General features: G+C 45.9%; 2 protein-coding genes and 1 long non-coding RNA gene across 4 annotated transcripts; 1 reads left to right on the forward strand and 2 right to left on the reverse strand.

Moving 5' to 3' along the window:
- The first annotated feature begins 11,231 nt into the window (after nt 1–11,231).
- LOC123402894 (7-deoxyloganetin glucosyltransferase-like) lies at nt 11,232–13,122 on the forward strand. Its single transcript, XM_045096861.1, has 2 exons — nt 11,232–11,867; nt 11,944–13,122. The coding sequence occupies exons 1-2, from the start codon at nt 11,378–11,380 to the stop codon at nt 12,891–12,893; spliced, it is 1,440 nt and encodes a 479-aa protein (XP_044952796.1). The 5' UTR covers nt 11,232–11,377; the 3' UTR covers nt 12,894–13,122.
- Nucleotides 13,123–22,969: 9,847 nt separating this feature from the next.
- LOC123404310 lies at nt 22,970–34,774 on the reverse strand. Of its 2 annotated transcripts, XR_006611731.1 has the most exons (3): nt 34,515–34,774; nt 25,364–25,466; nt 22,970–23,501 (listed from the first exon to the last, which is right to left on the reverse strand). It is a non-coding gene; the product is annotated as an uncharacterized LOC123404310 (long non-coding RNA). The 2 variants fall into 2 exon arrangements; XR_006611730.1 differs by lacking the exon at nt 22,970–23,501 and having other exon boundaries at nt 25,062–25,466.
- A 3,213-nt stretch (nt 34,775–37,987) lies between these two features.
- On the reverse strand, nt 37,988–44,062 carry LOC123403375 (probable RNA-binding protein ARP1). The gene is made up of 6 exons (XM_045097315.1): nt 43,274–44,062; nt 43,049–43,172; nt 41,158–41,281; nt 39,139–39,172; nt 38,524–38,791; nt 37,988–38,367 (listed from the first exon to the last, which is right to left on the reverse strand). The coding sequence occupies exons 1-6, from the start codon at nt 43,562–43,564 to the stop codon at nt 38,258–38,260; spliced, it is 951 nt and encodes a 316-aa protein (XP_044953250.1). The 5' UTR covers nt 43,565–44,062; the 3' UTR covers nt 37,988–38,257.
- Between the last annotated feature and the right edge of the window lie 28,027 nt (nt 44,063–72,089).

The raw sequence follows: 72,089 nt of genomic DNA on the forward strand, positions 1-72,089 counted from the left end.
ATGCCAATATTGGGGAACGTTGCATGGGAAACAAAAAAATTCCTACGCACACGAAGACCTATCATGGAGATGTCCATCTACGAGAGGAGATTAGATCTACGTACCCTTGTAGATCGCTCAGCGGAAGCGTTAATAAACGTGGTTGATGTAGTGGTACGTCTTCACGATCCGTCCCTCGAACCGTCCCACGAACCGTCTCGCGATCCGTTCCAATCTAGCGCCGAACGGACGACACCTCTGCTTTAGCACACGTACAGCTCGATGACGATCTCGGCCTTCTTGATCCAGCAAGAGAGACGGAGAAGTAGATGAGTTCTCCGGCAGCGTGACGGCGTGCCGGTGTTGGTGATGATCTATTCCTGCACGGCTCCGCCCGAGCTCCGCAGGAATCTAATCTAGGGGAAGAACTACGAGGTGTAGGTTTGAGTTGCACGTGGCAAAGTTGTCTCAAATCAGCCCTAAACCTCTAGTATATATAGGAGGAGCCAAGGGGTGGGGCAAAGCCCTAGGGCGCGGGCCAAGGAGGCCTCCCTAGGTCGGATGACTTGGGGAAGGGAGGAGTCCTTCTCCAATCCCACTTGGATTAGGACTCCTTCCTTATTTTCCCACATCTTTTGGATTTTCCACTTTTTCCTCATGGGCTTTCCTTGGATGACTTTGTCAGCCCATTATACCTTATTGTACATCCAATAAACCCACGTGGACCCCTTGGGGCATGGTGGGGCCACCCAGTGGGCCCTCAGAACCCATTCGTCACTCTCAGTACACTGCCGGCAATGCCCGACAAACTTTCTGGAATCCAAACACCAACTTCCTATATATCAATCTTTGTTTCCGGACCATTCCGGAAACCCTAGTGATATCCGTGATCTCATCCGGGACTCCAAACAACATTCGGTAACCACACATATAACTCAACTATACTAAAACATCATCGAACCTTAAGTGTGCAGACCCTGCGGGTTCGAGAACTATGTAGGCATGACCCGAGGCACTCCTCGGTCAATATCTAATAGCGGGACCTGGATGCCCATATTGGATCCTACATATTCTCCGAAGATCTTATCGGTTGAACCTCATTGTCAAGGATTCATATAATCCCGTATGTCATTCCCTTTGTCCTTCGGTATGTTACTTGCCCGAGATTTGATCGTCGGTATCCGCATACCTATTTCAATCTCGTTACCGGCAAGTCTCTTTACTCGTTGTGTAATACAAGATCTCGTGACTTACACTTAGTCACATTGCTTGCAAGGCTTGTGTGTGATGTTGTATTACCGAGTGGGCCCCGAAATACCCCTCCCGTCACAAGGAGTGACAAATCCCAGTCTTGGTCCATACTAGCTCAACGGACACCTTCGGAGATACCTGTAGAGCACCTTTATAGTCACCCAGTTACGTTGCAACGTTTGATACACACAAGGTATTCCTCCGGTGCCAGTGAGTTATCAAGTGAAAAATGAAAACAATAGGAATAAAATACTTGACACGCAGAAAACTATAGCAATAAAATGACACGATAAATATGCTACGTTCATAGTTTGGGTCTAGTCCATCACATGGTTCTCCTAATGATGTGATCCCGTTATCAAGTGACAACACTTGTCTATGGTCAGGAAACCTTGACCATCTTTGATCAACGAGCTAGTCAACTAGAGGCTTACTAGGGACAGTGTTTTGTCTATGTATCCACACATGTATTTGTGTTTCCAATCAATACAATTATAGCATGGATAATAAACGATTATCATGAACAAAGAAATATAATAATAACTAATTTATTTGTGCCTCTAGGGCATATTTCCAATACTCTCTCCCTTGTCCGATCCCACTCCATCCTTTACCTTTGCACATCCAACATAAGCTTGTACCTCTCCTTTTCCTTGTTCCCCCTTGCTGAAAAAATGACCGTCCATGTGGACGACATTTTCTAGCCGCGGCATCACGAAAGATCCTTGTCTTCTCCCACTTATTTTTCATAGCTAGACGGTTATCCTTTGACAGGGTAGCTTTTCCATTGGTGACGACAACAATGTCGTCATCATCGTCCAACCCAATGTATTGGTGAAAGCTTGATCCATCATTCCTCTTCTTGCCGGCCTTGAGGTCGGCCACAACTTGTTGCCACTTTGGCCGACCATCCAATAAGAGCCAACAATGGCTAAAAGCAAATGGCCTCTTCTCGGTCTCATGATACAAAGTGGCCGCCACCGCCACCTAGCATACAACATACGTATGAGTACAAGAATGAAAAACACACCAACGTATTGACATGACAATAAGATGAGGCAATCGAGCTTACATGAGTTGCCACTCCCATCCCACTTTGAGACGGTTTGTTCACTTGTGAGTAGTAACTCGTGTACTTGTTCACCTCTTCTATAATGATCCCCCATCGTTGTTGGAGAGATGCCACATTGTGGGTGCTCACGCTAGGATGCGACTCCACATACTCCTTTCGTTCATGATAGTCCTTCCAAATCTTCTCCTAATACGTGCCCCCCTTTTGCTTGGTGCAACTTATTGGATCCAATGTTGTGTTCAACCAAGATTTGACCAACAAGATGTCCTCAAATCTTTAGAAAGCAAGCCCTCTTGCCTTCATCGTATTGCCCTTCTTCTTCTTCTTGCTAGGATTGGGATCCGATGTTGCCCCAATCACAAATGCGGACGTCTCCTTCATTTCATATTTCACATGGGCTGAATCTTCATTCTCATTGATCATACTTGCCAAGTACGTCTCCTACACGTTCATGGTTTGCAAGCAATCATCATGTGCGAACTAGTGAACTATACGAAGCATTAATCATTAGATCGGACATAAGGAAACGTACTCGGTCTTGTTGAGGCATTTCGTCGAACATGTCGAGTGCAGCCCGGGCGGTGGGGGTGCCCATGCTCACTCACTCCCGAACGAGCTGCGAGGAGTCACACTCATGGACTGACGGTTGTTGCATGGCCGAAAAGCTCTTCGGAAGGGTCCAGCCGGCCGTCTCATCCTCTTCCTAGGTCTCGACGGTGCCGGATGACACAATCCGAGGCGGCGCTTGCATGGATGAGGTGCGGGGAACCCGCCGCGCTGGGGGAGACATCTCGTCGACGGCGCCTGCATGTACGTGCGCCGCCAACTGTGCATCCCTCTGTCGCTGCCGGCGACGGTGCATCTTACGGGCGATGTTCTTCGGCTTGCAATACGAAGCGAAGGAAGGGCCGCCGACTGACGAGGCGGACTGCGTCTCTGTCGCGGCGGTCGAGGACGGGGTGGAAGATATCATGGCGGCGGATCGGGACAGATGATGAAGATGGAGAGCAAGGGTGTCGGACGACGAGGGGTCGGACACGAAAAAAGTTGGAGGGCGGCGGGAGGAGGAGGAAGGGTTTAGAGGATTTGCTGCAATCTAGGGTAGGATCGGGCTATCGAGTCCGACATGACGAACGTGCCCGGGCATGCCCCGACTCTACTTCCTTATATCCGTCTCATATTTAAGTTGAAAATGGAGGTGCGTAATTCCACGATGTCATGTTAATCTGTTGATAGACAAAATCTCCAGCAGATAATTGTTACACGACGCGCGGCTTGGCAGATATCTCATGGATAAGGATACGCCACGCGGGCACGATGCGGTAGTTTCTGCAAGATACGTGCGCGTATAAACTACGGCAGCGCTGGACCAGTACGAGGAGTGGCCACTCCAACGAGCATGCGTTTCTCCCATTAGAAAAAACAAGCCAAGCATTTGATTAATCCATCCTACTCCTCGTACTGGATTAAACTAAACATGCACCACTTCGTCGTGGCTCGTTTGTGTTAGATAAATATTCATCAAAACCGCGTACAATCGAAATCTTCAATCCTCATGCTACGAGAAAAAAAACATTGCCAATGGTGTAAGCATGCAGCGACCGCTTCGTCGTGGCTCTATCTCGACGCGAGACCGACGTTGCCGGCGTAAGTACGTACACCCGCTTCCGGCCTAGCCGAAGGAAACAACACAGAAATCGGGGCATCTGTATACTCCCTTCGTCCAGAAATACTTGTTAAAAACTAAATAAAATGATGTATCTATAATTAAAATTAGTCTAGATACATCCATTTCTAGAACAAATACTTTCAGACGAAAGAAGTATAATATAATATAATTATTATATTATATAGTTATATTTATGTCTGGATTTGGACGACACATGCCACGTGTTAAACATCTTATACTTTTGTATGTTCCTATTTATTCCGCATATTAACTATGGGAAAAGTTCTTGATCACCCCGCCGATTCATCGTGACTGGTTCATCGCCTCGGACGCAGGACGTGTGTCTCATGTCGGCCATCCACCACATTATTCCTTTCTTCCTTATCTGAACAACGTCACTCATTTCTTATGTGATATAGATCCCCTTTTCTCTCCCATCTTTCTCCAACTCTCGAGGCCATTGCCCGCCTTCATCAAGGCCGTTGGCCGCCGCATGGCTGTTGGCTGCAGTGGAGCGTCCGAGCTTGGCACATCTTCACCAAGCTCCTTCCCCTCTCCTTCCTTTCCCTCTCCCCTCTCTCCCCTTCCGCTAACTTTGTAGCCATCTATCCCTCTTCAGTTTCTGCAACGCGGTTGAAGTTTCTGCAACGCAACCGTTGTTTCAGGAGTTGCAGAAATTATTTCTGCAATACGACCGTTGTTTCAGGAATTGTTTCTACAACATAGTCGCTTTTTCTACAACGCGGTCGTTCTTTCTACAACGTGGTCGTTCTTTCTGCAACGCGGTCGTTGTTTCAGGAATTAATGACTGCGTGAGGAACAAGCGGTGCGTGTGAGGAGATCAATTGACGGTTGTTTCTGTAACTGATTTATTGTTTCAGGAATTAATATGTTGGGGGAGGGGACCGAGCCGCGTACGAAGAGTTAGATCGAAGCCGTTGAGATCCGACGGCTATAAAAGTGACGGATGTTTACTACACATTTGCCGGAGGACGCGTAGCAGTCCCCATTAACTTTGTGCTAAGTTAAACTTTTTAGAGATTCACCAATTTTATTATAGAAAACAATATATATATATATATATATATATATATATATATATATATATATATAATAAGAAATCTACGGTATGAACTTATATTCAGTGATGAATCAAACAATATTCATTATTTATTGTAGCTTTCAATGCAATTTTCTTTAAAGTTCATCAAAGTTTTTTACTTGGTAAAGTTGATCAAATTTACAAAGTTTGACATTAAATAAAGCTAATATGCAAAGTTGGTAGTAATAAAAATGAAGGTTAAGAAACATATTAACCCTCCCCTTGGGCTGTCTAAGGGGGGAACCCTCCCCTTCCAAACCTAAGGGGGGAACCCTCCCCTTCCAAACCGAGTCCAACTAGGTTTGGAAGGAGGAGTCCTTCCCCCTTTTCCCACCTCCTCTTTTTTTTTCTTTTCTCTTTGATTTTCTTTCTATGGCGCATAGGGCCTTCTTGGGCTGTCCCACCAGCCCACTAAGGGCTGGTGCACCACCCCCAAGGACTATGGGCTTCCCCGGGATGGGTTGCCCCCCCGGTGAACACCCGGAACCCATTCGTCATTCCCGGTACATTCCCGGTAACTCCGAAAACCTTCCGGTAATCAAATGAGGTCATCCTATATATCAATCTTCGTTTCTGGACCATTTCGGAAACCCTCGTGACGTCCATGATCTCATCCGGGACTCCGAACAACATTCGGTAACCAACCATATAACTCAAATACGCATAAAACAACGTCGAACCTTAAGTGTGCAGATCGTGCGGGTTCGAGAACTATGTAGACATGACCCGAGCGACTCCTCGGTCAATATCCAATAGCGGGACCTGGATGCCCATATTGGATCCTACATATTCTACGAAGATCTTATCGTTTGAACCTCAGTGCCAAGGATTCATATAATCCCGTATGTCATTCCCTTTGTCCTTCGGTATGTTACTTGCCCGAGATTCGATCGTCAGTATCCGCATACCTATTTCAATCTCGTTTACCGGCAAGTCTCTTTACTCGTTCCGTAATACAAGATCCCGCAACTTACACTAAGTCACATTGCTTGCAAGGCTTGTGTGTGATGTTGTATTACCGAGTGGGCCCCGAGATACCTCTCCGTCACGCGGAGTGACAAATCCCAGTCTCGATCCATACTAACTCAACTAACACATTCGGAGATACCTGTAGAGCATCTTTATAGTCACCCAGTTACGTTGCGACGTTTGATACACACAAAGCATTCCTCCGGTGTCAGTGAGTTATATGATCTCATGGTCATAGGAACAAATACTTGACACACAGAAAACAGTAGCAACAAAATGACACGATCAACATGCTACGTATATTAGTTTGGGTCTTAGTCCATCACATGATTCTCCTAATGATGTGATCCCGTTATCAAGTGACAACACTTGCCCATGGTCAGGAAACCTTGACCATCTTTGATCAACGAGCTTGTCAACTAGAGGCTTACTAGGGACAGTGTTTTGTCTATGTATCCACACATGCACCGTGTTTCCAATCAATACAATTATAGCATGGATAATAAACGATTATCATGAACAAAGAAATATAATAATAACTAATTTATTATTTCCTCTAGGGCATATTTCCAACACAAAGAATACCCCTAATCGCTCCACACACCTCTTCTTTTACCAAAGACCAGTGTCTGTGGTAGAAAAGCGCGGGGAGCCCGTCTGGTCCTGGTGACTTTGTCGGCCCCATTTGGAATAACGCCACTTCTATCTCCTTCTCCGAGAAAGGGGCAGTCAGTTTAACGTTCATCTCCGGCGTGACAAGCTGGTCAATGTTCTCCAGGAGTGAACTTGCATCTACAGACCCCTTTGAGGTAAAAAGCCTCTCATAGAAAGACGTCGCCATTTCTCTCATCTCGCCATCCACCGTGCACTTGGACCCATCCTCCCGACGGAGAGCCCTGATTGTGTTCTTGCGCTTGCGGTGAGAGGCCCTATTCTGAAAGTATTTCGTGTTCTGGTCACCAGCCTGGAGCCATTGTACCCTTGATCGTTGCCTATATAGCGGTTCCTCTCGCTCATAAATTTCCTTCAACTGGGCCTCAATATCCCGGACCTCCAGTGAGCATCCCGTTAAACTCGCCCTATAACGAGCATCCACAAGTTGCGTTTTCAGCTTGGCTATTTGGCGCCTGATGGAGCCGAAGACCTCCCTAGCCCATCGGTGCATTTTTCCTCTCAGCAGTCTAAACCGATCCCAGATCGCTTTCAGAGAATGCCCTCCCGTATCAGCATCGACCCAGGCCGCCGGAACCATCTCTTCATAAGCATCATGCCTCGTCCAAGCTTCTTCAAACTGGAACGAGCGAGTCCGTTTTTCCTCCGTGCGCGGAGCTGTCTCCAACGCATGAATAAGGATGGCCTGGTGGTCTGATTCCTCCGTGGTAAGGTGCTCGACATAGGTGTCCGGGAATAACGCTAAGAAGCTATCCGTGCACGTAGCACGATCCAGCCTCACTTGGATGTTGTCTGCCCCCTCCCGTCTATTATCCCATGTGTACGGGTAGCCAGAGAACCCCAAGTCTGAGAGACCGCAGTCAGCCAGGCAGTCTCGGAAGTCCTCCATTTGATTAAAAGGCCGTAGATTACCCCCTTGTTGATCTGTTTGAAATAAAGCTTCATTAAAAGCTCCAGCACAGATCCATGGAAGATTGTCTTGTGCTCTCAAAAATCTGATTGCATCTCATGATTTCTTCCGGGGTTCTGTCCTTGGCTCCCCATAGAAACCAGTGAATCTATAGGGTTTATCTTCCCAAATCACTTCTGCATCGATAAAGTATTGGCCCCACGGGCGCACATGAACTGTCACAGAGTCTCGCCACCATAACGCTAAACCTCCACTAAATCCTTTGCAATCCACCGCCACCCCTCTTATAAACCCCAGACTCCATTTAAGCTTTTCCATCGCTTGCGCTCCTTTCTTTGTTTCTGAGAGAAACACCACCGCTGGGTTGTGGGACCTGATCAGGTCCCGTAGTTCTCCAACCGTCGAGTCCAACCCCAGTCCTCGACAATTCCACGCCAGGAGATTCATGGCGATCAGCGCCCCCTACCCTCGGGGGTCGCTGTTACATCATTGTTATCAGAGATGCGATCAAACACTGAAGACGTTTTCCGCCTTGTATCACGAACGAGAGCATCATTGGTACCCCGCTTATCCCCCTCCCCTTTCGCAACCCAAACCTGTCTGGGTCTCCTTTTGAGCCCAACGCCTGCAGATGGAACCTGACTATGGCCATGTTGGACTTCTCTGTAGATCTGCCTGGGCTTCCTAACAAAATTTCCTCTTCTCCTATCACCTCTTTCCCCCGATCTCATTCCAAGCCGGCCACCCACACCCGAGTCCACATCCATTCTATGCTCCGCAGACCTAGAGCTCATTCCTTGTGCAAACCTCTCCCCACGATTTCCTCCATAATTTGCCGAGGAGCTATGCTGATCATGGAGTTTGTTACGTAGATCATGCTCCCTCTTTTTCTCGAGCTCATGCCTCAGGTCAATCTCCTCGTGATTCTCCTGCCTGCCCTTCCCTTTAAGTGGACTTGAAAGTTCACCCCGACCAGTCCTGGCACCGTCGCCAGTGCGCGGTCCAGCTGACTTCGTAAATTCCGATTGAAGGTTTCGCTTTGTTGGTATCTCATCCCTAGACTGGTTGCTCTTACGCCTTGGGTCGCTGTCGCCCGTGCGTACACTTCCCCCACTATTATGGCTGCTCCCAGTTTTCCATGACGGACCCCCTTTCACATTGCTATTCCTGCCCGGAGAGGCTCTCAACCAACCTCCCCACTACAACGAGGAATCCATCGGGGGATCACATACCCCATCCTTATGCACCAGCCGACCACAGTTAAAGCAAAAATGTGGCACTTTCTCATAAAAGAAATCATACCACGTGCCCTCCATTTCGTCCAGCGAGGTCTTTAGATAAAAGCCTCTCACCAAAGGTTCAAAAACAGATATTTTCGCCCGAACCCTTAGATATTGGCCTCGTGCAAAGCCTTCGCTGCCTGTATCAACACGAACAATTTCACCCAGCCAGTTTCCCAGTGCTTTACCAAAAGCCTCGGTCCTTTTCCCCGGTGGTAGATCATCCATCCTCACCCAAATATCCACCTTGTCAAACACTATCTCTGAGGGTCTTGTGTTTCCTTCATACTCTTTCAGAATCAGCACATTAAAATCGTATTGCCAATGACCATTGTGCATAGCGTGTCTCCAATCACCCTCACTTCCAAAGTGAACTACGAAAGTATTCGACCCTAGCTCCCGAAATTTGGCCTCTTTGTGCAGCCCCCATGCTCTCTGCATTGCTTTCTCAACCGCGTTCATAATCATCGGCTTCGACGAGTACACCTTGCCCACTGCAGACCACCTAGGGATCTTTAGTGGCTGTTGTTCTGTCTCCTCGAACACGAACCCCTGAGCTTCTTTGTCCAAAAAACCATACTGCCTAGTCTTGCTGACAGACTAGAGGCAGGATCTGGCGTCCTACTCTCCACCGGAGATCTAGACACACCCCTGCTATCAGAATCAGCCCCTCTGCGCGGCGTAGCCTCGGCCCCACTCCCCGGAGTCATCAAAATCTTGCGGCGATGGATCACCGTCCCTGTCTTTCCCACCAGGGTAGTCGCCCTCCTCTGTGCACTTGTACCTGAAGTTACCGGCGTCGTCGCCTTGCCCGCATCCTCCTCTGCCAACCCCTTGGCCGGCCTTTGATTGATCGAGGTAGTAGGCGCCACCGCCACCGGGGTAGATCCCATCTTCTCCGAAACCCTAGCTGTCATCCCTGGTGCTTGTTCCGTCATCCCCACCGCCCTCAGCGGAGGGAAACACGCCGCCGGTCGGAGATGAGGAGAGACGTTGTCGCTCTCCCAATCCCCACCGTAGACTCACCACCCCCGCACGTCAAACCCTAACCCTAGCGCAGAAGACAATCGCCATGCAATCGCCTCCCGTCGCCCTTAGAGTCTTTCTGCGTGGTGGGCTTATTACTATATGTTGACATATTCTATAACACTAAGCTCTCTAGCTTTAAAGAGTTCACATTTAGTTGAGGTCTGTTATTGATATTAATTCATCAGATTTTGACCGGGTCAACGATTCCTCAAAGCTATCTCATTTAAATTTTTTATACTATATACAATATGCTTTCTAATTTTTAAAGCCTCATAATTAACTCAGGTCTTCAATTTAGAATTCCGTCAACCTAATTTTGACCGGGTCAACAATTTCACAAAGACTCGCTCATTCTATTATTTTAATTCCGTGTGTTTCCGTTTTGAAGATTGTTCATTCAATTGAGGTATTCAAATGTGGATTTGGATCGCAATTTTGGTCGAGACAACTATTTTGCAGATCAATTAGCATCAACCGGTCTATAAAAATATATCAATCCTCCCTAAATATACGTTGGTTAACGGATAACACAGAACCACACCACAAAATGGCCATCAGATCACCGCATTATAAATAAAAATAGAACACACTCCATCATCTTTTCACACGCCAAACTAAACATTCCATTAGTTTCAAAATATAAGGGGTATTAGTTCTTTAGAAAGTCAAGTTCCTTTAATTTTGATCAAGTTCAGAACATAAAAAATATCGACATCCATAATATTAAACAAAAAAGTATGGGACTCATTTCATGATGAATCTGATTTAAAATTATAATTTTTGTTATGCTTCTCAACAAATAAGATCTGACTTAAAAGGTTTGACTTTAAAAAATATACACACTTTATATTATGAAAAGAGTGAGTAATTTTATATAAAAAACTAACAACACCAACGACACGGTAAAACGCGGCAACACTTCTAGTACTACCTCCGTTACGGTTTAGAAGGCACAGTTAAATTTACGTGCATTTCCACAATAGACAAGCTTTAAGGCGCATTGCATTTACTCCTAACTTCTAATTAGTATTCCGTTGTACTCCCTCCATTCCTACACATAAGTCTTTTAAGCGATTTTAATAGGGGTCTACATACGGAGCAAAACGATTGAATCTACACTTTAAAATATGTATATATACATCCGTACCTAGTCCACTAGTAAAACCTGTAGAAAGACTTATATTTAGAAACAAAGGGAGTACTACTTTTATATGCATGCGTAGTGTGAATGTTATTTTTTTAACTCATTTCACAGCCAATCAATAACCACTTAGGTTCTATAAAATTTTCATGCATGTCTTTTAAACCGTGACGGAGGGAGGGAGTATACTCCATTGTACAATCATGAACCGGTCTACATATATCACCCTCTCGCCCTGGTCGTTTCGAGCCACGACACATAAATCTTGTAGCCACCGGCGTCCCCAAGGTGCAGAAAACAGCCATGAGCCGCCCGCACGCCGTGCTCATCCCGTACCCGGCGCAGGGCCACGTCACGCCGCTGCTGAACCTCGCCAAGGTGCTGCACTCCAGGGGCTTCTACGTCACCTTCGTCAACTCCGAGTACAACCACCGCCGCCTTCTCCGGTCACGCGGCGAGGACTCGCTCGCCGGCCTCGACGACTTCCGGTTCGAGACCATCCCGGACGGCCTGCCGCGGATCGACAACGAGGACGTCACGCAGGATATCCCGGCGCTCTGCACGTCCTTCGCCACGCACGGCGCCGCGCTCTTCAGGGACTTCCTGGTGAGGATCGACGACGGGAGGCCGCCGGTGACCTGCGTCATAACTGACGGCGTGATGAGCTTCGCGCTGGAGGTGGCCGCCGACAAGGGCATCCCGGCCTTGGTGTTCTGGACCACCAGCGCGTGCGGGTTCATGGGGTACCTCCACTTCTTCGAGCTCATCGAGAGAGGCTACGTGCCACTCAAAGGTACCACATCACCACCTACGTGCTCCATGGAGTTTGTGATCGACTGCAAATTACATCTGCGCTGCACATGTCGTAGATGAGAGCTGCCTGACCAACGGATACCTCGACACGGCGCTCGACTGGGTGGCCGGGATGCCGGGCATAAGGCTGCGAGACTTCCCCAGCTTCATCCGCACGACCGACCGGGACGACGTCATGCTCAACTTCGACGGCCGCGAGGCGCAGAACGCGCACCGCGCCCAGGGCGTCATCCTCAACACGTTCGACGCGGTAGAGCAGGACGTCGTCGACGCGCTCCGCCGCATCTTCCAGCGCGTGTACACGGTCGGCCCGCTCCCGACGTTCGCGGTCACCGCGGCGAGGGCGCGGCCCGAGCTGGACGCGATCGGCGGCAACCTCTGGAAGGAGGACGCGAGCTGCCTCCGGTGGCTGGACGGCCGGCAGCCCGGCTCAGTCGTGTACGTCAACTTCGGCAGCATCACCGTCATGTCGCCGGCCCACCTCGCGGAGTTCGCGTGGGGCCTGGCGCGCTGCGGGCGCCCGTTCCTGTGGGTCATCAGGCCGGACCTCGTGGCCGGCGAGAAGGCCGTGCTGCCGGAGGAGTTCGTCGCCGAGACGAAAGACCGAGGGATCTTCCTGAGCTGGTGCCCGCAGGAAGAGGTCCTGAGGCATCCGGCGACCGGGCTGTTCCTGACGCACTCCGGGTGGAACTCGACGCTGGAGAGCATCTGCGCCGGCGTGCCGATGGTCTGCTGGCCCTTCTTCGCCGAGCAGACGACCAACTGCCGGTACGTGTGCGCCGAGTGGGGCATCGGGCTGGAGATCGACGGCGACGTGAGGAGGGAGGAGGTGGCGAGGCTCGTGCTCGAGGCCACGGCCGGCGAGAAAGGCAAGGACATGAGAGCGAAGGCTACGACGTGGAAGGAGAAGGCCGTGGCGGCGGCAGAGGCCGGCGGGACGTCGACTCTTGGCATCGACCGCCTCGTCGGATTCTTGCTTGGAGGGACCGATGACCCTCAAAGCTGAAATGTTGTTGTCCTGTTGGATCAGCCCTGATCAGTCTGATGGGTATATGGGGTTGGAAACTAAACTACAGTATGATGTGACCATTTTCCACTGTTTAAAACCGTTGTGCGTCTATATTGACTAGCAAAAGAGACCGTACGTTGCAACGAGTAAAACAAAATACTACGAGGTTTTTTTACTGTACCCTCGTACTCCTTGTTGTGAATGAATGCAAAGATAGACAAATGAAGAGTCCAAATGATCCACTAGTTTCATTGCAATGTGGGAGACCCAGTTATATACAAGATGAAGGGGTGTGTTGGGGAGACACATTTTCCTCAACACACCTTCTAGGAGGCATCCCTCCAATACAATTGATCACATGTTTTATTTCTCAACACTCCTCCTTAATCAATTCGTCATCTGCATATTGCAAACTGAAAACTCCTTCAAAAACCCTGTGGGAAAATCGAGGAGAAACTTTATAATAATATGCCATCGAAAAACTCCTTTAAAACCGAGTGGAAAAAATATAAGGAGAAATCAATATGGCATACATCCGCACTTGTATTTATATTGTCTCGTTAAAAACCTTATATGAGAAACCATCTTGGAAAACTCATAAAGGGAAAAGAGTACAATATGAATGATCTGAAGATCACCAACAGGTTATAACTTGGGATTTTACTCTCCCTGAATTTCGCAAACATCAATGTTATCTCATACCAATTCCACGAATGCGATTCTCGAATATAAACGTTGGTAGAGACATCGTGAACCTCACAATAATTTGTCTGCAGATTATCCTCTTACATTTCTGTAATCCACGAGGATAAATATAACCCATAAGCAATACAAGTGACATTATCTTGGTAGATAATGATATTTGATTCCAATGAATCTCCACATGATCTCACATGTGACCAGTCATTCTGCGAAGACATGTATATGTTATCATGCTTCGAACATAGTTATGGCAGAATGATTATAGGAAGGACACATTTAGAGTCTATTCTGAAGGCTTCCTTCAGAATACTCTTCCATTAAATCCAGTCTTTGATATGGCATTGTTGGGATCAAATTATCAGCCACTATCAGGATATCACACCATGGAACCATCTTGATTTTCTCAATGGAATTAATCAAGACCTTTTGTGTCTTGGACATATCTCAAGATATTCCTTACACCAACCATTATACCTTTTACTCGAGATGCACTCTCAATAGATTGCCAACAAATATAGTGTCAGACGTGACTTACTTTGCAATTTATATGAGCGATCCAATGGTACTCAGATACGGAACTTCATGTCCATTATCACTTTACCATCTCCCCTAGGTTTAAATGGGCTTGTGTCCCATGCCAGGTATAATATGACCATATGTGTCTTTGATAAGATATATCCATATTGAACTTTTTCAATATTTCTAGATATATGAAGAGTGACATACATTTATTCCCGAGGGATTTTGCTAAAGCTATAAACTTAGCATCATTTGGTTTGACCCAAATATCCGTCTCAAAATGATTGTGTGTATTTAATATGTCTTGTATAGACATTGATGATAAGATCATCCACATCAATAATAAGATGTAAATCCAATTCATGATATCTTCATGAATACACATAAACAATCATCAGTATTAGAGTAATCCTTGTCAAGGAGTAACTCACTTAATCGGTTGTACTACACAACTCTCCGACATCTTCACAGTCATAGGATGACTTCTGAAGCTTCACACATGTTGCGACTTATCATTGGATTTGGAATATTAAGCCATTTCATGACTTCAATATATATATCCAAACTGAATGATCCATGTGAGTATGTAGCCATTACATACATCAACTGTATGGATTTGTACTGCCAATTCAGTATCGAAACATAATTCCACTCATACCGAGAAGGTATGCTACATCATAACTGATGCCGGGTCTCTACGGAAACCCATGTGCTACAAGCCTCGCTTTCTCACCACCTCATCTATTTCGTTTCTGAACGAAAAATCACTTCTCTTCACTACGGAAGATACTTATGAGGAGCAGGTTTTACTATGGTAAACACCTCTCTTTTGATGAGCGAGTGCTACTCTTCTTAATTGCTTCCTTTCATTTGAACCAATATAAGTGTCAACAACACTTTCCATGGATTTTGGTTCAGGGCCCAAAAGGATTTCTGCAATTCTCAAGAAGAAATTTATGTCGACATATGTAGACTTTCAATATACTATTTTCTTGAATCGATATCATTTGTGGAATTATCGTTATGCCTCTTAACTCCTTATGATTTCCCACAACAACGGAGTCAAGGTGTTTCGATGTCCCGACACCATAAAAAAATGGGTGCACATTGGTGCTGGGCTATGGATGACGCGCATCCATCAGGTGTCATTCAATGCAAGGTTGAATCACATTTACTGATTGAGGAGACCATTTCCTCTATTTCCGCGGAAACATATGAGAACTTAATCCCATGTGACCAGAATTCTCCCCCTCTTGCTCTCATCTAGGGATACGATTGGTTATTAGGTACCTCCACTCGTTCTGGTACGAAAATTCAGTGACACCTTTGCCATCAGTAAATGTATATGGTAGATTATTTGCAATATGTTGCAAATTCTCATAATCTGAATCTCTAGTTCAGATTCTTAAGTACGTGGAAAAATATCTATGCCATTTCTTTTGCATTTCCTGACATTCTATGCGGTACATTTCTCCCCCTAATGCCAGAAAATATCCTCATTGCAAATGCAATCATCGTACGAGCTGCAAATAACTCCCTCGCTAGGGTTAAGGTATTTGACGGATTAACAATCATACCACAGTTATTCCTCACATAGATCCCAAATATATGTGAAGCCTGTAATGTACGCTGGGGTGGTGATATCGGTGTGCAACCAAATTATCGCAGATGGGAAATACTTCACTGATTTCCATGTACATACCGTAAGGGGATATGGTATTAAATCCATTTGATCTCATTTAGACCAAATATGCGGCGTGTGAGTCCGCATGTTACCAACAACAAAATGTTGGATCATCACAATTCTGTAGCAATGGCCATGCAACTTGACTCTTTTTGACAAGAGATCTAGCCACACCATTCTGGGTAGGTACACGACGTACTGAATATGACCATGAATTTCTCGTGAATCAAACTCAACGATATTTCCATTCCGATGGAATTATCCCATGCATATGCTCCAAATTCGTCAATTTCAGCGCTTAATTTAGTAAACACATGGTTTTTTGTGGATGATACACACCTAAGGCCATCTTCTAGATGTGTCTATGAATACCATGAAGTACCAAAATAACCCAGCCAATGGTTGAATATTTTGCATCATTCTTGAATCCATTCAAGAATAATGAGTGTCGCATTCAAATTTTAAGGTGAGAGTGCCTTAAAATTAATTCCTCTATGGCACATGTAGTGCACATAAATCTTTCGATTGTTAGGAATATTGCAACTTTGTTGTGGCCAACATAATTATCAATAATTTTTCTAATCGTCCTCATACTAGACAGGTAAAGGAGGAAAAATTATTGTGTACGCAACAATATTATGTATGAATTCTTCATACACTCGGTTCCTCACAACTATCATGTCCCGTGGACAAGATGTTGCAAATTATACCACCTGTAATAGTACAATTATAGGCTAATGATATATTGGGATAACTAGGAGACTACATAAGATCTCCAAAATATCTTGGGAATGTCATTCCACAAGCATATCATCAATGTAGAGGAGTGCATTCTCCTTCTACTGCACCAGAATATTTTCTGGTTGTCCATTTGAAGTAGAACTTCAAACTTCTCCCATTTAACTCATTTTCCTTTTCCAATGGGTCGGTGACATGATTCAACCCAAAACATGGTAGTTTGGTAATCATTAGTACGATATTTCGTACAACCACCTCTTTGAAATATTTGGAAGTTGTCATTGTGATCATTTATTTAAATGACACATTCCTTTGTGAGATATACACTCCATTTCTGCTTGTCTCTTTTTCCACTTTACTTTCAACTCCTGGTGGTTCTCTAACCACATATTTGTTTAGTATTGAAAGCACTAACACAAATTTAAGGTAATGATATTGCACCCATTGGGGTGTACCAGATGATCTTCACAAGAAGGTCATCATATTTTTACCCTAAAATGAAGATGGTATATCTTTTACCATCATAGGAGGATGTAAAGTGCAGTAAGGACATACAATCAGATCAAGATCTGAGACTGCCTTATCACGTAATCTTAACTTAGTATTGATTTATAGACAACAAAATTATAAGCATCAATGGACTTGAAGTCCTTAATACAAATGAATACTCATTCGAGTGATGCTTATGAGAACATATCTCTCCTTAAGGTGGTACCAAAAGGGCAAATGGACATTCATCATCCATTAAAAAGTTGGTTTGAGAACCAAGACATTGCGATGTCACATAAATGCAAATTTGCACATTTCAGGCATTTATAAAATAGCCATGACATTCTCTGTGGGTGGAATTTCTATGACGACAAGGCCACGGGTCGACAAAATCATTAATGTCAATGACCCATTTTCAATAGTTACTTCCACCTTATGTCATCACATCACATTTCCTTTCGGAAAAGGTCCTCCATATATTGCATGAAATGCTCATGCATTAATTTACCTTCAGTAAATTAAGTACAATGAAAATGCTATGGCTAAGCATAATCACTATCATGGTGATTCTTAGAGCAAGTACAATAGTATAGCCAGTTGCTGGCTATAAGCCATTGCCATGTCATCTATAGCCCATCTTATAGCCAACATGTACAATAGTTCATTGCAAAAGTGTACTACTTCTTTATTATATGGTCCATCTTTCATACTCACAAAATGCCTAGGAGCACGTGCTAGAGCTGGCTCTTAGCTAAGAGCCCGCTTACCTTCTCTCTCCTCTTCTCTTTCCTCTAACTAAACAAAAATATATTAGTTTATTCCTTATAGCCAGCCGACTCATCTCTATTGTACTTGCTCTTAGTGACTCATAGGGTAATTAAGCCCTTCCACATGAAGATAATCACCATTATGTGGTGTAGATCTTCAAATTAAATGTAGTCATCTCATAAAGGACAAACCTTTAATTTCCATAAAACACATAGAGGTAATCAACCACCTAGTAGTGCCTCACTCTTATGGATAGTTGCAATCAATCATAGCCTTCACAACCTTATGTTATTTAAAGCACATGAAGGTAATTACCATGAAGTGGCATAAACCTCTGAGTTGTGCATGAAATTTAATTCATTGCTACGACTATATCTCATAAGTTGTGTACTCATGGAAGGTAATCACCAAAATATGCAAGTATTTTGCATAATTATCTTCATAGCATAATATGTAGCATAGTCGCCACTAATGCCTTGGATTCCTCTCCTGATGGAGCATGTGACACTTAGTCACAACCAATGACAAATACTATGAAATTGACAAGTATTTGGAAAAACATCATGAAGGTAGGCACCAACGGTGTATGCCTCATAATGATTATGCCATAAGTTTTGTGCCTTCACATTGCTTTGAACACATGGAGATAATCACTACTGAGTAGTGTAGACCTCATTCTTATGGAGCTTCTCACAACCTTATGTTTTAAAACACATTGAAGGTAATCACCACATGGTGGTGTAGACCTCACAGTTGTGAACGAAATATAATTCGTTGCCACAAACGTAATCCATAAGTTGTGTGCAAAATTGAAGGTAGTCATCATGCCGAAACAACATAATATAGACCTCACAATAACATTAAGTAATCTGCATTTAAGCAGCATGTCTTGTTTGTCAATCCCTTGTAACAAATGTAATTTGACATAGTTAGGCAGTGTCATACACTTCACTACCTCAAGTTTCCAAATTTTCAAGTAAATTCCATATTCTATGTGAATAATGGAATCAACATATTGCTTTGCAATAGTATTACTCATGTAATAAATAAATGCAGAAGTATGAAAAATACTTGTGCAACATATATGAGGACTTGTGGCCTCAAACGTTCATTTTACATGATGTAAAATAATGCATAATCAATTATTCTGCAGTTTAGCAAGACCCAAGGATCTATAATATGTATTTGCTCTGAAGCCTTAGGCATAAAACGCAAATAACAATAGCCTTATGGTTAAATTGCCGAAAACAGCCAGCCCATGGCTAAACTGTAAAGTCCAACGCGCGTCATATGGCTCTGTTGTCAGCTTCGGTAAACTTGAGGGCTAACCAAAAATTACAAGGACTTTGCAGGATTATAATAAAATCCTTTGGCTGATTTGCAAAATCAACAAATGATAGGATTTTCATCCTTCTCCCGTCAGTTTCATCCCACGACGGGATTTTGTTAACCGCTGTCGGAGGTCGGGAACTCGTGATAGGCTCACGACATCGCGTAGCCGAGCGCTACCGCACCGTGCCATGCCGGGCAGAACCACCACTGCGCTATGCGGCGTTGTTGACAATTGCCGATTCGCCGTAGATACGGTTTGGATAGCCGGGCCAAGAGGTCGTGGCCCCATCCTCGCCTTGCATATGAACCGGACCGCACGCTGGCCAGAAAGCCTCGGCCGTGCGCCAATCGTCTTGGCCGACGCGACTTGTCGCCACACTCCGGTGGTCGACCACACCGTGTCGTGCTGTCTTAGAACTGCATCTCGACACCAGAAATCGCACACTGTCGCTGTCGGTTAATGTAGGGCCGCCACTCTAGGCCGTCTCACCATCCACGGTTCGATGGCCGTAGTTCGGGCTTGTGCGTCCTGGTCGAGCGGAGGACACCGCCACCACGCCACGACGATGCGAGTCAGGTCGCCTTGGCTGCCGTCTACGTGGTTGATGACGCTCGGTCTGCCTCCGCCTACGCTGGTACGGAGACCGTCATGGACACCAAAGTACTATGGAGCCTGCGGTTCCTGCCGTCCTATGTGCATGAAAAAGCAATCAATCATGAGTACTCCTCCGTTCCTAAATATAAGACCTTGTAGAGATTACACTATAGACCACATATGAAGCAAAATGAGTGAATCTATACTCTAAAATATGTCTATATACATCTGTATATAGTACATAGTGTAATCTTTAAAAGGTCTTATATTTAGGAACGGAGGGAATAGTTTCTTACTTGTAATACGCTTCATCCATTCTTCATGTGCATGTGCGTGACTCAATAAAGTGAATCTCGTTCCTGATTGAATTCCTGTACTGGTTCATGCACGATCTGATGCCTCTCTTTTTGCAGCATGCATCCGTGTTGAGATCTAAGTGCTTGGCTACGCAATTGGGCGCCGGCTTTGCCGCGGGAAGTGCCCCCTCGCACATCTGCCAGGGTATGCGGCCTTGCAGCACCGTAGGGTGTCGTGGCCGCTGGCGATTGCCAGGCACGACCCTCGTCCCATTCCGCGCTGGCGTCAAGGGTTTCCTGCCGGGATCGCGACCCCTTGCAACCATCGCTGTTCATGCGTAATCGCGATGACTTTATTTATCTTAGCGGAGAGCGAAGTGCTGATAACGTGTTGTGAATGAATGCAAAGATAGACAAATCAAGAGTCCAAATGATTCATTAGTTTCATTGCAATGTGGGAGACCCACTTATATACAAGATGAATGAGTGTGTTGGGGAGACACATTTTCCCCAACAGACACCTCCTAGGAGGCATCCCTTCCATACAATTGATCACATGTTTTATTTCTCAACACTCCTTACATAGACGTGGGAGTGCCAACAAAATCTCATCGTTGACTTTAGAGGGTACTTTAGACTTTGTCTCCTTAATTCAGGTATAATTTTAAGATTTTTCCCTTGATCTAATTTCATAAACTAAAAATCTCATCCGATCAAGTGCACGTCGCCTCCTTTGATCATGCACAATGACGGTCGCCGCATCCTTTCAGAGGAATCGACAACTTAGCAGCCGAGGGGATCCCGTTATTCTTGGCGTCACCCGCAGTTTAATTGGCGGCTGCATGTTGATCATAACCCTTAATTAATATAGAATTGATGATCTAATCCTAGATTACCAAATTACCTCCGAAGTGGTGATACTCCGCACCTTTTAGTGGTAGTTCTTCAAGACATCTATACTGGAGTATCAAATAATCCTATCCATCAAAATAGAGCAAATGAAGGGTTTATATGGAGTGGGCCGAAAAAATTGCATCGGCAATTGTAAGATGTAAACCAAAAATATAAAATGATCAAAATCCCAAATAATACATTTGCTTAGGGCATCTACGACCACACAATGGGCAAATTTGGCTCCCAAAATGTTCACGTCCGATCAGTGCACGGGTGAATCCACCTTGAACCCCTATTTCACGTGGACGCAACCATGCTCCCCATTTGTTCCCGTTCTTTTTTCTGTTGAGGGTCGAGTCGGGTTACCTCTTTCCCCCTCTCTCTTCTCTAGGCAGTGGCTGGTTTTTCTGTCCAGAATTTACCTTTTCTCATTCTCTTTATTGCCTAGGCAGCGATCGGGTTATCCGTCCAAACGTTTGGATAGAATTTGACGAGACCGGGCTTTTTCTTTTTAATTAATTTTTGTACCTAATTTGACGGAATATCCTATGTCAACCCTTGTTTTACCCCTAGTTGATTGTTCGTGCGTTGCCACGGGATAAAACTGTAATCAAATAAGTTTTTTAATTCAGAAATCAAGTTGCTATGAAGAAACAAATATAGAGCGAAATGGCTGCAACCATCTTTCTTTACGGAATTGGTTTAAAACAGGTGGATGTAGAAGCTTCGCTCGCCCGCCGCCTTTACTGATTGCCACGCGTCCCCATGGACCAGCCGCGGCGCCCGGCGCCTCCCGATCCTTATCCTTTCGGTTTGTTCGCTAGGCTTTCTTTCGTCCCTAACAAATTTTCTTTTCCCCATCTCCTTTTTCACAGTCGTCCCGCACGGCCAAATCCACTTCCCACGACCACACTGCAAGGCTCTACATCGTCACCGTCGATGTTGTGTGCAACCCATCGTTGCGTCGGTTATCATTGTTTGCAAGGCACGAGGCGCTCACCGAAAGGGGTTCAACGGCGTTGCGAGGCCACTCGCTCGAAGCATCTAGTCCTGCAAGGACGCTCGCCGGTAGGAGCACCAGAGACTCGCGAATGCTACGAGGCCGCTCGTCGGAAGCGTCCGGTGCTGCAAGGACGCTCGCTAGCGGGAGCCTAGGAGACTCTTGGATGCTGCGAGGACATTCGTGGAAAGGGGATCACCGGTGTTGCGAGGCCACTCGTCGGTAGCATCCAGTCCTGCAAGGACGCTCGCCAGCGGGAACACAAGAGATTCCAGGATGCTGAAACGCTTCTCACCGGAAGCATGTGGTGCCGCGAGGACGCTCGCCGACGAGAGCACCGGAGACTCCCGGATGCTGCGAGGCCGCTCGGCGGAAGCATCCGGTGTTGCGAGGACTCTCGTCGGGTCCGGTGCTGCGAGGACGCTCGCCAGGGGAGTACCGAAGACTCCCGAATGCTGTGAGGCCGCTCGCTGGAAGCATTCGATGTTGCGATGATGGATTTGTAGCGGTGGTCGGCGACGAGCTGACAGTTGTGGCGAGGGGGTTGCAGTAGCCGTGACCGGCGGCGAAGCCAGATGCAGCACCACCGACTGCTACGGCGACCGCGGCAAAGCCGACTGCAGCAACTATGGCTGTTGCGACAAGGGGGTGGCAGCAATGGTGGTCGGCGGAGCCATGCGCATACCGATGAACGCCTTGTTTGCTGGGAGCAGTTCTATAGCAAGGATGAGCGGACCATGGAGGCGAGAGACACCGCGGGGCGTGCGGGGATCTGGTAAGGCATTTCACATTTGATGGCTGAGAAGACAGATGTTGTTTTAGTTCTTTGCAGTCGGATGCCGCCTAGCACGCGACTATATATACCCTGTTTGGTGCATCTCCCGTTCCTTCATTGCTTTGTTAGAAGATAAATATGTTTTTCTCTTCTGTATTTGTAGACTGATTGATACCCATTTACCCTCATTCATCACCACACTATTTAACGGCAATGATTTGCTGCCAGACACTAATTTACTCACCCTCACATCACTCTCCATTTGTCGTGACACAAGCATGTTAATTGGAATTTGGAAATATTCGTGCATTGCTACTGAATAACAAGGGTGACCGTAGGCATCATCCTACTGATTTCTCACGAGAAACATTCGCCTGGCTAGTCATCGATTACAGTGCACCACATTCGTCCGATCAAATACTCCTTCTCAGTCCTCCTCCTCTCACTCCGTGTCCACACGATTACAATGTCGCACACAACATGCATTGCGGCACCACTCGTAGTACGTCGGCGTTGGGCTCTCAATGCTTGGTCAAAGCAGCCATGACCGGCCTGGCATCGGCTATGTGTGGCCGTCACCGGCTTGCAGCATCCCGCCCCTGACAACCCCTTTTGTAGTAGTGCCTCGTGTGGTCCTTGCGGCAGAGTGACGACCTGCTCACAACACCCAACATCGGCTTGGAGCACCAATCCGTTGTCTGCAGCGTTGGCGCCTCGTCGCAGCATCATGTGGCCTGCTCAAGGTCTTCCCAGTCACCGGTCACAGCTTCGGCCCTTGCACCCCAGGCCGACGTTGCAGCCCCGGCGGCACCCCTGAAACATGAACACAGTCCTTGCAGCACCACAAATAAACCTAAAAAGCTCAGATTGTCGCCTCTTACAGCAGGTCAGGCTGGCTATGCAGTGTCGCACCCTATCAAGATGTATATTTGCAGTAGTATATAACATGTACAAATTATCAGATATAGCATTGCCATTATAAAAAGATATTGTGTACAAAACTGTTATTGGATACACCAAAGTACCATTTGTGACTGATCATTGTGACATGCTTTGTGTTGCATAAGGCTAATTGGAAGCAGAAAATGGATAAAAATCTAATGTTGAAAAAACCCGTCAGAAACATGTTGTGGTAATCCGGTAGCTGCGTCGACACCCCTGGTTCAAGATAAGGGAACACAACGTACATAATAGATACTATAACTACTCAAAATCCACAGGCTTCAGGACTCACTGATAACTATGTTTCCTGGCACCACAACACAACAAAGATATAACTGAAAGTAAACATGAGAATGGTTTCATACTTGAACCATACCCATTCATTTATCTCTCAAAACCATACTTGAACCATACCAATTTAGTGTCATTTTTAGCCCAACCAAAACCAAACCCAGTGTTTTTTCCACCCAAGCCAATTTAAACCCAAAACATAACCGTGGGTTTAAATCCAGTACATAACCATGAGTTTGCTTTAATGTACATATGATTACACAAATTGACATGTTAAGAAACAAATGAGATAGAAAAGGCATAAGTGCATCTACAATGGTTTAGAAACAAAGTAATCCTTGAGATACAGTCAACACACAGTAAGAGGCAAAAAGAACATGGCCATGGTTGAAAAGCTCACTAACAAGTGTATTAAAACCAAATTGCTTAGCGAAAGCACAAGAAAACACTTCCGATTTTCATCTGCTGTTTCCCCATAATACATAATTACATAGTGCTTACAGCATGCACGCAGATCAAAGATACTCGTTCTCGGTCGTCGTTGATTATTGCATATAACCAATGCATAGAAACCGGTTTGGACCCATAGTTTATAGCTGCTAATAACCAAACCATTTATACCCATAACCAACTATACCCAAACTGGTTTCTTCACATACCCAAACCAAAACCAAACTAAAAAAATCTCAATCCAATAAAACCTGAACCAATCAAACCCAAAGTAAGAACCGAACCGTTACACCCGGTTTTTTAATAACCATTCTCACGTTTAACTGAAAGTGACTAAGCACCAAGGCATGATTTACAAAAAATAAAAGAACTCACTTCTGGAGGCTATCACCAATGAAAACATCATTATCCTACGTTTGATTCGGTACTGGAGCAGAGGTATCATTAACATGTGCAGTAACTCTCAGAGGAACTGAAAAACTCATCAATCTGCAAACTACCAGTATTCCAATTGCTAGAGAAGCTATTGTCTACTCCCTCTGTAAACTAATATAAGACTTTTTAGACCACTATTTTAGTGAACTAAAAGATCTCATATTTAGTTTATAAAGGGAGTACATTGCAGGAAGCAATAATCAATTTCACAACATTACATGGATAAGTGTAATTTGCTCATAAAGCACACAAATAAAAATATTCTCTCCAGAATTTTTTGGCCGCAAAAGTGAGTGGGTTAAAAGCACACAAACACATATGTCCCATTTGGTTTATGCCCTAGCCGGCCATGCCAAATCGCTGGTGTGCAAAAATAAAATGGTGAACACATAGCCCACCCTTGTCTCACCAGCAATTGACATGAAATTGCACTGGAGAGTTGGGCTAGTATTGGCATGCCAAATAATTGGGCCTAATCCAAGCATTCTATGAATCAAAGGAGCGAGATAGCATGTGGTCAGTTCAGAATTCTACGAATTAAAAGGGCAAGAGCTCACGTTTCTAAGAATAGCACAAACCTTTCCTTCTTCAGATTCTCCTCATGTTCATCGTCCTCTGTGGCGTAGTCATCCTACACACATTCAGATTTTCCAAGCATCTCTGGAAATTCCCAAAAGAAGCAGTTAACACACATGTATGTTGGGGAATGTCGCATGGGAAACAAAAATTTTCCTACGCGCACGAAGACCTATCATGGTGATGTCCATCTACGAGAGGGGATGAGTGATCTACGTACCCTTGTAGATCGTACAGCAGAAACGTTAGTGAACGCGGTTGATGTAGTGGAACGTCCTCACGTCCCTCGATCCGCCCCGCGAACAATCCCGCGATCAGTCCCACGATCTAGTACCGAACGGACGGCACCTCCGCGTTCAGCACCCGTACAGCTCGACGATGATCTCGGCCTTCTTGATCCAGCAAGAGAGACGGAGAGGTAGAAGAGTTCTCCGGCAGCGTGACGGCGCTCCGGAGGTTGGTGATGACCTTGTCTCAGCAGGGCTCCGCCCGAGCTCCGTAGAAACGCGATCTAGATGAAAAACCGTGGAGGTATGTGGTCGGGCTGCCGTGGAAAAGTCGTCTCAAATCAGCCCCAATACCTCCGTATATATAGGTGGGAGGGAGGGGACCTTGCCTTGGGGCTCAAGGAGCCCCAAGGGGGTCGGCCGAGTCCAAGGGGGGAAGGCTCCCCCCCAAACCGAGTTGAACTTGGTTTTGGTGGGTGGGAGTCCTTCCCTTCCTTCCCACCTCCCTTTTTTTCTTTCTCTTTAAATTTTATCTCTATGGCGCATAGGGCCCTTTTGGGCTGTCCCACCAGCCCACTAAGGGCTGGTGCGCCACCCTTATGGCCTAGGGGCTTCCCCGGGGTGGGTTGCCCCCCCCCCCCCCCCCGTGAACTCCCGGAACCCATTCGTCATTCCCGGTAACTCCGAAAACCTTCCTGTAATCAAATGAGGTCATCCTATATATCAATCTTCGTTTCCGGACTATTGCGGAAACCCTCGTGACGTCCGTGATCTCATTCGGGACTCCGAACAACATTCGGTAACCAACCATATAACTCAAATACGCATAAAACAACGTCCAACCTTAAGTGTGCAGACCCTGCGGGTTCGAGAACTATGTAGACATGACCCGAGAGACTCCCCGGTCAATATCCAATAGCGGGACCTGGATGCCCATATTGGATCCTACATATTCTACGAAGATCTTATCGTTTGAACCTCAGTGCCAAGGATTCATATAATCCCGTATGTCATTCCCTTTGTCCTTCGGTATGTTACTTGCTCGAGATTCAATCATCAGTATCCGTATACCTATTTCAATCTCGTTTACCGGCAAGTCTCTTTACTCGTTCCGTAATACAAGATCCCGCAACTTACACTAAGTTGCATTGCTTGCAAGGCTTGTGTGTGATGTTGTATTACCGAGTGGGCCCCGAGATACCTCTCTGTCACACGGAGTGACAAATCCCAGTCTTGATCCATACTAACTCAACTAACACCTTCGGAGATACCTGTAGAGCATCTTTATAGTCACCCGGTTACGTTGCGACGTTTGATACACACAAAGTATTCCTCCGGTGTCAGTGAGTTATATGATCTCATGGTCATAGGAATAAATACTTGACACGCAGAAAACAGTAGCAACAAAATGACACGATCAACATGCTACGTCTATTAGTTTGGGTCTAGTCCATCACGTGATTCTCCTAATGACGTGATCCAGTTATCAAGCAACAACACCTTGTTCATAATCAGAAGACACTGACTATCTTTGATCAACTAGCTAGCCAACTAGAGGCTTGCTAGGGACGGTGTTTTGTCTATGTATCCACACATGTAAATGAGTCTTCATTCAATACAATTATAGCATGGATAATAAACGATTATCTTGATACATGAATTATAATAATAACTATATTTATTATTGCCTCTAGGGCATAATTCCAACAGTCTCCCACTTGCACTAGAGTCAATAATCTAGCCCTCACATCATCATGCGAATTACATTGTAATAAATCTAACACCCATACAGTTTTGGTGTTGATCATGCTTTGGCCGTGGAAGAGGTTTAGTCAGCGGGTCTGCTACATTCAGATCCGTGTGCACTTTGCATATATTTACTTCCTCTCCCTCGACGTAGTCGCGGATGAGGTTGAAGCGTCGTTTGATGTGTCTGGTCTTCTTGTGAAACCGTGGTTCCTTTGCTAAGGCAATGGCACCCGTGTTATCACAGAACAAGGTTATTGGATTCAGTGCGCTTGGCACCACTCCAAGATCCTCATGAACTGCTTCATCCAGACACCCTCCTTAGCCGCCTCCGAGGCAGCCATGTACTCCGCTTCACATGTAGAATCTGCTACGACGCTTTGCTTGGAACTGCACCAGCTTACCGCACCCCCATTAAGAATAAATACGTATCCGGTTTGGGACTTAGAGTCGTCCGGATCTGTGTCAAAGCTTGCATCGACGTAACCTTTTACGGCGAGCTCTTCGTCACCTCCATACACGAGAAACATCTCCTTAGTCCTTTTCAGGTACTTCAGGATGTTCTTGACCGCTGTCTAGTGATCCACTCCTGGATTACTCTGGAACCTACCTGCCATACTTATGGCCAGGCTAACATCCGGTCTAGTGCACAGCATTGCATACATGATAGAACCTATGGCTGAAGCATAGGGGACGGAGCACATATGCTCTCTATCTTCATCAGTTGCTGGGCACTGAGTCTTACTCAATCTCGTACCTTGTAAAACTGGCAAGAACCCTTTCTTGGACTGTTCCATTTTGAACCTCTTCAAAACTTTATCAAGGTATGTGCTTTGTGAAAGTCCTATCAGGCGTTTTGATCTATCCCTATAGATCTTAATGCCTAGAATGTAAGCAGCTTCTCCTAGGTCCTTCATAGAGAAACTCTTATTCAAGTAATCCTTTATGCTCTCTAAAAACTCCACGTTGTTTCCAATCAGCAATATGTCATCCACATATAATATTAGAAACACCACAGAGCTCCCACTCATTTTCTTGTAAATACAAGATTCTCCAACCACTTGTATAAACCCAAATGCTTTGATCACCTCATCAAAGCGTTTGTTCCAACTCCGAGATGCTTGCACCAGTCCATAAATGGATCGCTGGAGCTTGCACACCTTGTTAGCATTCTTAGAATCGACAAAACCTTCGGGTTGTATCATATACAACTCTTCCTTAAGGAAACTGTTAAGGAACGCCGTTTTGACATCCATCTGCCAGATCTCATAATCGAAAAATGCAGATATTGCTAACATGATTCTGACGGACTTAAGCATCGCTACGGGTGAGAATGTCTCATCGTAGTCAACTCCTTGAACTTGTGAAAAACCCTTTGCCACAAGTCGAGCTTTATAAACGGTCACATTGCCGTCAGCGTCCGTCTTCCTCTTAAAGATCCATTTGTTCTGAATAGCCTTGCGGCCCTCAGGTAGTACCTCCAAAGTCCACACTTTGTTCTCATACATGGATCCTATCTCGGATTTCATGGCTTCTAGCCATTTGTTGGAATCTGGGCCCACCATCGCTTCTTCATAATTCGCAGGTTCATTGTTGTCTAACAAACATGATTGATAAGACGGGATTACCGTACCACTCTGGAGCAGCACGTGGTCTCGTCGACCTGCGTGGTTCGACAGAAACTTGAACTGGAGTTTCATGATCATCATCATTAACTTCCTCCTCAGCCGGCGTTGCAACGACAGAGGTTTCCCCTTGCCGTGCGCCACCATCCAGAGGGATGAGAGGTTCGACAACCTCGTCAAGTTCTATCTTCCTCCCACTCAATTCTCTCGAGAGAAACTCCTTCTCGAGAAAAGCTCCGTTTTTAGCAACAAACACTTTGCCCTCGGATTTGAGATAGAAGGTGTACCCAACTGTCTCTTTTGGGTAACCTATGAAGACGCACTTTTCCGCTTTGGGTTCCAGCTTTTCAGGCTGAAGCTTTTTGACATAAGCATCACATCCCCAAACTTTAAGAAACGACAACTTTGGCCTTTTGCCATACCACAGTTCGTATGGTGTCGTCTCAACGGATTTTGATGGTGCCCTATTTAAAGTGAATGCAACTGTTTCTAATGCATAACCCCAAATGATAATGGCAAATCAGTAAGAGACATCATAGATCGCACCATCTCTAATAGAGTACGATTACGACGTTCGGACACACCATTACGCTGTGGTGTTCCAGGCGGTGTTAACTGTGAAACAATTCCACATTGTCTTAAGTGAGTACCAAACTCGAAACTCAGATACTCACCCCCACGATCAGACCGTAGGAACTTGATCTTCTTGTTACGATGATTTTCCACTTCACTCTGAAATTGCTTGAACTTTTCAAATGTTTCAGACTTGTGCTTCATCAAGTAGACATAACCATATCTACTCAAATCGTCAGTGAAGGTGAGAAAATAACGATATCCGCCGCGTGCCTCTACGCTCATCGGACCACACACATCGGTATGTATGATTTCCAACAAGTCACTTGCACGTTCCATTGTTCCGGAGAACGGAGTCTTAGTCATCTTGCCCATGAGGCATGGTTCGCATGTGTCAAGTGAATCAAAGTCAAGTGACTCCAAAAGTCCATCAGCATGGAGTTTCTTCATGCGCTTTACACCAATATGACCCAAGCGGCAGTGCCACAAAAATATGGTGCTATCATTGTTAACTCTAACTCTTTTGGTCTCAATGTTATGTATATGCGTATCGCTATCAAGATTCAATATGAACAATCCTCTCACATTAGGTGCATGACCATAAAAGAGGTTACTCATAGAAATAGAACAACCATTATTCTCTGACTTAAAAGAGTAACCGTCTCGCAATAAACAAGATCCAGATATAATGTTCATGCTCAACGCAGGCACTAAATAACAATGTTTAAGTTCATCACTAATCCTGACGGTAACTGAAGAGACACTGTGCTGACGGCGATTGCATCAACCTTGGAACCATTTCCTATGCGCATCGTCACTTCATCTTTCGCCAGCCTTCGTCTATTCCGCAGTTCCTGTTTCGAGTTGCAAATATGAGCAACAGAACCGGTATCGAATACCCAGGCACTACTACGAGAGCCGGTTAAGTACACATCAATAACATGTATATCAAATATACCTGATTTTTCTTTGGCCGCCTTCTTATCTGCTAGATACTTGGGGCAATTGCGCTTCCAGTGACCCATACCCTTGCAATAGTAACACTCCGTTTCAGGCTTAGGTCCAGCTTTGGGTTTCTTCGTCGGATTGGCAACAGGATTGCCGATCTTCTTCGAATTGCCCTTCTTGCCTTTGCCGTGTCTCTTGAAACTAGTGGTCTTATTCACCATCAACACTTGATGCTCTTTACGGAGTTCAGACTCTGCGACTTTCAGCATCGCAAACAACTCGCCGGGAGACTTGTTCATCCCTTGCATGTTGTAGTTCAACACAAAGCCTTTATAGCTTGGCGGCAGTGATTGAAGGATTTTGTCAGTGATAGCCTCTTGCGGGAGTTCAATACCCAGCTCAGCTAGACGGTTTGAGTACCCAGACATTTTGAGCACATGTTCACTGACAGACGAGTTTTCCTCCATCTTGCAAGCATAGAATTTATCGGAGGTCTCATACCTCTCGATCCGGGCGTTCTTCTGAAAGATAAACTTCAACTCCTGGAACATCTCAAATGCTCCATGACGCTCAAAGCGACGTTGAAGTCCCGGTTCTAAGCCATACAAGACTGCACATTGAACTATTGAGTAGTCCTCCTTACGTGCTAACCAAGCGTTCTTAATATCCTGATCAGCCGTAGCGGGTGGTTCGTCTCCTAGCGCAGCATTAAGGACATAATCCTTCTTCCCAGCTTGTAAGATTAGCTTAAGATTACGAGCCCAGTCTACAAAGTTGCTTCCATCATCTTTCAACTTAGCTTTCTCTAGGAACGTATTAAAATTCAGGATGACTATCGCGTGAGCCATGGTCTACAACACAAATATATTCAAAGTGGACTTAGACTATGTTCAAGATAATTAGAGTTTAACTTAATCAAATTATTTGCTAAACTCCCACTCAAAAAGTACATCTCTCTAGTCGTTTGAGTGGTTCATGATCCACTTACACTAGCTCAAGTCCGATCATCACGTGAGTTGAGTGTAGTTTCAGTGGTAAGCATCCCTATGCTAATCATATCATCTATATGATTCATGATCGACCTTTCGGTCTCATGTGTTCCGAGGCCATGTCTGCACATGCTAGGCTCGTCAAGCTTAACCCGAGTGTTCCGCGTGCGCAACTGTTTTGCACCCGTTGTATGTGAACGTTGAGTCTATCACACCCGATCATCACGTGGTGTCTCGAAACGACGAACTGTAGCAACGGTGCACAGTCGGGGAGAACACAATTTCGTCTTGAAATTTTAGTGAGAGATCACCTCATAATGCTACCGTCGTTCTAAGCAAAATAAGGTGCATAAAAGGATTAACATCACATGCAATTCATAAGTGACATGATATGGCCATCATCACGTGCTTCTTGATCTCCATCACCAAAGCACCGGCACGATCTTCTTGTCACCGGCGCCACGCCATGATCTCCATCAACGTGTTGCCATCGGGGTTGTCGTGCTACTCATGCTATTACTACTAAAGCTACATCCTAGCAAAATAGTAAACGCATCTGCAAGTACAAACGTTAGTATAAAGACAACCCTATGGCTCCTGCCGGTTGCCATACCATCGACGTGCAAGTCGATATTTTCTATTACAACATGATCATCTCATACATCCAATATATCACATCACATCGTTGGCCATATCACATCACAAGCATACCCTGCAAAAACAAGTTAGACGTCCTCTAATTTTGTTGTTGCATGTTTTACGTGGTGACCAAGGGTATCTAGTAGGATCGCATCTTACTTACGCAAACACCACAACGGAGATATATGAGTTGCTATTTAACCTCATCCAAGGACCTCCTCGGTCAAATCCGATTCAACTAAAGTTGGAGAAACCGACACTTGCCAGTCATCTTTGAGCAACGGGGTTACTCATAACGATGAAACCAGTCTCTCGTAAGCGTACGAGTAATGTCGGTCCAAGCCGCTTCAATCCAACAATACCGCGAAATCAAGAAAAGACTAAGGAGGGCAGCAAAACGCACATCACCGCCCACAAAAACTTTTGTGTTCTACTCGATAAGACATCTACGCATGAACCTAGCTCATGATGCCACTGTTGGGGAACGTCGCATGGGAAACAAAAAATTTCCTACGCGCACGAAGACCTATCATGGTGATGTCCATCTACGAGAGGGGATGAGTGATCTGCGTACCCTTGTAGATCGTACAGCAGAAGCGTTAGTGGACGCGGTTGATGTAGTGGAACGTCCTCACGTCCCTCGATCCGCCCCGCGAACAATCCCGCGATCAGTCCCACGATCTAGTACCGAACGGACGGCACCTCCGCGTTCAGCACACGTACAGCTCGACGATGATCTCGGCCTTCTTGATCCAGCAAGAGAGACGGAGAGGTATAAGAGTTCTCCAGCAGCGTAACGGCGCTCCGGAGGTTGGTGATGACCTTGTCTCAGCAGGGCTCCGCCCGAGCTCCGTAGAAACGCGATCTAGAGGAAAAACCGTGGAGGTATGTGGTCGGGCTGCCGTGGAAAAGTCATCTCAAATCAGCCCCAATACCTCCGTATATATAGGTGGGAGGGAGGGGACCTTGCCTTGGGGCTCAAGGAGCCCCAAGGGGGTCGGCCGAGTCCAAGGGGGGAAGGCTCCCCCCCCAAACCGAGTTGGACTTGGTTTGGTGGGTGGGAGTCCTTCCCTTCCTTCCCACCTCCCCTTTTTTTTTCTTTCTCTTTGATTTTTATCTCTATGGCGCATAGGGCCCTTTTGGGCTGTCCCACCAGCCCACTAAGGGCTGGTGCGCCACCCTTATGGCCTATGGGCTTCCCCGGGGTGGGTTGCCCCCCCCCCCCCCCCTGGTGAACTCCCGGAACCCATTCGTCATTCCCGGTACATTCCCGGTAACTCCGAAAACCTTCCGGTAATCAAATGAGGTCATCCTATATATCAATCTTCGTTTCCGGACTATTCCGAAAACCCTCGTGACGTCTGTGATCTCATCCGGGACTCCGAACAACATTCGTAACCAACCATATAACTCAAATACGCATAAAACAACGTCGAACCTTAAGTGTGCAGACCCTGCGGGTTCGAGAATTATGTAGACATGACCCGAGAGACTCCCCGGTCAATATCCAATAGCGGGACCTGGATGCCCATGTCGGATCCTACATATTCTACGAAGATCTTATCGTTTGAACCTCAGTGCCAAGGATTCATATAATCCCGTATGTCATTCCCTTTGTCCTTCGGTATGTTACTTGCTCGAGATTCGATCGTTAGTATCCGTATACCTATTTCAATCTCGTTTACCGGCAAGTCTCTTTACTCGTTCCGTAATACAGGATCCCGCAACTTACACTAAGTAGCATTTCTTGCAAGGCTTGTGTGTGATGTTGTATTACCGAGTGGGCCCTGAGATACCTCTCCGTCACATGGAGTGACAAATCCCAGTCTTGATCCATACTAACTCAACTAACACCTTCGGAGATACCTGTAGAGCATCTTTATAGTCACCCAGTTACGTTGCGATGTTTGATACACACAAAGTATTCCTCCGGTGTCAGTGAGTTATATGATCTCATGGTCATAGGAATAAATACTTGACACGCAGAAAACAGTAGCAACAAAATGACACGATCAACATGCTACGTCTATTAGTTTGGGTCTAGTCCATCACGTGATTCTCCTAATGACGTGATCCAGTTATCAAGCAACAACACCTTGTTCATAATCAGAAGACACTGACTATCTTTGATCAACTGGCTAGCCAACTAGAGGCTTGCTAGGGACGGTGTTTTGTCTATGTATCCACACATGTAAATGAGTCTTCATTCAATACAATTATAGCATGGATAATAAACGATTATCTTGATACAGGAATAATAATAATAACTATATTTATTATTGCCTCTAGGGCATAATTCCAACAATGTAAACCGATGACACAACCGAAAGCAGTCTTAGTCTGGACCACATAAATCTGTGTATGGAAAATTAAACGACATCTTACCTCTCACCATTCTTGTGTGTCTCCTGGTCTCCTTCCCAGCGCCATCCAATCTCAACCCGATGGCAGCGTTGCGGACCTCTGGGGACTCCACGGTTGAGCAAGTATTGGGGCTTCTACCTTCTCCGACAACGGGGTGTACGGGAGCTGACACATGCATGGGGTGCCAATCTTGGAGCAAAGGAGGAGGCTCTCCATGGCATCGCTGATGTCAGGAAGAAGGAGCAGGTATGTGACGTCTTCACCGTGAAAGCCATTGACGAAGAGAGCTGCACGGGAGGGGGGGGGGACGGCGAGCAGAAGATTTGGTTGCCTGAGTGCACGCAATGGCTAGAGGCGGCGATGAGGACCGTGTGGGGCGCGGCGTACATGAGAATTGAAGGGAGAAAAGGGGGAGGGGCGGACGACGCAAGTTCTCAAGATGCCCTTGCGGCAGATGCTTTGGGAGAGGGGGGAGATCATGGCCTGGTGGTGGTCATGGCCAATCGGGAGCGAGGGACATGCGGGAGGATCGTGTCTATTTTTTTTTTACCATGTGGAAGTAATGCGAGACGTGAGGAAAAGGGAGATCGAACGAAGCGACCCGAGATATTTTTGCTGCATCGAATTCGTAGGTGAGAGGAACGAGGTGGGGAGGTAGATGGTTTTTCTACGAATCGGTTTTTTTTTCTATATTTAGTCGATTGGTTTATGGAGGAATGGAAAAAATCGGTGGAACTGCTAGCGGTGGCAGTGCTAACGAGGGGAATCTGTCGGTCGAACCATCACGACGGCAGATTTCCCTTTAATAATAGAGATTCTGGGTTGAAGAAACAAAGATCCAACAGTATGCAAGACAAAACTATGCTTCTACATTATCGTTTTCTCGGTGTTGTACGTTGTTTCAAAAGGATGCAAGAAAAACTATCCTGTAACAGTAGTACCGAGTGTTGTAGGAACAAACGAAACAAATGTTTAATATCTTCTTTTTTTGCGGGAACAAACCATGAAACAAATGTTAACTAACGAAACAAATGTGAATATCTTCTTTCTTTGCGGGAACAAACCATGAAACAAATGTTAACAAACTAAACAAATGTTAATATCTTTTTTTTTGCCGGAACAAACGATGAAACAAATGTTAATATCACAAGGCTGCCACATAGATACGTAGATAAACTGAAACAAATGTTAATATCACAGGGATTTCGAGGCTCACCTCTGTTAGAGCAACTCTAGGAGACTCCTTATATCGCGGATTCATATCGTGTGTTCACAATTCGCGAAAAACGTGTTCTGTGGTCTGGTACGCGCTATGGTCTACGGCCGAACAGACCCCGCATCATGGAACTGTAATATTATGTTTTACAGTTCTGCGATCCGGGGTCCGTTCGGCCACACCCCGCGCCAGCCCGCAAACTGTAAAATTGAAATTCGACACTTTAACATCAATTCCGATGATTGACTTCAAATTTAAACAATTAAACATAATTTACGTACAACTTAACCATAGTTTTCAATCAAGACGCAAAAAAACGTCATGCAAAAGCAACCATCAACTTTACCACCATCTTCATCATCGTAATCGTTCTCCTCCATCGGAAAAGAACCTTATGCAAAAGCCACCATCACCACCCCCCCTTCCCGTGACCAACATCTTCACCATCATCACTCTCCACCACCGCCACCCATTCCCCCACCGGCACCTAAGCCATCCGACCTTGCGGCTATCATCCGTCTTTTCAAGATCTCTCCCTAGGCAAATCATGTCATTCTTTGGTGACGACGTATATTTCATTGCGGTTCATAGTCACGATCTTGTTCTCCTCAGCAAGAAGCTTGGTCAAGGCCTTGTTCTCGTCGGCAAGGGCTTTCCTATCCTCATTGGCGGCCTTGCACAACCCCTCTTCCTTGAGTATTTGCCACTTTTCTTGCTTCTCTTGCGCTTTCTTCTCGGCCAACTCCTTCTTTGCCTCCAATGTCTTGGCCACCATCAACTCATTTGATTACATCATGGTATCTATCTTATCGCGCGTCAACTCCTTATTTGCATGGTGTTCTATTGGGATACTTTGCCATCATGCGAAAGAATTGATCCTCTATACTTTGCCAATATTGCTTCGCGGCTTGGTTATTGTCGGTGCACACATCAGGAGACACAACTTCCCAAGCCTCGATCAAGATTTCATCTTCCAAGTGCATGTAGTTCTTCAATCTTGCACAATCTTTTGCTTGTTCTTGGTCGAACACCCCCTTGTCAACCTCCTCCACCCCATCTTCTTCCTCACCGTGATCATGCACGCCATCGTCTAACTCATTATAATCTCGGGGCTTGATCGATGTCGGCGGTGTTGTCGCCCAACAAGTGCACAAACTCGGCACCTGCATCGTGCAAGACGTCGCTACAATTACGCTCAATAAGTCACGAACAAGCGCAATGATGAATAAACAAACAAGTAACGAAATCAAAGTTTCATACCTTGCGCCCATTTCGTTGAACATGTTGGAGGCGGCAGCAACATAGTCGTCGGCGGACATCCTCGGGGCTGCTCTTGCCGGTACAGGGGGGCTGTTGGTGGGGTAGCTCTTGCGGCCGTCCTCTTGCGTTTCACACCCGCTGTCAACAGGCGCACGTGCCTTACCGACGAGGGCTGCGGAAGCGTCGCCCTGTGGCTTGCGGGGTTGCGTGGTCGAGGTTTGCACGATGGCTGGCGCGGCATGGCTGGCAACGAGATCTGGCGGAGGGGTTGACGAGTGGAAGACTTCGACGGTGATAGGCGACGGCTCCCAGGCTTCCATGGCGGCAACGGGCGGCCGTGGATGGTGGTCCGGAGCGGGCGCAGGGAGATCAATGAAGGCGGAGAGAAGGGGAAGCGGGAACGGCTTCCCGGAAATGCCTCTCCCACCAAAAATCGCTGCCGATAGGGGTTAAGCTCGGGGCATCCTCCCAGCATATGAATCTAAAGGTTGAGGACGAACTTTTACCGTACCCCGTATTTTTTTTACAGTCCCGCGTCCGATACGGGGTTTGCTCAGGTCACTTTTAACGCGCGAAACTGTAAACTGGCAGTTATTTTGCGGCTCGGTGCGATACAAGGGTCTACTAGAGTTGCTCTTATTCATTGTGGTGCATCAATCTTGCTTTGGACCGGAGGTTGGTTTTGGGTACCGTTTATACAAAAGTATAGCAGATTAAAAAAACGATTGCATTTACATCGTCGCTCTTCTAGATAATTGTTTGATCAGGCTACTGTGGTGTGGCCATCTCCTTCAGTGATTTTAGCGTTAAAAGAGGGTTCACAATGTTTATTAATGTGCATGAAAATTTAAAGATACCACCTCTGTATTTTTTACAAGACATTTTTAGAGTCTATGACAGTGTTAAAAAACGTCTTGTATTAAGTTACAGAGGCAGTATATGTGTGCAAGAAAGGTGTTAACCATTGAATATTTTTGCCCCGTTGGAATCGCATACTGCATACTCATAGACATAGAGGAGACGAATACCAGCGGCATGCCTCCGGGATTTATTCTGGCAAATTCCATTTTCTGCCGTGAGAATCAGTTTCGCAATACAATGGATTCACCAAATAAATGCAGTGCAGAAATAGGAAATGAATCAGAAATAATGAAAGAACAAATATTTGGATGCTATTCTTTTTTTTTTTTCAGTCAAGAAACGAGTATTTGGTACTCCTTTGCGGACCACTAATAGTCCTCTCCAGATCGGCGTCAAATCATTTTGGCAGAGTTTTCAGTTCAGCGAGTCAGTTCGAGGTGTTTTCCTCTGAATTTGATCTTTCAACAGGCGCTGACGCTTCTTGGTTATCTGTGTTTGTAGCCTCAGCTGCAGATACAGTCTGAGTTGGTTCTGAACCTGCAACGTATGTCAGCAGAAAGCGATGAGTTTACTTCATAGTTTGATCAAAGAAGATGGAACATAGTTGCTGATTCGACATAGGAATAACATGAGTATGACAACAGCAAAATGTTTATTTATTTTGGTGATCTAATGAAACTGGGAGTGACATACCGGATACATCATCAGACTGTCTTGAGATTGCACGAGGGGGCAACTGGAGTCTGAAATTAGGAGGGAGCGTAGGCGCTGCCTGGAAAGAACCCTCACTCTGCTGCTGAAAGAACGGCGGCCGAGCAGCTTGCTGCTGCAATGGCGAGAAGCCAGCCCTAGGATTCTGGCCATTTGTCATGTACCCCATGTATGGGTATGGTGATGTTGAAGGGGATGTTTGGCCATACTGCTGAGAGTAGTATTGCTGCATTTGAGAATTGTAAAAGGCCTGCATACAAGTATTCAGGCATTGCAAGGTTTCAGTCAGTTCTCAAATAGAAAATAAGTGGGTCTGTATTGCGCTCCAATGTCTGGTTTTTGTGGATAAACTGTGCAACTTGTGGTTTCGAATTCTCAAAAAAAAGTGCAGCTATCCAAAATGCAGTTCTAAAGATTGCCAGTATTTAAAGTTTAGAATGTGACTATAAAATCCTGATTTCAGATCATTTAAACGTGTTCTATATATATGTTGGGTACTGCTGGCATTCACTAGAGCTGATGTACAAAGCAGCAATGGCTTGTGATGGAAATAAAACAACAGAAATAACATCGCAAGAGATGAGTACGGGTGCTTGCCTGCTGGTATGGATAATCAGGTGGGTACCAGTACCTGCAAAAGTTCACATAACTTAATCAGTGCCTTATTAGGAAGATCGATAGGGATCAAGCCTAGCGCGAGCCCACCATTGTCTCTCAGAGACATATGTACCAACAACCATGGCTGTAAAGCTCAAACATTCTTATTTCAGGAAGTAAAGGTATGTCCAGCTAAAACCAGGACCACATCAAACGAGCAGTCCTTCCTCTGCTTTCATTTTTTGCAGTATTCAGAAACAAAGTGATTGCTTGCAAGAACCTAAACACGGTTGGCCAGTCACAAATTGCCCCGACAAGATTGTGGTAGTGAGAAAGGACATGGCTGTCCATATATGAGTGAAAAAAATGCAGAAACCTGACGCGGTTCGTAATTTTTTCCTTGCAGAAACAACTCAAGTAGTAGCAGCAGTACTTGTTCCTGGACAGACCGGTCAAGGAATCCAGCGCCAACGATCTGTACCACAGGCTCTGCCCACTCCAATAAATTTCACATATGGGGTACGTCAACCGCAACCCAACAGCAGCGCTGCGTCAAAAATATAGCAAGTGGCACCAGAGATCTGGAGGCAGGCACGCATTAAACTCTCCACGCAAGGCAAGCCAACGGAGCGAAGAGAGCGTCCGCAGGCAAGGCCGCACCCCATGACATGGTGGTCTATGACTCTAGACTAGGAGAAGTCAGCAGATAGAGAGAGAGACGGTGGGCCCCGCAGGGTTGAATGGCCGTCGCGCGGCCACATTTATGAACGGGCCTGCCATGAGGGCCCAACACGCGGGGGGCTGGCGTGGTGCGGCAGCGGAAGCGGAAACCGAAAGCTGTGGCACGAAAGCAACGCGACCTGATTGCTGACCTGACCTCGCTCGCTCCGAGCGGCGTGTAGTCAGAGGATTAAAATACTATATTTTTGCTGAGTTGGGTGAGAGAGAAGAGAAGAGAGAAGCGGACTCTTCGTGAAGAGCTAGCACGTGCTCCTAGGTGCTTTGTGAGAATGAAATGTGAGTCATATATGATAAAAATAGTACTATTTTAAAACTAACTATTGTACAAGCTAGCTATAAGACGGGCTATAAGACTGCTTATAGCCAGCCGTTGGCTATACTATTAACCATGCTCTCAGTCGGGTTGGGTAACTGACAAATCAGCCACTACTACTACCATAAAGAAGACCAACTGCCAACAAGGCAGCAACAACGTCTATTCCTACTACTCCTATGTGTGTTCCTCACTCCATCTAACTGTTTTAGCCGTCTATTTACGCCATCGTAACATCAAACTGTTTCACCTCAGGATATGAATGTCTCTGAACCACAAGAGTGCAGCCGGCAACGTCTAGGTTGGTTCTTCACTTCGGCTAACGGATCGGTCGTAGTCTGGCGTATCACACCCCCACCGTATCAAACAAAAACTATTTACCTCGGGATCAGCGTGCCTCTGAACCACGAAAAATGCAACCACTATGACATGGGCCCGTCACTACCAAGCCGATGCTTTGTACCCATCTCTGTCTGATCTTTTTTTCAACTTAGTGATTGAGAAATTACATGTGGCGATACCATTCCTTAAGGTTCATAAACGTTTTGCTGATGTGTTATACTAGTTAATGTTGAAAGAAAATAGGATTGTGCCTTAATACCTAAGATACAACATTTACACGTCATCATAGGTAAAAATGTTTAATAACCAAATCATTAAATATAGAGATAATTTTTAAGAAACAATACATTGGGTTAGTAGTCGCTTAAGTTATTAAATGCTCCTATATAATAAGGTGCTATACAACGATGCATTGGCACAGGTTGACAAAATCTTATTAGGAAACTGGGTGATTAACAGAAAGTCTTATCCCTACTCAAGTGATGGTTCTGAACCTGCAGTGCACCCAGGTCACCCACGATGTGCACTGTACGATACGACGATGCATTGCGATTTTAAAGCGGAACTGGCAATGATACATACAGCGGACAGGAGTACATGGGGGATATGGTATCGGCACTCACCCGTACTGTGAAGGGTGGTAGAACATGGCGTGAGGCGGGGTGGGCATCTGCTGGTGCATCCTGCCGCCCATGTATGGCGGTGGGCCCGAGGAGGGCTGCTGATCCGGCCCGCGCGGGGCCCTACCTGCAGGCACACAAACAAAATAATTTAGGCATGTCACACCATTGTTGGGCTGCAGAGGAAGCGACTCGCGCCCAAGCAAACAAACAAATAAATGTGCCGTGAAGAGGTAGCAGATCACGCATGTATTTGCAGGCAGGACATGAGGGCAGGGCAGGGGGGGGGCCACGCGGCCAGGCGTTGCAAAACAGTTGGATGGACGGACTATGCAGTTGCACCGGGAGGGAAATGCCATGTGCCCTCCTACTACGTTGGACCGGGACACACATGCATGCTGGATTGATCATGGATGGGTGATTTCCTACGCTCGTGTATATCTTTTCGAAGGTGTGTTGGTTGCCTAGCAGAAACCTTTCGATTTTCATGAAAGGGAAAAGGACACCAGAACCAGATGTGTTCCTCTGCCTGCATTTTGGCCAATCCTTTTTTTTTTAAAGAAAATAATCTTCCCCGAGAATAATGATGGAGGAACTGTGGAGGGTTTTTTTTATGTACACATTGCGTAGATTGGCGCGGTGTCAAATAATTCAAGACTTTTCTTAGCTAGCTTGCACTACAACCTACTCCAGTCTGGTACCCGTGCGCTGTACTGCACCCTAACCATAAGATTTGTGAAAATACTAAATAAGACATAATGCAAGCTCAACATTAATCTTTGCAGGGGGGAATAGTCAATTGTTTTATCATGAAAAAAACGGATGAGAAAAAGTTCAGCGCAACGCCGGCGTTCACCCAATCATTTGGAAAGCACGACCCAAAATCCCAAATCAATAAAGTAACACCAGATAAATATGAATATCACGAGCGACCAATTCAAGCAAAAAGCGCAACGAGTTGAAGCAATCCAAGCAGCAACATGCAGCAGCGTCCCCTAGCTAGGCTCGTTGACATGGCAACCACCAGACTGAAACCCTGTCAAAGGCTAAGTAGGAGACTAGTATATGCAACGGAACTCTTTTCCGATGCCGTGCCCTGATTTTGACCAGAAAGGCAAAGTGGACTGATTCCCGATTCTCTTCTCCAGCGATGAACTAACATGCACCGCCCCGCTTTACACCGCATCCCCGCTGGAACGCTTCGTAAGCTTGTAATTCTTTCCCAATGCGCAGCAACAGCAAAATGCAAGCTCAGACCCGTCGATCATAACCACCATTGATTGATTCTCCCACTACTCCCTCCTCCATCAACCAAAAAACCTTAATTGGTTCCTAACCATGAAATTATAAATACGATACTCTAATTGTATCAAAATCGTAGTCATATCTCCAACTGAAGAAGGGCCATATTTGTGGAGGCCGGAGTGGTAACTGATAGATACAGTTGCAGTAACTGAATGCAGAGGCCAGGCTGGGTCGGCCACATGAGTGTGCATGTCTGACAGCCGGAGCATGCCGCCCCTCCCCTCCCAATGCAGAGACCAAAGTGCTCCAAGTCGTCGTCCTGCTTCGTCTGGGCTGGCGCCCCAGTCTTTTAAAGCTTTTAGCAGCTGGAGCTGGGCCCCGCCCATCAACGCGGCGTTAATGGGATCCTCCTCCCTTATCATAACCCGCTGGCTAACACGCACGCAAGGAGGAGGAGGAAGGAGAAGGAAATACGCGTGCCCTAATCAATCAAGCTTATCCTGCTAGTAGTCGCGTACGGCGGATCGCCGCTGATCATGTCGCCGTTATTACTGCCATGCACATGCGCGAGCAAACGGAAGGGAGGGAGAGGAAAATATAAAGGAGAGGGCATTGATTCGGTGTTTTTTTCTTCTTCGCTGTTGCTCACCTCTCTGGGGCGACGGCCGCGGCGGGCCCATGGACGCAATGTTGCAGTTGGCGCGCCGGCCGGCGATCATCGGGTTCGGGTTCTGCACCGCCTGCTGCGCCGACTCCGGGTCCCGGAACGTCACCTGCACACACACAGATACAGAAGATACAGAAGATGAGACCAACAGATCGCCGGCGATGGCGTGTGCGTATCGGCGAGAGGGAGGGGAAGGGGAGGGCGTACGAATCCGTAGCCCTTGGATCGGCCGGTCTCTCGATCGGTGATGACGACGGCCTCGAGTATCTCGCCGTACTCCCGGAAGTGGTCGTGCAGCCCCGCGGACGGCGTCTCCCACGCCAGCCCGCCCACGAACACCTTGGTCAGCGTCGTGTCGCCGAACCGCGACCGGTGGTACGGCACCCCGCCGCCTCCACCACCACCTCCACCTCCACCTCCTCCGCCACCCGGCGCCTGGGCCGGCGACGAGGCGCCGCCCGCGGGGGACGACGACGATGCCGCCGCCGTCGCCGCCATCTCTTCTAGGCTCTAGCTGTAGCTAGCAAGGACGCAACCGCGCGACGGAGTCGACCCCTTGTTCGCCCGCGGTCCTCGCTGTTCCGGTCTTGTGGATGGATGGAGGGAGGAGTCGCCAAAGTATTTTGCCGGGATGAAACAAAACTGTGGAGGGATAGCTGAGCTACCCTGGACTCTGCGGGAGACTTTACCCGATCGGTCCGCGGTCAGCCTAGTGGTTTCGGCCGGGCCGGTTCGGCCCGATCCGGCAGCCTCCCTTGCACCTGACGACTACTACCCCTCCTACTCGCTCGATCCCGGCGGAAAGCTGCTCTTCCATAACCCAGCCTCCGCGCCTCGGAAGAGATGGGGCGGGAGGAGGAGGAGGATATCACAGCTGGGAGGGGAGGGAAGGGAAGGGGGCGGCCGTGCGCTGGAAGAGATGGTTCGTTCCCGGGGTGGGATGACAGCTGCATGACCTTTTCTAGAGCCCCATATAGTTTCCAATGGCCATACGACTACACGATCGACCTACCTCTGGTTGTATTCCATTGCGTTGCGTTCAAATCAAAATCCTTTTTCCTCGCGCTGGAGCCGTATCATCGCAGCCACCTTCCCTTCCCTTCGCTTGCCCGGCCCCACTTGGGCGATTCGCCGTGCCCCGACCCGTCCCTCTCGGCCGATGGATGGATCGCTCCAGGCGGGAACGTGGTGATTAGCAGCGCGCGCGCCAAGCGGCGGCACGTCTGCTGCGGCTACGCGCGTGTGGTGTGGTGCGGTGCGGGTTCCGCTAGCTATTCTAGCTAGGTGCACCGCCTCTTGCCCTTGGTTGGGTTGCGGTTGCTTGCGGGCTTGTTTCTCCTCCGGCTTGCCCGCGTCGGACACGCCACTTTGGTTTTCGCCTCGTGCGCAATGGCCCCACACGCTAGCGCCGTCCCACTGTACGTACCGTGGCGAGATTAGCTGCTCGAGCGTGCGTGCGTGCGTGCGTACGGAATATTTTGTGCACTAATGGTAGTCTGTCTAGCTGATTAAACACTGGTGGTAGTAAAAGCGGGGTGATGTATAAGGAATGTGTGCTCGGGGCTACGTAGACGGGTGCGTGTACCGGTCGTCATTTGTTGGTTGTATGTAGGAGTACGTACGTATTACTATGATAGTTAATTAATGGGAAGGGAATTTGTGTGGAAAGAGCAACAACCGGGAGCGGGCTGTCGTGGATATCACTAGGTGCGTCGTTGGCGACTCTTCCTCGCGCTGACCGTGGAGATGGTCGTTTCTCTCGGGCTGGCAGTGGCAGGGAGGAAGGTACGTCCGTCGTTGGTTTGTTAGTTATCCACGAGATTATAGTAGAGTCATCGGGGCGATGTCAGCGGCGCTTCCGTCCGCTGTGCTGGCTGGTGCATTGCTGCCGTGGACGCCATTAGTGCAGGATTAATAAGGGATGTACGCTTTGACCTCTCGGCACAACCTTTGATCCAATGTGGTTCTCTTATTATAGGGTAAATGTCTTTCCGTGTGTTTGGATGTAAACATTGAGCCATGGAATTCGGTATTGGCATTCGTTAGCCCGAATACCACAGTTTAGGTGGTCTAGATATTGGACCGTGGCATTGAAGCTCGATATTCGGCGCAGTGAGCAAACGCTTTGCACCCTTTTCTTGAATTCTTTGGTCGTGAGCTTGGTTTTGGGCTGATTTCCTCGCCCGCGCCATGCCGCGCCGCATATCCTCGCCCGTGCGCCCTCGCACGTCGCACCGCATTCTAGCTAGCCGCCGCCGGTTACTATCGATGCTGGCCTCGGCCACAGCCGCACCACCTCCGACCTCCTCCCTTTCCGGCTCCGGCCTCCTTCCTTTCCGGCTCCGGCCTCCTCTCTCTCCTTCTCCGACCTTCTCCTTCTCCGGCCTCCTCCCTCTCCGCCTCCGGCCTTCTCCCTCTCCGGCCTCCTCCCTCTCATGATTTGGATAGTCAATTGTGTTCACAAATTTCTAAATGCCCAATTCCGTACGTTGTGCATCCAAACATGATTTGGCATAGTTCCTCCGTATGAATTCCAGGAGCCCAATACATGAACATCCAAACACTATGTGTGACATTGAAGCTCAATATCAATGTCTTGGATATTTGGCATTGGAGTCAATTCTGTTGGAAATATGAGCAATTTACCAAAGGATTTTATTAAAAGAAAATCTAGGATAAACCTAACCATCATAACTAAGACGGAAGAAGACATGCAATATAGAGATGAAATGACAGAAGACAGGTGCACATATGATCTAGAAAAGAACATATGCATAACCGTTCTATATAGACAAGGTACCATAGGAAGTGATGAGCAGACACGGTACATATCTAGAAGAGATACTATAGCAAAAAGTTGCGATAGAAACTGAAAGAAGAAGAACATGAGTACGTACTGAGTTGCATCAGCAGGATTGGTGTTGGCGTTGTCGTTGGCCATGTTACCAGAGAGGTGGTCGACGTCAGGGAAGTAGTCGTCGTTCGGAAAGAAATCGTCGGTGTCCGTGATGGAAGCCAGTAGTCGCGCTGAGCGCTCCCCAAAAACCTCATCGCCCTTCTCCCGTACAGGACTCGAAGAGACGGAGTTTCGGAGGCCTACTGTCCCGACGAACGGTGCACGCTGCAAGACGGGATGAGGAAGAACGTAGCAGTAGCACAGAGAAAGGAACCGGTGGCGAGAGGAACTTCTGATGCGTTCTTCTGAAGAGGAGCGGCCTCTCTTTTATAGGCGCAGGAGAAGAAGGCGAGAGACCAGCGACGGGATACGAAACGAACAGACAAAAGCAAAACTGCAGCGTTCGGTTTCAATATCCACTAGCAAAACATTCAGCTTCTCCGAATGGACTTTTAAATACCAGTCGTGCGTGGCAAAAATTTAGTTCGACTCATTCCCGCAACCCGCGGCGCAGCGCGTCGTGACGAGGCGAGGCGGGCGGCGGAGGAGGAGCGCGCGTGTATGTCTCTATTGTTCTCAAGCTCATACATGTGTGGAAACATCCTCCCTTATAAGGAGGTCCAACTCCCACTAAACTAGCAATATGAGACTAAACATTTTCACCTCTTGCGTTGCACAAATGGGCTGCGTGGGCCTCTAGGATTTATTAGGAATTATATATTGGGCTGGCCCAAATAATTGAATAAAATTCCAGCAATCCCCCACCAGATCCCAGAGGCACACAAAAATTTGCCTTTGGTTCCAAAACACTGTTTTATATACTGATACTGCAGTGGAGACTGTTAAGTTGAACTTCCACCTAGAACTCTATGCTACACTAGTAAGCAACTTGAACAGTGGACTAGGCCTTGAACTGCAAGTTTTCTGCAAAACTAGATTCACACAGAGGTTTGATCGATACTAGGCTACCGTAGAACTTCCCCGCGGGTGGAGCTTATGCGTCATACTCCAAGACCTTTCATGAGTTTACTAGAAAGCACCCTACTCTCATAGATTGCGACGTTAACAATCAGACTCATATAGGCATGTTCTTCAAAAGATGTTCTGCAGGATAACATCTCTGCTTCAATAAGCCACTTAGAACATATTAAGATGTACATCAATCTGCCATGCAGTTTTAGGAAAGTATTGCATCTTTATGGAGTGGTATTATTAATGATAAGGATACTTTCCTCTCAGTTGACCAACAGCTTGTCTTCCACATCTAATTCACGGAATCTCCGATCACAAAGAATAGGTTACCACTGTGAACAACTCAAATTGTGGGTCTCATACCCATCTCCCTCGATGCATTTTCTATCACATTACGTGATAGACCCTTAGTAAAAGGATCTACCAGATTTTTAGATGTTTGGATATAATCCAATGCAATAACTCCGGAGTTTCTCATTTTCCTGACCGATTTTAACCTTCTCTGAATGTGTCTTGATGCCTTCATGTTATCCTTTGAGCTGCTCACTTTCGTGATCACAGTTTGATTGTCGCAGTTCATAAGGATACCCGGTACAGGTTTCTCGACAACCAGCAAGTCACTCAAGAGCCGGCGAAGTCAATCTGCTTCGACCGTAGCTGTATCTAGTGCTGTGAGTTCTGCTTCCATTGTTGACCTTGTTAAGATCGTTTGCTTGCAAGACTTCCAAGAAATAGCGCCACCCCCATGAGTGAATACATATCCGCTCGTGGCTTTTATCTCATCAGCATCAGAGATCCAGTTTGAATCACTATACCCTTCAAGCACCTTTGGATGTCCAGTATAGTGAATTCCATAATTTACAGTGCCTTTCAAATAACACAAAACTCTCTCTAGAGCTTTCCAATGCACATCTCCTGGTTTTGAGACACACCGATTCAATTTGCTAACAGCAAAAGAGATGTCAGGTCTTGTAGCACTGGCTAAGTACATAAGCGAGCCAATAATTTGAGAGTATTTCAATTGGTCTCTAGCAATTTTTCGATTCTTTCGAAGTAGCACGCTCGCATCATATGGTGTGGGAGAGGACTTGCAGTCACTATACCCAAAGCGGCTCAAGATCTTTTCCACATAGTGAGATCGAAGCAACGTAATCCCACCATCTTCGTCTCTTAACAACTTGATGTTCAGAATGACATCAGCCACTCCTAAATCCTTCATCTCAAAACAGTGAGATAGGAAATCCTTGACCTCTTTAATAACGTTCATATTTGTTCCGAAAATCAGTATGTCATCAACATACAAGCAAAGGACAACTCCCTCGCCCGCACCATGGCGATAGTACACACATTTATCAGCTTCGTTTACAACAAAGCCTGCAGTTGTGAGAGTCCTTTCAAACTTCTCATGCCACTGCTTGGGTGCTTGCTTAAGTCCATATAAAGACTTCAACAACTTGCATACTTTCCCTTCCTGACCATCTACTACAAACCCATCTGGTTGTTCCATGTAAATTTCCTCATCCAACTCTCCATTTAGGAAAGCAGTCTTAACATCCATTTGATGAACGAGAAGACCATGTGAGGCAGCTAGTGAAAGTAGTACTCGAATAGTGGTCAGTCGAGCCACGTGTGAGTAAGTATCAAAGAAGTCTTCACCTTCCATTTGGGTATAACCCTTAGCCACTAGCCGTGCCTTGTACTTTTCGATAGTACCATCAGGCCTAAGCTTCTTCTTGAATACCCATTTGCATCCTATAGGTTTGCACCCCTAAGGACGATCAGTGATCTCCCAAGTTTCATTTGCCAAGATGGAATCTATCTCACTACGCACTGCTTCCTTCCAGTAGTCAGCATCTTCAGACGCATAGGCCTTTGAAATAGAACTGGGAGTATCGTCTATGAGATACACAAGAAAATCATCACCAAAGGACCTTGGAGTCCTCTGTCTCTTGCTCGTGGTCGGAACTTCATTGTTCTCCTCCACAATATTTTCAAAGTGTTCCATCGAAATGATAGGTTCACTAAGTGTAACTAATTCATGATTTGATGAATTAGGCATCTCCTGATTAGATGAGGTAGCCATATCCTTCATGGGAAAGATATCTTCAAAGAAAGTCGCATCATTTGACTCCATGATTGTACCGACATGCATGTCAGATACCTCAGATTTTACAACCAAGAATCTATATCCAATGCTATGAAAAGCATATCCCAGAAAAACACAATCCACGGTTTTTGGTCCTAGCTTGCGCTTCTTTGGGATTGGCACATTAACTTTCGCCAAACAACCCCAGGTTCGCAGATAAGAAAGTTTTAACCTTTTCTTTTCCCATTCCTCGAATGGAGTTATCTCTTTGTTCTTTGTGGAAACTCGACTCAGGACATGACATGCAGTCAATATCGCCTCCCCCACCATGCCTTGGAGAGACCCGATGTATCTAACATGGCGTTCACCAAATCAGTTAGAGTACGGTTCTTTCTTTCGGCTATTCCATTTGATTGAGGTGAATAGGGAGGTGTCCTCTCATGAATTATACCATGTTCCGCACAAAAAGAATCAAATTCATTTGAGAAACACTCTCCACCACGATCGGACCTAAGCCTCTTGATCTTTCGATCAAGTTGGTTTTCTGCTTCAGCTTTATAGATCTTGAAAAAGTTCAAAGCCTCATCCTTAGACTTTAGAAGATACACTCAACAGTATCTAGTGGAGTCATCAATTAGTGTCATAAAATATTTCTTTCCACATTTTGTCAAAATGCCATTCATTTCACATAGATCTGAATGTATGAGCTCTAGTGGTGCAAGATTTCTCGTTTCGGCAGTCGTATGAGACTTACGAGGTTGTTTGAATTGCACACAAACTTGACACTTAGATCCCTTGACTGTGTTAAAGCTAGGGATTACGTTCAATTTGAATAGTCGCGACACGCAACCAAAATTAACATGACAAAGACGTGAATGCCACACATTTGATTCACTATTGTTGTAAACATGATTAACAACTTTATTGCAAACGTCTGCCAAGGATAAACGGAACAGGCCTCCTGACTCGTAGCCTTTACCAACAAAAGTTACATACTTGGATATTACAAATTTATTGGACTCAAAGACAAGCTTGTAGCCATCTCTACACAAAAGAGATCCGCTAACAAAATTTTTATTCACGGAGGGGACATCATGCACGTTCTTCAGCCGCACGACCTTTCCTGAAGTAAACTTCAGATCGACCGTGCCAACACCACGAACAGAAGCAGGTGAACCATTGCCCATCAGTACGGTGGAAGTCCATGCAGACTGATAAGATGAAAACATGGAAATATCACCGCATATATGCACATTAGCACATGTGTCAATCAACCAATCAGGAAAATGACATACTGAAAGAATAGTGGGTAATATACCATACCCAACATCTTCCACGTCAGTGTCAGCAATGACGACATTAGCAGACTTGCCGCCTTTCCCATGTTGACACTTGTCATAACGATTAGGGCAGTTAGGTGCCCAATGATCAGGATCTCCGCACACATGACAAACACCTTTCTTCTTGTCATTCTTCTTCTTGAAGTTGGTGTGTTGTACAGCCTTGTTCTTCCTATCGAACTTTGCTTTACCATCAAACTTGCCCTTGTTCTTGAAATTGTGGGGCTGGAAGTTTTTCTTCTGTACCAGATTGGCACTAGAACCTCCCTCAATAGCTCGAGCACGTGTGTATTTTGCTCTCACCTTTTCTTCCACATCAAGAGTACCAATGAGATCCGAAACGAAAAACTCTTGTCTCTTGTGCTTCAGTAAGGTAGCAAAGTTCCTCCATGAAGGAGGGAGTTTAGTGATGATGCCTCCGGCAAAAAACTTGTCCGGTAGCAAGCAATTAAAGTGCTCAAGTTCTCTTGCAAATGACTGTATTTCATGAGCTTGCTCAACCATGGAGCGCTCTTCAGTCATCCTGTAGTCATAGAATTGTTCCATGATGTACAACTCAGTGCCAGCATCCGAGACCCCAAACTTGGTCTCAAGTGCATTCCACATATCTTTTTCATTATCAATTGACGCATAAGCATCAACTATGTTCTCACCAAGAACGCTCAAAAGAGCAGCCTTAAACAAGGTATCCATTTTCTGAAAGGCTAGCTCGTGTTATGCATCATGATCTTCTTCAGGTTTGCCAAGAGTGGCGTCATAGCAGCTCATGGTTTGAAACCATAAAACAGCTCTCATGCGCCATCTCTTGTAGTGAACACCCTCAAACATAGGAGGTCTCATGGAGGCAGCAAAACCACTCGGGGTAAATTGCCTATAATAAGGTTTTTGGATTGTTGGAAATATGAGCAATTTACCAAAAGATTTTATTAAAAAAAATCTAGGATAAACCTAACCATCATAACTAAGACGGAAGAAGACATGCAATATAGAGATGAAATGACAGAAGACAGGTGCACATATGATCTAGAAAAGAACATATGCATAATCATTCTATATAGACAAGGTACCATAGGAAGTGATGAGCAGACACGTACATATCTAGAAGAGATACTATAGCAAAAAGTTGCGATAGAAACTGAAAGAAGAAGAACATGAGTACGTACTGAGTTGCAGTAGCAGGATTGGTGTTGGCGTTGTCGTGGGCCATGTTATTAGAGAGGTGGTCGACGTCAGGGAAGTAGTCGTCGTCCGAAAAGAAATCGTCGGTGTCCGTGATGGAAGCCAGTAGTCGCGCTGAGCGCTCCCAAAAAACCTTATCGCCCTTCTCCCATACATGACTCGAAGAGACGGAGTTTTGGAGGCCTACTGTCCCGACGAACGGTGCACGCCGCAAGACGGGATGAGGAAGAACGTAGCAGCAGCACAGAGAAAGGAACCGGTGGAGAGAAAAACTTCTGATGCGTTCTTCTGGAGAGGAGCGACCTCTCTTTTATAGGCGCAGGAGAAGAAGGCGAGAGACCAACGACGGGATACGAAACGAACAGACAAAAGCGAAACTGCAGCGTTCGGTTTCAATATCCACTAGCAAAACTTCTCCGAGTGGACTTTTAAATACGAGTTGTGCGTGGCAAAAATTTAGTTCGGCTCGGCTCATTCCCGCGGCGCGGCACGTCGTGACGCGGCGGGCGGCGGAGGAGGAGCGCGCGTGTATGTCTCTATTGTTCTCAAGCTCATACATGTGTGGAAACATCCTCCCTTATAAGGAGGTCCAACTCCCACTAAACTAGCAATGTGAGACTAAACATTTCCACCTCTTGCCTTGCACAAATGGGCTGCGTGAGCCTCTAGGATTTATTAAGAATTATATATTAGACTGACCCAAATAATTAAATAAAATTCCAGCAAATTTAATACCAATGTCCTCAATGTTTACATCCAAACACACCGTTTGCTATTTATTCAAATTCCTTGATGATATCGGACCGCTACAATGTGTAGGATACACACAGTGGAGGTACATTTTTTAGAAAGGAGGACTAGTCCCACGTTAAATTAATGACACCTGATAAACGGGAATGAGCAAAGATATGATGTACACGATGCTAAAAGATTAACTTATAAGATATCAGCCAATCCAGCAAGCACAAGAAAAAAAAAATCAGTGGAGCAATCATTAGTAGAAAACAAGGCTTTCGTTCTAGCCCCGATAGCTTTACGAAGTCCCGGTTCGAACGGCTAAGGACGGACGGGCGGCACTGTCGTCTTTAGTCCCGGTTTGTGTGGGACATTTAGTCTAGGTTGAAGACACCAACCGAGACTAAATGTGTCCTGTCACAACACCTTTAGTCTCGGTTGGTGTCTTCAACCGGTACTAAATGTCCATCTTGAGTCCCGGTTTTAGACCCCAAACGGGAGTAAAAGTTTGCCTATATATCATCGCCCGTGCCCGTCCTCTCCTCTGTTTTTCCTCATAGAAGGTGAGAGGTGTGTGTTAGTTTGTTTTCCTTTCCTATGCACAAGAGTTGTTCGACGAAATGCTTGAGAACATGATGCCACTTGAGTTCACGAGCCACACTTAAGATTTCTCTTATTTCTTTGCATATTTGTAGGTGTGGTTTAATTTAAGCTGTCGCGTCGTCCCCATCCCCATCCTCGCTACCGTCGATCACTCACGTGAATCTAGTCGACGACACCATCGTGGTGAGCTTCTTGTTCTTATTTTTTTTTAAATCTTACTTCTAATAATTTTTATTACTTGTGTATTTTTCTTATTTTTATATTATTGTTTGTTATTATATAGAGCCATGGTTTTGATATTCGCCCTCGTCGGCTCTCGTCTAGTCTATGATTTGGATGTGGTATATTATCTTTTATAACTATTTGTTTCATTTCGTGTTTATGACAATTATGCCAACCAACTTGACATAGATATTTTTATCTTGAAGGTATGTGAACCAGAAATTGCAACCGACCCTGTTGTCGAGATGTTTAATTTAGTTGAAAAAGAAAACAATTTTTTCAAAGAAAAAATGAAAAGAATTGAAGAAGAGAAGATGGAATTAGAGTTGTATGTTGCCGATGTCGTCGATGATCACAAGATCAAGATTGATGCAATGCGCTTGAAGATTAGAAAGATTAGAATCAAGTTACTACCAAACCTCGTAGGTCGACAAGGAAACATACTGCTCCACAGTAGTATGGTAATCCTATCTTGGAGGTCATGTTGTTGGCCAACAATGAACCTACGAGTTATGGAGAACCGATGGTGGGCCCGGATAAAGACAAATGGCCGAAGGCCATGAAATCCGAGATAGGATTCATGTATGAAAACAAAGTGTAGACTTCGGAAGAACTACTTGATGGTTGTAAGGTTGTTAGGTACAAATGGATTTTTGAAAGGAAGACGGACGATGATGGTAAATGTCACCATTAAGAAAGCTTGACTTGTCGCAAAGATGTTTCCGACAAGTTCAAGGAGTTGACTACGATGAGACTTTCTGAGCCGTAACGATGCTAAAGTCTGTTGGAATTATGTTAGCAGTTGTTGCATTATTTATGATGAAATCTTGCAGATAGGATGTCAAAACATTGTTTCCTTGACGGTTTCCTTGAGGAAAGGTTGTATGTGGCACAACCAGAAGGTTTTGTCGATCCTAAGGATGCTAACAAGTATGCAAGCTCCAGCAATCCTTCTATGGACTGGAGCAAGCTTCTCCGAGTTGGAATATACGCTTTGATGAGATGATCAAAGTTTTTGGGTTTATACAAGGTTTATGGGAAACTTGTATTTCCAAGGAAGTGAGTGGGTGCACTATAGAATTTCCGATGAGTATTTGTGGTTGACATATTGTTGATCAGAAATAATGTAGAATTTCTAGAAAGTATATAGGGTTGTTTGGAAAGTGTTTTTCAAAGGAAAACCTGGATTGAGCTACTTGAACATTGAGCATCAAGATCTATAGAGATAGATCAAAATGCTTAATAGAACTTTCAAATGAATACATACCGTGACAAGATTTTGAAGGAGTACAAAGTAGATCAGTCAAAGAAGGAGTTCTTGGTTGTGTTGTAAGGTGTGAATATTGAGTAAGACTCAAAGCCCGACCAAGGCAGAAGGAATAGAAAGGACGAAGGTCCTTCCCTATGCCTTAGCCATAGGCTCTATAGTATGCCATGTTGTGTACCACACCTATTTTGTGTCTTATCATGAGTCTGCCAAGGGGTACAAAGAGTGATCCAGGAATGAATCACTAAACAACGGTCAAAGTTATCCTTAGTAACTAGTGGACTAAGGATTTTTTTCTCGATTATGGAGGTGATAAAAGAGTTCGTCATAAAGGGTTACGACGATGTAAGCTTTGACACTAATCCGGATAACTCTAAGTAGTAAACCGGATTCATATAGTGGAGCAGTCATTTGGAATTGTTCCAAGTGAAGCGTGGTAAAAAGGATCTACAATATGACAGAGATTTGTGAAGTACACACGGATCTGAATGTTTTGGACCCGTTGACTAAAAACGTCTCTCACAAGCATGACATAATCAAACCTCAGAACTGTATGAGTGTTAGATTCATTGCAATCACATAGTCATGTGAACTAGATTATTGACTCTACTGAAAGTGGGAGACTGTTGGAGATATGCCCTAGAGGCAATAATAAATTAGTTATTATTATATTTCCTTGTTCATGATAATCGTTTATTATCCATGCTAGAATTGTATTGATTGGAAACTCAAATACATGTGTGGATACATAGACAACACACTGTCCCTAGTGAGCCTCTGAAGGACTAGCTCGTTGATCAAAGATGGTCAAGATCTCCTGGCCATAGCCATGAGATGTTGTTTGATAAAAGGATCACATCATTAGGAGAATGATTTGATGGACAAGACCCAAACTATGAACGTAGCATATGATCATGTGAGTTTATCACTACTATTTTCTGCATGTCAATGTATGTCACGCCCAAGATGCGGTCCTATCCTTATTTTGGCGCGAGGGCCTCGACAGGGATAGAAGCGCATCTCATCCTTTCGCAAGAATGGATATCGTTACAAGTACATATATAGAATAGATGAGTATATGGAATTGGCCTACACTCGCCATAGCTACATCAGAGTCACGTCAGTACAATACGTACAATCATCATGAAGAAGGCAGGGTCCGTCTACGGATGCAAACAAACGATAAAAGAATGACGTCCATCCTTGCTATCCAAGGATGCCGGCCTGGAAACCATCCTAGATCGATGAAGGAGAAGAATAAGAAACTCCAAATGAACAATCATCGCGCTCACGTCAAAGTAACTCCTTACCTGCACCTACAATTGGTGTTGTAGTAATCTGTGAGCCACATGGACTCAACAATCTCATTTCCAAAGGTATCAAGACTAGCGAAGCTTAATGGGTGAGGTATGGTTAAGTGGTGAGGCTGCAGCAAGCGACCTAAGCATCTATTTGAGGTGGCTAACTTTCGAGTACAAGGATAAGAGGGGGGAAGATCTACGCACAACGGACGTGAACTACTGATGATCAAAAGAATGATCTTGAACACTACTTACCTTAGATATAACCCCACCGCGTCCTCATCGGAGAAGGAGCTCATGAAAGAGACAGTCACGGTTACACACTCAGTTGGCAAGTTTTAATTAATTTTACTTCAAGTTATCTAGAACTGTATGTTAAACAAAGTTTCCACGTTGCCACATAAACGCGGGCACGACTTTCAGAAAGATTTAACCCTGCAGGGGTGCTCCAACTAGTCCATCACAAACTACCACACGTCGCGACGGAATGACCTCGATCAGGGAAACCCGTGATCTCATCGGGTTCCTATTGGAAAACCTCAACCTCGAGATAACCCAAAGCATCCTCGGAATCCCTCGCACAAGACGCTCGAGAAAGGTAAAACAAATCCAGCAAGGTCGCCCGACGGGTCAACGAACCCGATAGGAGCCGCGTATCTCATTCTCAGGAGACGACTGTATGGGACTAGCTACGAGTAAAACCAAACCTCGAGTTTCCTCGCGGTGGCCCCGCAGGCAGCCCAATTGGGACCAACACCATCAGCACTGGCCCTCCCTGTACTATGTTGACTTACTCCTCGGGTTCATGACGCCCTATGTTTTTCAGTATTAACAAAATTATTATGTTCGGCAAATATAGTACCAATGTTGGGCCTTGCGAGACGAGCTTTATCCCAAAACAAGAATTTAGGGGGTCCCCATAACAACCCCAACCATGTTAGGAGCGCTCATTTATGGAACATAATACCAATAGCCGAAACTAAGGCGACAAAGGTGGAACAAAACACCGGGCTAAAAAGGCCGAACCTTCCACCTTTTACCAAGTATATAGGTGCATTGAAATAAATAGCATTAATATGGTGATATAACAAGGAACCCATGCTTGCACATGGAAGCAACTGCACCTGCAACTAGAAACGCTATCCAACGTTTAAGCAAGCGGTAACATAGCCAATCAGTGGTTTGCTAGGTTGTAGAAAGGTTGAAGATTTTCATGGCAATGTTGGGAGGCTGATATTTAACAGGTGGTAGGCAGCGAGACATAACGATAGAAACGAAGCAACTAGCATGGCAATGATAGTAATGCTATCTAGGGAAATGATCATCTTGCCTGAGATCCCGCTTGGAAGAAGAACGAACCCGTGAAGCACACGAACCGACGTAGTCGAATGGGTCCTCACATTCCGACACGCTTGGGGAACTCTATCGAGACGAAGCAAACTGGAAACAAAAATCAACAAACGGTAAGCAACACGGCACATGCACGCTATGATGCAACACATATGATGCATCATCAGTTTAAAATATGCAAGGCATGGCATGACAAATCACACAGTCAAACGCTACACATTAAGTGAAGATCAATATGCAACGAGTTGCATAGTGACGGAACTCCACATTTAATTATTTAGTTCACTCCCGTTTATTTCCACAACAATATTAAATGTTGTTAAACATGGCAAGGGGTGAAGCACAAATTAATCAACCTATCTAGACATTTTAAATGAGGCCGGAAACGATATATAACATCTCCGAAACTACCCCACGCGTTACACTCTAATTCTATCCAGATTTGTCCTAATCACATTTTATGTTTGTTAAATGGCAAAACAAAGTGGTTCACACGATTCAACTCGTCGTTATAGTCCATTTACATATATGGCTCATCTCCAACGGAGCTACGGTTAAATAACTACGAACTAAACCATTTCTATCACGTCGATACACAAACCGATGCAACTAGCATGTTAAACCACTTTAATTATGCATTAGAGTTGGAAAATATTAATCTACACGTTCTACATATATAATTTTTCGCGATCCGACGCACGGTTTAAAAACTACGGGCGTTTGTAAATCATGTTTTTTTCTGAAATACTAAATTCGTAAAACCTAAAAAAAATGGGCCGAAACTACAAGAGCGCATAGGCGCAACATAGCAAAAACACGCCGGGGTGGGGAATAGCGCCCGGCTGCTCATCTCGGTGTTGGGTAACGTAGCATAAATTCAAAATTTTCCTACGCATATTCAGATCTTCCTATGGAGAGACCAACAACGAGAGAGGGGTAAGAGCATCTTCATACCTTTGAAGATCGCTAAGTGGAAGCGTTGCTAGAACGCAGTTGATGGAGTCGTACTCGCAGCGATTCCGATCTAGTGCCGAACTACGGCACCTCCGCGTTCAACACACGTGCAGCCCGGTGACGTCTCCCGCACCTTGATCCAGCAAGGAGGAGGGAGAGGTTGGGGAAGAACTCCAGCAGCACGACGGCGTGGTGTCGATGTAGAGACGAGGTCTCCCGGCAGGGCTTCGCCAAGCACCAGCACAGAGGAGGAGGAAGAAGGGCAGGGCTGCGCCGAGAGAGAGGCAAAAGCCTGATCTCCAATGGCCAAAAGTGCCCACTATATATAGGGGGAGGGAGGGGCTGCGCCCCCTTGAGGGTTTCCCTCTCCTGGGGGGGGGGGGGGGCAGCCCTAGATGGGGCTGGTGCGGCGGCCAAGGGGGGAGGAGGGGTGTGGCGCACCCCTGGTGGGCCTTAGGCCCATCTGGCTTAGGGTTTGCCCCCCCTTTTCTCTCCCCCACGCATTGGGCTGAGTGGGGAGGCACACCAGCCCACCTAGGGGCTGGTTCCCTTCCCCACTTGGCCCACCTTACCTCCCGGGGTCGTTGCCCCCCCCTTCGGTGGACCCCTGGGGCCACCTCCGGTAGTCCCGGTGGTCCCGGTACGTTACCGGTGATGCCCGAAACACTTCTGGTGTCCGAAACCATCCGTCCTATATATCAATCTTTACCTCCGTACCATTCCGGAGCTCCTCGTGGCGTCCGGGATCTCATCCGGGACTCCGAACAACTTTCGGTAACCTCGTGTAACAATTCCCTATAACCCTAGCGTCACCGAACCTTAAGTGTGTAGACCCTACGTGTTCGGGAGACAGTCAGACATGACCGAGACACCTCTCCGGCCAATAACCATCAGCGGGGTCTGGATACCCATGGTGGCTCCCACTTGCTCCACGATGATCTCATCGAATGAACCACAATGTCAAGGATTCAATTAATCCCGTATACGATTCCCTTTGAATGTCGGTATCAGACTTGCCCGAGATTCGATCGTTGGTATACCTATACCTTGTTCAATCTCGTTACCGGTAAGTCTCTTTACTCGTTCCGTAGCACGTCATCGTGTGACTAACTCCTTAGTCACATTGAGCTCATGATGATGTTCTACCGAGTGGGCCCAGAGATACCTCTCCATCACACGGAGTGAAAAATCCCGATCTCGATTCGTACCAACCCAACAGACACTTTCGGAGGTACCCGTAGTGCACCTTTATAGTCACCCAGTTACGTTGTGACGTTTGATACACCCAAAGCACTCCTACGGTATCCGGGAGTTGCACAATCTCACGGTCGAAGGAAAAGATACTTGACATTAGAAAAGCTTTAGCATACGAACAATACGATCTAGTGCTATGCTTAGGATTGGGTCTTGTCCATCACATCATTCTCCCAATGATGTGATCCCGTTATCAATGACATCTAATGACCATGATCAGGAAACCATGATCATCTATTGACTAACGAGCTAGCCAACTAGAGGCTTGCTAGGGACACATTGTGATCTATTTATTCACACATGTATTACTGTTTCCTGTTAATACAATTATAGCATGAACAATAGACGATTATCATGAACAAGGAAATATGATAATAACCATTTTATTATTGCCTCTAGGGCATATTTCCAACAGTCTCCCACTTGCACTAGAGTCAATAATCTAGTTACATTGTGATGTATCGAACACCCATAGCATTATGGTGTTGATCATGTTTTGCTCGTGGAAGAGGTTTAGTCAACGGGTCTGCAATATTCAGATCCGTGTGTACTTTACAAATATCTATCACTCCACTCTGGACATGGTCCTGGATGGAGTTGTACTGGCGTTTGATGTGCTTCGTCTTCCGGTGAAACCTGGGCTCCTTGGCTATGGCAATGGCCCTAGTGTTATCACAGAAGAGTGTCATTGGACCCGACACGCTTGGAACCACTCCAAGGTCGGTGATGAGCTCCTTCATCCAAATTCCTTCATGAGATGCTTCTGAAGAAGCTATGTACTCCGCTTCACATGTAGATGCTGCCACGACTTCTTGCTTGCTGCTGCACCAGCTCACTGCCCCACCATTCAACACATATACGTATCCGGTCTGTGACTTAGAGTCATCCGGATCTGTGTCGAAGCTAGCGTCGACGTAACCCTTTACGACGAGCTCTTCGTCACCTCCAAAAACGAGAAACATTTCCTTAGTCCTTTTCAGGTACTTAAGGATATTCTTGACCGATGTCGAGTGTTCCATACCGGGATCACTTTGGTACCTCCCTACCAAGCTTATGGCAAGGTTTATATCAGGTCTGGTACACAACATGGCATACATTAGAGAGTCCACGGCTGATGCGTAGGGGACAGAACTCATCTTCTCTCTATCTGCTGCCGTGGTCGGCGACTGAGTCTTACTCAATCTCACACCTTGCAAAATGGCAAGAACCCTTTCTTTGAGTTTTCCATATTGAACTTCTTCAATATCTTGTCAAGGTATGTACTTTGCGAAAGACCTATGAGGCGTCTTGATCTATTTCTATAGATCTTGATGCCTAATATGTATGCAGCTTCTCCAAGGTCCTTCATTGAAAAACTTTTGTTCAAATAGGCCTTTATGCTCTCCAACATCTCTATATTATTCCCCATCAATAATATGTCATCCACATACAGTATGAGGAAAGCTACAGAGCTCCCACTCACTTTCTTGTACACACAGGCTTCTCCGTAAACCTGTATGAACCCAAACGCTTTAATCACCTCATTAAAGCGAATGTTCCAACTCCGAGATGCTTGCACCAACCCATAGATGGAGCGTTGGAGCTTGCACACTTTGTTAGCACCCTTAGGGTCGACAAAACCTTCTGGTTGCATCATATATAACTCTTCCTTAAGGTTCCCGTTCAGGAACGCTGTTTTGACGTCCATTTGCCAAATTTCATAATCATAAAAGGCGACAATTGCTAACATGATTCGGACTGATTTTAGCTTCGCTACGGGAGAGAAAGTCTCTTCGTAGTCAACTCCTTGTATTTGTCGAAAACCCTTTGCGACAAGTCGAGATTTGTAAACGGTTACATTACCGTTTGCATCAGTCTTCTTCTTGAAGATCCATTTATTTTCTAGGGCTCGCCGGTCATCGGGCAAGTCCACCAAAGTCCATACTTTGTTCTCATACATGGATCCTATCTCGTATTTCATAGCCTCAAGCCATTTGTTGGAATCCGGGCCCGCCATAGCTTCTTCATAGTTCGAAGGTTCACCGTTGTCTAACAACATGATTTCCATCACAGGGTTGCCATACCACTCTGGTGCGGAGCGTGCCCTTGTGGACCTTCGCGGTTCAGTAGTAACTTGATCCGAAGCTTCATGATCATCATCATTAACTTCCTCTTCAGTTGGTGTAGGCGCCACAGGAACAACTTCCCGCGCTGCGCTACTATCCTGTTCGAGAGGGGGTGTAATTACCTCATCAAGTTCTACCTTCCTCTCACTTACTTCTTTCGAGAGAAATTCTTTGTCTAGAAAGGATCCGTTCTTGGCAACAAAGGTTTTACCTTTGGATCTAAGATAGAAGGTATACCCAATAGTTTCCATAGGGTATCCTATGAACACGCATTTCTCCGCTTTGGGTTCGAGCTTTTCTCGTTGAAGTTTCTTCACATAAGCATCGCAGCCCCAAACTTTAAGAAACGACAACTTAGGTTTCTTGCCAAACCATAGTTCATACGGTGTCGTCTCAACGGATTTAGACGGTGCCCTATTTAAAGTGAATGCTGCAGTTTCTAATGTGTATCCCCAAAATGATAGCGGTAGGTCGGTAAGAGACATCATAGATTGTACCATATCTAATAAAGTGCGATTACGACGTTCAGACACTCCGTTGCGTTGCGGTGTGCCAGGCGGCGTAAGTTGTGAAACGATTCCACACTTCCTTAGGTGTGTGCCAAACTCATGACTCAAATATTCCCCTCCACGATCAGATCGCAGACATTTAATTTTTCTGTCACGTTGGTTCTCAACCTCACTCTGAAATTCCTTGAACTTTTCAAATGTCTCAGATTTGTGCTTCATTAAGTAGATATACCCATACCTACACAAATCATCGGTGAGAGTGAGAACATAACGATAGCCACCGCGAGCTTCAACGTTCATTGGACCACACACATCAGTATGTATTATTTCCAATAAGTCAGTTGCTCTCTCCATTATTCCTGAGAATGGAGTCTTAGTCATCTTGCCCATGAGGCACGGTTCGCATGTGTCAAATGATTCAAAGTCAAGAGACTCTAATAGTCCATCAGTATGGAGCTTCTTCATGCGCTTAATGCCGATATGACCAAGGCGGCAGTGCCACAAGTATGTGGGACTATCATTATCAACTTTACATCTTTTGGTACTCACACTATGAATATGCGTAACATCACAATCCAGATTCATCAAGAATAAACCATTCACCAGCGGAGCATGACCATAAAACATATCACTCATATAAATAGAACAACCATTATTCTCTGACTTAAATGAGTAGCCCTCTCGCATTAAGCAAGACCCTGATACAATATTCATGCTCAAAGCTGGTACCAAATAACAATTATTAAGGTTTAAAACTAACCCCGACGGTAAATGTAGAGGTAGCGTGCCGACGGAAATCACATCGACTTTGGAACCATTCCCCGCGCGCATCATCATCTCGTCCTTGGCCAGTCTCCGCTTATTCCGCAGTTCCTTTAACGTTGCCGGCCTTCTTGTCCGCTAAGTATTTGGGGCAGTTCCGCTTCCAGTGACCTTTCCCTTGTAATAGAAGCACTCAGTCTCAGGCTTGGGTCCATTCTTTTTCTTCTTCCCGGCATCCGGCTTACCGGGCGCGGCAACAACTTTGCCGTCTTTCTTGAAGTTCTTCTTACCCTTGCCTTTCTTGAAACTAGTGGTCTTGTTGACCATCAACACTTGATGCTCTTTCTTAATTTCTACTTCTGCAGACTTGAGCATCGAGTACAACTCGGGAATGGTCTTTTCCATCCCTTGCATGTTGTAGTTAAGCACAAAGCCTTTGTAGCTTGGTGGGAGAGACTGGAGGATTCTGTCGATTATAGCATCATCCGGAAGTTCGACTCCAAGTGAAGTCAGACGACCGTGTAACCTAGACATTTTGAGTATGTGCTCACTGACAGAACTATTCTCCTCCATCTTACAGCTAAAGAACTTGTCGGAGACTTCATATCTCTCGACACGGGCATGAGCTTGAAAAACTAGCTTCAGCTCCTGGAACATCTCATATGCTCCGTGTTGCTCAAAACGCCTTTGGAGCCCCGTTTCTAAACTGTATAGCATGCCACACCTAACTAGAGAGTAGTCATCACTCCGCGTTTGCCAGACGTTTAGAATTTCCTGGGCTGCTGCTGGAGCGGGAGGGTCACCTAGCGGCGCATCAAGGACATAAGCCTTTTTAGCTGCTTCAAGGATGAGCTTCAAGTTGCGAACCCAGTCCGCATAGTTGCTACCATCATCTTTCAGCTTGTTTTTCTCTAGGAATGCGTTGAAATTGAGGTTCACGTTTGCCATCTACAATATTTATAAAGACAAATTTTAGACTAAGTTCATGACAATTAAGTTCATTTAATCAAATTAAGTATGAACTCCCACTTAAATCGACATCCCTCTAGTCATCTAAGTGATACATGATCCATGTTGACTAACCCGTGTCCGATCATCACGTGAGACGGACTAGTCACCATGGTGAGCAACTTCATGCTGATTGTATTCAACCATACGACTCATGTTCGACCTTTCGGTCTCTTGTATTCGAGGTCATGTCTGTACATGCTATGCTCGTCGAGTCAACCTAGGTGTTTTGCGTGTGTAAATCTGGCTTACACTCGTTGTATGCGAACGTTAGAGTCTATCACATCCGATCATCACGTGGTGCTTCGAGACAATGAACCTTCACAATGGTGCACACTTAGGGGAATACGTCCTCAAAATTCTAAGAGGGCTCATCTTATTATGCTACCGTCGTTCTAAGAAATAAGATGTAAAACATGATAAACATCACAATGCGATCATATAGTGACATGATATGGCCATTATCATCTTTGCTCTTTCGATCTCCATCTTCAGGCATCGCATGATCATCATCGTCACCGGCGTGACACCATGATCTCCATCATCGTGTCTCCGTGAAGTCGTCACGCCAACTACTACTATCACTACTACTATAGCTAACCGTTAGCAATGAAGTAAAAGTAGTAAGCACATGGTGTTGCATCTCATACAATAAATTAAGACAACTCCTATGACTCCTGCCGGTTGTCATACTCATCGACATGCAAGTCGTGAAACCTATTACAATAACATGATCATCTCATACATCATACATGCAACATCACAACTTTGGCCATATCACATCACATGTCAAACCCTGCAAAAACAAGTTAGACGTCCTCTAATTGTTGTTGCAAGTTTTACGTGGCTGATTTGGGTTTCTAGCAAGAACATCTTCTTACCTACGTGACAGCCACAATGATGATATGCCAAAGCTATTTACCCTTCATAAGGACCCTTTTCATCAAATCCAATCCGACTAGAGTAGGAGAGACAGACACCCGTTAGCCACCTTTATGCACGGTGTGCATGTCTGTCGGTGGAACCAGTCTCATGTAAGCGTACGTGTAAAGTCGGTCCGGGCCGCTTCATCCCACAATACTGCCGGAAAAGAATAAGACTAGTAGCGGCAAGAAAATTGACAAATCATCGCCCACAACTTTTGTGTTCTACTCGTGCATTGAATCTACGCATAGAAAACCTGGCTCGGATGCCACTGTTGGGTAACGTAGCATAAATTCAAAATTTTCCTACGCATATTCAGATCTTCCTATGGTGAGACCATCAACGAGAGAGGGGTAAGAGCATCTTCATAACTTTGAAGATCGCTAAGTGGAAGCGTTGCTAGAACGCGGTTGATGGAGTCGTACTCGCAGCGATTCCGATCTAGTGCCGAACTACGGCACCTCCGCGTTCAACACACGTGCAGCCCGGTGACGTCTCCCGCACCTTGATCCAGCAAGGAGGAGGGAGAGGTTGGGGAATAACTCCAGCAGCACGACGGCATGGTGTCAATGGAGAGACGAGGTCTCCCGGTAGGGCTTCACCAAGCACCGGCAGAGAGGAGGAGGAAGAAGGGCAGGGCTGCGCCAAGAGAGAGGCAAAAGTCTGATCTCCAATGTCCAAAAGTGCCCACTATATATAGGGGGGAGGGAGGGGCTGCGCCCCCTTGAGGGTTTCCTCTCCTGGGGGGGGGGGGGGGGGGGGGGGGGGGAAGGGGCTGCGCCCCCTTGAGGGTTTCCTCTCCTGGGGGGGGCAGCCCTAGATGGGGATGGTGCGGCGGCCAAGGGGGGCAGGAGGGGTGTGGCGCACCCCTGGTGGGCCTTAGGCCCACCTAGCTTAGGGTTTGCCCCCCTTTTCTCTCCCCCGCGCATTGGGCTGAGTGGGGAGGTACACCAGCCCACCTAGGGGCTGGTTCCCTTCCCCACTTGGCCCACCTTACCTCCCGGGGTCGTTGCCCCCCCTTCGGTGGACCCCCGGGGCCACTTCCGGTGGTCCCGGTGGTCTCGGTACGTTACCGGTGATGCCTGAAACACTTCCGGTGTCCGAAACCATCCGTCCTATATATCAATCTTTACCTCCGGACCAATCCGGAGCTCCTCGTGACGTCCGGGATCTCATCCGGGACTCCGAACAACTTTCAGTAACCTCGTATAACAATTCCCTATAACCCTAGCGTCATCGAACCTTAAGTGTGTAGACCCTACGGGTTCGGGAGACAAGCAGACATGACCGAGACACCTCTCCAGCCAATAACCATCAGCGGGGTCTGGATACCCATGGTGGCTCCCACTTGCTCCACGATGATCTCATCGGATGAACCACAATGTCAAGGATTCAATTAATCCCGTATACGATTCCCTTTGTGTGTCGGTATAGAACTTGCCCGAGATTCGATCGTCGGTATACCTATACCTTGTTCAATCTCGTTACCGGTAAGTCTCTTTACTTGTTCCGTAGCACGTCATCGTGTGACTAACTCCTTAGTCACATTGAGCTCATGATGATGTTCTACCGAGTGGGCCCAGAGATACCTCTCCGTCACACGGAGTGACAAATCCCGATCTCGATTCGTACCAACCCAACAGACACTTTCGGAGGTACCCGTAGTGCACCCTTATAGTCACCCAGTTACGTTGTGACGTTTGATACACCCAAAGCACTCCTGCGGTATCCGGGAGTTGCACAATCTCACGGTGGAAGGAAAAGATACTTGACATTAGAAAAGCTTTAACATACGAACAATACGATCTAGTGCTATGCTTAGGATTGGGTCTTGTCCATCACATCATTCTCCCAATGATGTGATCCCGTTATCAATGACATATAATGCCCATGATCAGGAAACCATGATCATCTATTGACTAACGAGCTGGCCAACTAGAGGCTTGCTAGGGACACATTGTGATCTATTTATTCACACATGTATTACTGTTTCCTGTTAATACAATTATAGCATGAACAATAGACGATTATCATGAACAAGGAAATATGATAATAACCATTTTATTATTGCCTCTAGGGCATATTTCCAACACTCGGGCCTTGGCCCGGTCGGAGAGGAGGCCGAGCTGGGCCGACTTGGTGCGGTGGCTGGGCCTGGCGTTGGAGAGGAGGCTGGTCAAGCGAGCGGGGCGGCCCAAGTGCGGTCAACGCAGGCGGCATGGGATCTGGATCTCGTCCAGATCAGGAGGGGAGGTCGTGGTGGCTGGGGTGGTTCGGGCGGCTTGCTGCGAACGGCGGTGCTCCGGTGGCCGGCCGGGTATCTCTCCTGCAAGGCCCGCTGGCGAACCACACGGAGGCGGGCGCTGGACGGAGCTCCCTTGCGGTGGCGGCTCGAGGCTGGCGAGGATGCAGGAGCGGGGCTCAGGCATGGGGAGCTGCGGGATGAGTCGGCGGGTGGCTAGCCGATCTGGGCCGGGAGGGCCGGCTTCGGGCCTGGCGGGCCCGGTCGGTGGGAGGAGGAAGAGAGGAGGAGATAGGTTGCGGCTAGGGTTTGGGGGCACGGATTTCTAGGTAGGGAGGTTGGCTGCCCAAATTAGAAGGTGGGGCTCTTTATATAGGGAAAGGGGGCTAGGTTAGGGAAATTAGCCCGTTTTCAAGCCGTGCGATCTCGATCGGACGGCTCCGGACGTGGGAATGGTGTTAATGGGCTAGGTGGGTTGTGTAACCATGATGGGTTGAGAGAAGAGAGGGGTTATGCGGTTCGGCAATGAGAATTTTAAACACCGAAAAATGTCCGACAATAAATCGAAGACGGTGCTGCTACGGTCGACCGTTCGGGTATCAAACGGACTCCGATTGCGACGAAATTTTGCACGCGGCTGACATGTCTCCAACTTATCTATAATTTGTGATGGTTCCATGCTATTATCTTGTCAAATTTGGATGTTTTGTATGCCTTTTTATCTTTTTTGGGACTAAATTATTAACTGAGTACCAAGTGTCAGTTCCTGTTTTTTTTCCATGTTTTTGACCCTTTTGAGAGGAGGATTTTAAACGATGTCCAAACGGAATAAAACTTCCGAAAAGATTTTTTCCGGAACAGAAGATACGCGTCAGACTTGAGAACCAACGCAAGGGCCAGCAGGGGACCCCACAAGCCCCCTAGGTGCGGCCAGGGGGCCCGCGCCTAGCAGGCTTGTGGGCCCCCCGTGGCACGTCTGCCCTATCTCTTCCGCCTATAAATCCAGAAAAATCCAAAACTGCCACAGAGATCAACGAAAATACTTTTCCGCCGCCGCAAGCTTTTGTCTCCGCAAGATCCCATCTGGGGCACGTTCTGGTGCCCTGCCGGAGGGGGATTCGGATACGGAGGGCTTCTTCATCAACACCATGACCTCTCCGATGATGCGTGAGTAGTTCACCATAGACCTTCGGGTCCATAGCTACTAGCTAGATGGCTTCTTCTCTCTCTTGGATCTTCAATACAAAGTTCTCCATGATCTTCATGGAGATCTATCCGATGTAATATTCTTTTGCGGTGTGTCTGTCGAGATCCGATGAATTGTGGATTTATGATCAGATTATCTATGATTCTTATTTGAGTTTCTTCTGATCTCTCTTACGCATGATTTCATATCCTTGTAATTCTCTTCGAGTTGTGGGTTTTGTTTGTCCAACTTGATCTATGATTCTTGCAATGGGAGAAGTGCTTGGTTTTGGGTTCATACCGTGCGGTGACCTCACCCAGTGACATAAGGGGTAGCGAGGCACGCATCATGTTGTTGCCATCAAGGGTAAAAAGATGTGGTTTTCATCATTGGTTTGAGTTTATCCCTCTACATCATGTCATCTTGCTTAAAGCATTACTCTGTTCGTCATGAACTCAATACACTAGATGCATGGTGGATAGCAGTCGATGTGTGGAGTAATAGTAGTAGATGCAGAAAGTATCGGTCTACTTGTCTCGGACGTGATGCCTATATGTATGATCATTGTCTTAGATATCGTCATGACTTTGCGCGGTTCAATCAATTGCTCGACAGTAATTTGTTCACCCACCGTATTATTTGCTATTTTGAGAGAAGCCTCTAGTGAACACTATGGCCCCCGGGTCTACTTCACACCATATTTTCAGCCTTACACTTTTACTTCGTTGCACTTTCCGCCTTCAGATCTCACTTTGCAATCAACCTTGAAGGGATTGACAACCCCTTTATAGCGTTGGGTGCAAGCTCTTTTGTGTTTGCGCAGGTACTCTGGACTTGACGCGATTCTCCTATTGGATTGATACCTTGGTTCTTAAACTGACGGAAATACTTACTGCTCCTGTGCTGCATCGCCCTTTCTTCTTCAAGGGAAAAACCAACGCAAGCTCAAGAGACGACAGAAGGATTTCTGTCACCGTACGAGCGGCCTACCTACACTATTTAAAGACCGCATGCCAAGTTTCGACCCTATCCGAGAATATTTTCCCGACACTTTTAAAAACAATATTTAACCGATGTAGTGTGCGTGTGCGTGTGTGGTTTGTCTCAAATGGTCAACGATGATAACGTTGAGAACCGGCAACTAATAATGGATGCAGGTTTTGAAAACTGACGGCAATGGAGTGCCGACGCAATGCAGATGATGCGCATGATGCGATGATGAATGCGACAGACAATCCAACAATACAACGACAACGGAAATAAAGGGGAATCTTTTGGAACGTCGGTCTTGGGCTGTCACAACTCTCCTACACTAACAAGAGATCTCGCCCCGAGATCTAAGAACAAAAAGGGGAAGGGGAAGAGAAGGAGCAAACGGTAAATCTTAGTTGCTACTTTGACAACGAGTGAAACCAATGAAACTTAGAGGTTGCAAAGAGATGAAGAATGGTATGAGAAACAAGCAAGAATTCACACAAAATTTCGGCAGCAGTACGGTAGGAAAAAGGGAAAAAATTTGATAAGATGGAAAGATCTTGACAAGATTCACAACAAACCAACTAAATTGAGAAAGCAAGGAGAGAACATGATCTTGATAACCCAAGACCTTGGAAGAAATAGAGCAACATCACAGAGCCTCCACAACAAAAGAATAGAAACTAGATCATAGGGAAGAAAGAATGAAGAAGAGAATGACAACTACTACCACAATTGAATTTGAGAAGCATCTTACAAGAAGAATTGAACTGAGTTGTTGGAAAAACAACAAAGAAAATAACAAGCTTCTAGTGGACTTATGAAAACCGTCCGAAAATAATGAGGTGATAGCAGCCACTAACAAAAACAGGATTGATTCGATGCAACAAGAAAGACAAAACTTCTTACACCAAGAGGATATATTGAGAACTTGGATCAACAATAATCACCATAATAGCAACAATCCTTAGAAAAAGCTTTAGGTGAAATCTAAATCCATATAAGTCAATGAAAAAACCATGGGTTAAAATTAATCTCATGATCAAAGGATTTGGTGGGTTTACATATTTTATTCTTGAAACAACTTCGCTTCGAGACTCCTCCACTAACAAGAATGCTATAACACCACCTCAAAGGATAAAGGAGGAAGAATTGCTCTTTGAAATACAAAGAAAGAATACTTGAGGTACTACCACAAGAATCTTGAAGAACACCTTGAGAATGAAGAGATCTTGAGCCGCCTAACGGAAACTTCAACAAGGCACCGGAACAATTGAGAGACGAACGAAGAGACAACAATTGAGAAGAATTTGAGAATGAAGATGAAAGCTGAAGGCGAAAAAATCTTCTGAAATTATGGCCTTCGGAGGATCGAGAATGAAATAAATTCTGAAATGCACCGGATAGCAAGAAAGGGATTACTCATGATTGGAAACAATTCAAGATGATAACAGAAAGCTGAAATGATGAATCTTCGGGAAAATGGACCAAGATTTGAGAGAAACACTCCTTCGGTCTTCCAAGCTGAGAATGATGAGAAGGGACACCACCAAAATAAGTGAGACACTCCAGAATAAGAATATGAAAAGTTGAGTCAACGAAGGAAACTAATACAGATCGATCTTGGAGAAGGGATATGACTAATGAAATTCATACTTACGTCATAGTTCAAAAGAATTAGAGATCTCTGGGAAAGATTAGAAGAGTGAGATACGATCTTGGGAAAGAACCTGTGGGTTATGGCCCACTGAAAGAAAACACCGGATTAATGGATTGCTCAAAAAGAGATATATTGCACTGGTATAAAGAAAACTTGATGAGGTGAGAACCTCAAAATAATTGAAAGAATTGAAAACAAGAAACTTCTGGGATATCTTCAGCACTTCGGATAGAATAGAGAGAGATGAAAAACAAGAGAGACTTGGATAAGAATTTCCACACTGGAATCATTGAACAAAATAAAAGGACATGATGAACACCGAGAACTTGCATTGAATCCACCGGAGAGATAACAAGAATGAAGAATGATGAACTTGAAATTCCTGAGGATCTTCGCAACGAATCACCGGATAACAGAGAAAAGAAAAGATAACGGAAGACACAATGAAATGAAATGCACTTGGATGAAATCCAATCACTAAAGAAAAGGGCGGGAGGGCGGGAAAAAACAAAGACCACTTGGGACAGATGAGATGGACTCCAGAAAGAAATGAGAGATTGATCTTGCAAAACAAGAGATGACTGAATTCACTTGAAGAGAAGCACACCGGTTAAAAGAATTTGACATGACCACTCCGGTTGACAAGAATTGAAAACACAACTTGGTTGAGAAAAAGAATTTGCATTCCCATAAAAATATGAGAACACCTCTTGGAAAGATATGAATTCACCACCTGACATCGAAGCACCTCGAATTACCATATTCCAACAAAACAAAGGATGAGGCTTACGAAACAAGCCAGAAAAAATTCATGACACATATTTCGTCCGATATTTTCGTGGATAGGATCGCACGAGCTCGATCCTATAGTAGCCATCATGTACAAGGCAGTGTACACGACATACGAAGCGTCCCTCAGTCGTAGCAAGCTACAAGGACTCTTTGGGACACAACGAGAACCGCTGTAAGACGACCGTGAACAAACGAATCCACTAGATGTCGAACCCCAACCTCACATCATGCATCTATTGGAAGATTGTCCTATAAGTAACTACTTGAATTCCCACCTAAGAACTCCCAAAATTTCTAGTCATGCAATAATGTCCACGGATACAAGGAGTAAAATTTCACTCAACTCCCAGCAATAACACTACCCGTATAGTGTATCACATCCGTCAACACATAAAGATTATGGCAGTACCCCCATAATCACAACGATACTAAGTATGGGAGTACACCCGAACTCTCTGCACCAGTACTGGGATGCCGGGGTTATCTCGCCACTACCAGCATTGAAGAAACTTCGAACATCCTACGTCCTAAGATACTAAGATCTGAATGATAACGATGTGCTCAAGAATCCCCTGGAGCTCAACTCCTCGGAATAAAATCAACACAGTAGGAGGCACCAAGTCAGAACTCCTCACATCGACATCATATATATTCCAAAAATATACGCGTGATCCTGAAAAAAATTGAGTGAGAAGAGGAGT

The sequence above is a fragment of the Hordeum vulgare genome, chromosome 6H (assembly GCF_904849725.1).
Source record: "Hordeum vulgare subsp. vulgare chromosome 6H, MorexV3_pseudomolecules_assembly, whole genome shotgun sequence".
Taxonomy (NCBI): Eukaryota; Viridiplantae; Streptophyta; class Magnoliopsida; order Poales; family Poaceae; genus Hordeum; species Hordeum vulgare.

Excerpts from the sequence above, each read along its gene's own strand:
- LOC123403375 (XM_045097315.1), bottom strand. The coding sequence starts at position 43,564 with ATGGCGGCGACGGCGGCGGCATCGTCGTCGTCCCCCGCGGGCGGCGCC. Across the intron at positions 39,173-41,157 it reads TACCACCCTTCACAGTACGG|GTACTGGTACCCACCTGATT; the intron begins GTGAGTGCCGAT and ends GAACTTTTGCAG. Across the intron at positions 38,368-38,523 it reads ACAGTCTGATGATGTATCCG|GTTCAGAACCAACTCAGACT; the intron begins GTATGTCACTCC and ends CATACGTTGCAG.
- LOC123402894 (XM_045096861.1), top strand. The coding sequence starts at position 11,378 with ATGAGCCGCCCGCACGCCGTGCTCATCCCGTACCCGGCGCAGGGCCAC. Across the intron at positions 11,868-11,943 it reads AGGCTACGTGCCACTCAAAG|ATGAGAGCTGCCTGACCAAC; the intron begins GTACCACATCAC and ends CACATGTCGTAG.